The sequence below is a fragment of the Cheilinus undulatus genome, linkage group 1, assembly GCF_018320785.1.
Source record: "Cheilinus undulatus linkage group 1, ASM1832078v1, whole genome shotgun sequence".
NCBI lineage: Eukaryota > Metazoa > Chordata > Actinopteri > Labriformes > Labridae > Cheilinus > Cheilinus undulatus.
The window spans coordinates 1,047,494-1,119,582 of record NC_054865.1 but is presented as its reverse complement, the minus strand read 5'-3'; the positions used below and the strand labels follow the sequence as shown (position 1 = coordinate 1,119,582).

Here is a 72,089-nt window from a genome sequence, read left to right as displayed (position 1 = left end):
AGATTAAAGATCCTGCTGCTCCCTGAGATGTTTTTATGTCCTTCACTTTAATATTCGACTTTCAGGACTTGAAGGCTCCTTTACTGCTGGAATGTTTTTATTTTATCTCCGGATCATGTCTTAAAATCCTCCTGTGACTGTTTGTCCAGTTTACATGAAGCTGTTTAACATCAGACATCATACATGCATTTAAAAATGCTGCTGCATAAATGTGCTTTAAAAGCATAAATTCAATCCTTTATAAATGCTACATTAAAACTATCAAACTGGCATAAGAAAAGACTAGCATCATGCACGGCTATCTCTGTGAGCCATATCAGCTCGCTCCTAAATCTGATTAGACGGCAACATTAAACATAAACAACAAATATGCATGAATAAAACACGCCACACCTGAAAATAAACTTACAGCCGTGCTTTCATGAACCGGGGGACGAAAGAAAAGCAGGCTGACCCAGCAGTCTCTGTGTCTCCAAACTACAGCTTCTACTGTGAATCAGCCAAGTCACATGACCAAACGGACCAATCAGAACTGATGGCTAACTAAACTACAGAAATTAAATTACATAAAAAAAAACAAAACAAAACGGGGAGACAGATATGAAAAGCATCACAATGTTCGTCTAACACATGACACCGAAAAACATTTTTTAAACAGAAGAAACATCTGGTGATATAAACACTTTAAAATGAAAGATAAAACCAAACAAAACATGACATGATTTTTGTCTCAGAGAAATGCATTTTGGGTGAAATGTGACTCTTTTGTCGTAAAATTTACTCGGATCTGGCGTGCCTGGTCGAATTCATCAGTAACCAGCTGTAATCCTCCAGACAGCAGCAGGGTGTAGACGGGTGTGCATAAAACAAAACATAAAACTCTGAGCACCATTACTGTTTTTGTGTTCGTCCAAATTACTTTGCATTCAAACAAGTTCTCTTTTCTGTTTAATTTTTTCTTTTTTTAAAGAAATGTTTTTGTATTTCAGGAAACGTTTCTCTGGTTCATCAAAGGATTTTGCTCTCACTGAAACATTTTTGCAGTTGACCCTTAGGGCCACCGTACCTTTAAGAGCAGAATTAGATTCAGTTATACATCTGAGAAATTTTCAGTGGTGTTTTGGTTCAAAATGCATAAACACCTTGTTTTTTTTTATAAAGAATACTATTTTATTATGAAAAAATACATAATCTTACTAAAATGAACAGATTAGTAGACAGCTGAAATGTGGGACGTCCCACTGACAGAGGCCCGAACAGTTTCCTTTAGACCAGCAACGTCTGCCCCTGGCTGTCTTCATTTGTAAAGTTATTTTAGATCAAATTTAAATTAAAAATTTGTTTTATTTAGATTTGAGTCATTTTAACTCCTAAAAGTTTCTGACTAGTTTTAGGTGATTAAAACATTTGAGTCAACAAAAAGTCCTGAATATTTGAGTCTTTACTTTCATTCACAGAGATTAATCTCTTAGAACAGATTTAATCTGCCAGACTGTTCGATTAGAATAAATGTAAAACACTCACAATAATGTGTTATTAACAGTCAGGCTGTGTCCGAAACCACTCACTTATTCCCTCCTCCCTGTCTGCTCTATAGTGAGCAGCATATAGTGGACTATACGGTGGACTCAACAGCAAAACACAAAAATTATATCGGACACTACCCCGGCCGCAGGTGATGACGTCATCACGTCTCACAATTAAAACGTTTAGGAACAACGGCTCGTAGATTTCCATGACAACGGCTGAGGATCAAAATTAACGGTAGAATTTCAATGAAAACTGATAGAAAATGTGACGTATTTTCACAAAAAATAAATATACTAATAGATAAAAAAGTTGTCTCTATAGTGACAAAATAATCTACATTTTTTGTGTATTATCCCTTATTTTTGCATAAAGACGATAGTCTCTAGTCTTGTACTCGTCATAGGGGAAAAAGTTACTCCGTTTTGAATCCTTAATATTTTCTTACAGATCTGGTAAAACCAACAAACAAACAAGCATTTTAAAAGTTTTTGTTTGTGTTCCTGTCCTCCTCTCATTCGTCCATCAACCGCGATGCATTATGGTAAATGTTACTGGGCTAGTGACCATCGGTTGTTCACTACTTTTCACAGTGCATTGTGGGATAGAATGAGTGCACTATATAGTGAATAACAATGCTCACGTATTCACTATATAGTGAATAGGGAGTGATTTTGGACACAGCCCTCTAAAATATGCTGACTGTGTGGTTTTAGGGCTCTAACAGTTTAGCCTCCATGATGACAGTTTAACTAAACTTTATCACCAAAGATCTATTTTAGCTATTTTAGTCTTCATCTAGTCTTCCTCACAGAAAACATTTTAAATCAGAGTAGAAGTGTATTAGATTAACGCCGCCCCCTAGTGTCTGGTCTCAGTCATGGTCGTTACCCTGGAAACGTGCGTCTGTTGTTTGAGTATTTTGGCCTCCATTATTCTGATGACTCCTCGTTTTTCAGGTCATTTAAATCTGTGATTTTTCTGTACATATTGTTCATATTCTGTTATATGATAGTTATATTTATATTCCTAACACACGCCTCTCTTTGTCCTGTTATGGTGTTAGCATTAGCCATTAGCACTTAGCATGTTCATGACTTCATGGCGTGGCGTAGCGTGTAGCTGACTTTGTCGTGTTGTGGCGGTGAATAATCCGACCTTAAAGCCCTTTAATGTCAGCACTTTAAACTCCAGAGAGAGGAGATTTACTCTGTGGGACATTTGTTCATTTAAAACACGTGTAATGAATAAAACATTGATTTCTGTACTAAAAATCTAATCCTCCTGTTCAATAAAAACCTGTTTGTAGCACAAAACATGTTTGAACGTAGTTTAGAGGTTATAAATGAATCTGGTTTGAGATTACTCTGGAAAATTAACAGGAGAGAAGCAGATTAAAGATCCTGCTGCTCCCTGAGATGTTTTTATGTCCTTCACTTTAATATTCGGACTTTCAGGACTTCCCTAACACCCGTCCAGGAGAGCGTCAGCGTCCCGCTGTGATAGGAGGAGGGCAGAGACGGTCAGAGAACGATGAAGGCTCCTTTACTGCTGACGTTTACAACAGGAATGTTTTTATTTTATCTCCGGATCATGTCTTAAAATCCTCCTGTGACTGTTTGTCCAGTTTTTGACCTCTATTAAATAAAAATCAAAAACGAAGAATGTTTTTTTTAAACTTTGCATCAAACCTCTGATTTTATATATAAATATGTATATATATGTACATATATGTATACAGAGCTTAACAAATGCATTAGCCCACCCCATCCCTAACCACAGTCAGGTTTCTGCCACAGCTGCCCTAAATTAACAGCATTGGTAATTACCAAAATCATTTTTATGTTTCTGCAATGGTTAATACACCAATATGTAGAAGCTCTTTAACCCAAATGATATTTTGAATGCTAAAATAGAATTATTATTGTTATCCATGAATTTTCAAATTTACTGATTTACAAAAAAACTGAAATAGTAAAGCACATTAATATTTCTTGATTAATATGTCAAATTATAGTTATTTACTGTCATTCCTGAACAGAAAAAGGAGTTTTAGTGGTTGGATGTTATGCTTGATTCATCTCTGACTTCCTGAATTTGGGTGAATTCAGTTTGAAATTCCTCATTCCTGTTCAAAATGGTAAAACGTGGAGAGCTGACTGCATTAAAACACTTCATGATGCTGGATGGTCTCTGAGACAGATATGACAGCTGGGCTAATACATTTGTTAAGCACCGTATATATATATATATATATATATGTATATATATATATATATATATATATATATATATATGTATATATATATATATATATTTGCATTTGTGTTTATATGATTATATTTTATTATTACATACTATCAGTGTGTAGTTATGTTCTCATGGTTTTTGTGTAAATTAGCTGGTTCTGGGTTTTTCTAGTTGTCTGGAAGGTTACAAATCTATGATACACAGTCTGTGGCTCCTGTCCCTCATGTGGCCCTTCTGTGATAAACTCTGGCCCGTTGAAATCCTACTAGAACTGTGATAGCTTTTAATGATTTCTCACCATCATATCTGAGTTTTTATTGGCCCAAATAATTATAATAATTAAAATTCATTTTGAATTATTTTGCAGACCCCCAACCTGCGGCTCGTGGACCCCCAGGGGTCCCTGGTCTCCAGTTTGAGAACCAATGCCATAAAGGGCCTGCTGCATAAGGACCTGAAATGAGATAAAAAGGTCATAGAATTACAGTCCATTAAATCACCAGTACATTTATAGTTGACATTAATATCATACATTATTTATGGAGCAGTTTAGCCTGTTGTCCTACTGTAAAACACAATGGAGGCTTTTATTTTGAAATGTTCAGCTTTCTCACTGGGTCACAAGATTTATTTTTCCTCAAATATTTCATGAAATGAAGGAAACAAAATAACGGAATAGGAAAAAACATGGACCCTTTTTTTTTAAAATGATATTATTTGTTTTTCTGTTTTTTGACCAAATTTTTTAAAATCAGAGAAAATGGCTCGTTTTTCCAGTTTTTTTCTGTCAAAAACTAAAGATCTAAACAACGAGTTTCTCCTGATTTTTGAGTCTGGTTTCAAACAGGAAATGGATGTGCCAGAAAACTCGCTGACAGGAAGCCCTCAGATGGTGACGGAGTATCGATACCCAGCCCTGATCACACCTCCTTCAGTCTTTAGTGGACTCTGACCTCCAGCTCCCAGACCTGGTACTTTAAATCAGTGGTTCTAAACCTTGGGGTCGGGACCCCCTTAGGGGTCATGAGACACTAAGAAGGGGTCTCCAGATTCCCTAAAAATACTAAGAATATTTTAAAAATTACACTGTTGCCACATAACACCAATTTTGCCAAATCTTAACCAGTTTTTACCATTTTCCCCACAATTTTGCCATTTTAAACTTATTTTTGCCATTTTAAACTTATTTTTGCCATTTTAAACTTATTTTTGCCATTTTAAACTTATTTTTACCATTTTAAACTCTTTCCACCATTTTTTTCTGCCTGTTTTTGCCACTTCTGAGCAAATTCTTGCCACTTAAGCTTAATATTGCCTTTGTTGACCCATTATTGCCGCTAATAACCCCATTTTACCTCTTTTTACACCCGTTTTTCCCATTTTAACCACATTTCACTATCTGATATGCCACTTTTGCCAGTTTGACCAATTTCTGCCAATATCTGCCTATTTTTTCTTTCTCAGTTAACACTATTTTGCCAGTTTATATCAGTTTTTCCCCCCATTTCACCAGATTTCCACCCATTTAGCCAATGTAAAGCCTTTTCAGCCACTTTTTAATTCCCCTTTAACACTATTTATGCCCATTTTTGCCTTTTTTGGGTTTTTTTTTTGCCATTCTTATATAATTTTTGCCACTTCTAACCCATTTCTGCTACTTTTAAGTTCCAATTTCAGCACCTTTTCGACCATTTTTCACCATTATTAACCCATCTTTAAGAAGGCTATATACTACACAAATGTTTTACAAAGAGATTTGTTTCTTTCATAAGAGTGGTTATCCCCCCCATGGGCGTCCTTGTCTCCACATGACTACTCTAGAACGTTCATGTCTGTGTTCAACCACCTTAAGGTGCAGTGGGGGTCTCCGGTCTCTGGCACCTTTATTTTGGGGGTCACAGGCTGAAAAGGTTGAGAACCCCTGCTTTAAATCACCGCTGTTCAGTCTCAGGCTTTATGACCTTTCCTGTGATTCCTGCTTGTTACATCACCTCCCAGATCATAAATCTCCCACAGACGAGTCTGGAAACTTCTTTCAGAGCCACAGTGGAAGCGAAGAGTGCTCACGCAGACGTCTGCTGCTCCGGCTGGTTGCTGTTTGAACAGACAGACTGCTGCCTTCACTCTCTCCTCACTCAAACAATGGAGACATTCAAAAGTGCAGCCGTCACTTGTTCTGCTCCTCTAACACCTCCTTATTTCCTCCAACCCTCACACGGCTGGCTGTCCTCTCAAGAAACACACTGAGACAGTGTGGAGTGAAAGTGTGTGAATAAGGAGTGAATGAGGAGTGAAAGTGTGTGAATGAGGAGTGAATGAGGAGTGAATGAGGAGTGAAAGTGTGTGAATGAGGAGTGAAAGTGTGTGAATGAGGAGTGAATGAGGAGTGAAAGTGTGTGAATGAGGAGTGAATGAGGAGTGAATAGAGAGTGAATGAGGAGTGAAAGTGTGTGAATAAGGAGTAAAAGTGTGTGAATGAGGAGTGAAAGTGTGTGAATGAGGAGTGAATGAGGAGTGAAAGTGTGTGAATGAGGAGTGAATGAGGAGTGAATAGAGAGTGAATGAGGAGTGAAAGTGTGTGAATAAGGAGTAAAAGTGTGTGAATGAGGAGTGAAAGTGTGTGAATGAGGAGTGAATGAGGAGTGAAAGTGTGTGAATGAGGAGTGAAGAGGTGTGAATGAGGAGTGAAAGTGTGTGAATGAGGAGTGAATGAGAAGTGAAAGTGTGTGAATGAGGAGTGAATGAGGAGTGAAAGTGTGTGAATGACGAGTGAATGAGGAGTGAAAGTGTGTGAATGAGGAGTGAATGAGGAGTGAAAGTGTTTGAATGAGGAGTGAATGAGGAGTGAAAGTGTTTGAATGAGGAGTGAAAGAGTGTGAATGAGGAGTGAAAGTGTGAATGAGGAGTGAAAGTGTGTGAATGAGGAGTGAATGAGGAGTGAAGAGGTGTGAATGAGGAGTGAAAGTGTGTGAATGAGGAGTGAATGAGAAGTGAAAGTGTGTGAATGAGGAGTGAATGAGGAGTGAAAGTGTGTGAATGACGAGTGAATGAGGAGTGAAAGTGTGTGAATGAGGAGTGAAAGTGTGTGAATGAGGAGTGAAAGTGTGTGAATGAGGAGTGAAAGTGTTTGAATGAGGAGTGAATGAGGAGTGAAAGTGTGTGAATGAGGAGTGAAAGTGTGTGAATGAGGAGTGAAAGTGTTTGAATGAGGAGTGAATGAGGAGTGAAAGAGTGTGAATAAGGAGTGAATGAGGAGTGAAAGAGTGAGAATCAGGAGTGAATGAGGAGTGAAAGAGTGAGAATCAGGAGTGAATGAGGAGTGAAAGTGTGAGGATGAGGAGTGAAAGGGTGAGAATGAGGAGTGAAAGGGTGAGTAAATCTGACTTATATTTTCAATGATGTCTGCATAAATTGAGTTAGTGGAAGTAACAAATTAAATTTAGTGAAAGTATTTAAAATATTTTGTAAACCAATCAGACAAATAAAGAGGAACCGCCCAGAAAATAAGTACACACTGCTCATATTTTTCAGTTGGAACTGATTACACCAAAGTTTTAGGTTGTACACTGATAAAAATATTCAGCCCAATCTACTTAGAAAAACCTAGACAAATCTTTGCATCTTTTTTGTGTAGATTATACAAATTAATCATTGTAAAAACTACTGCAATGTTTTAGTTAAAGAACAGAAAAAATTCAGAGAATAAACTCAAATATGAAACACACAGAAATTATTAAAGATATTTAAACAATATCATCATTTCTTTTTATTAAAATAACTTATTTATTATTTGTAGGTTTCACTCAAACATTCTTGTTTGACTCAAGAATATTGATCATTTTAATCCAAATACTCATAATTATGATGTTCATTGGGGTTTATTACCTAAATATAACTGTTGTATTTTTAGAGTGTACTCTCTAGAGAAGTCAGCATACGCTGCATTTTCAGTTGGATTTGGGGAAACCACTGTGGACCAGTTTCAGTGGTTTTGTTTGAAAGCAGTCTGTTAATGTTTATAATAAAGCTGGTTTATAATGAGGTTGAATCATTTTGATTGCAGCTGTATGAACTGATGTTGTATAAATTGTTGGTTTAGGACTGATAAATGTGACTGTTTCAGATATTCAGGTGTCAGGAGGTTTTGGAGGACGGGGTCTGTTCTGAACCGGTGGTTTTATGTCTCTGCAGTAGTCACGCTCATGCTACCATGATATTATTATTTTTATAAATCAGCATAAATATGAAAGAGCTGCAGTGAGCAGAATTGAAGGTGACAGACTGTCTCCTCTCAGTCCCTTCAAAATAAAGTGCACAACAACACTGAATATAAAGAATAAAAGCTTTTATTTAGAAAGGGACAGAGTCTTTTAAATAACGTTCATCATTACCATCATATTAAATTAGGCTGTACAACAACTGCACTCATCCATGAATTTATCATTTATACTTGAGTTAGCTTTAATTTCATGTTCCTCCCTTTATGAGCAAAAACCCTCAGAAATAAATATCAGATTGGACAGATGAGGAGGCGTTTGTGCTTGATGGTTTCATAATCAGCTGTAGGGGAAAGATGCTTCTCGATCACTGGTCATCCACATGGTTTTAGGATTCAAAGCTGCCTGGTACTGGTTTTTAAATCTTCAGTCAGATCCTCCCCCTTTCTCTCAGCTTCCTCATTAGATCACATTCTGGATCGACACAGAACTTATTCCTGGCAGTTCTGATGCTGTAAGAGAATAAAACAGAAAACACATTCAGAGACATTTAAATAAGGAGCTGCTCTTTATCCTGTTAAAGCTGAGGAGAAACCAGACCACTGCTCAAACCTGGGGTCCAGAACCCCTGGAGGGGGTGCCACAGAGACCAGACTTTGCTTGCGATATTAAAATCATCCTTAAACACATCTTAACAGTGAATACAAAGGACTTTATTTTTAAATGGTGAAGCATGATGAATATCTGTGTTTATTTGTCCTCACAATACCAGAACATTAAATCCTGATATGATTCTAGTAAAAACCAAACATACTGACAACTGTTTGATACCACAGCACAAAAAAATAATAATCAAAGTCCAGGAGAACCAATACTGGGCTATTTTTCCTCTAATCTGCGTCTCCATAATGTCCTAATTTACCACACAGAGGGAGTCCAAATGTCGTCTTATGCGTTTTAAAAGGACAGAAAGTTCAGGATCTTCACTTAAATTACTTCTTGCCAATTTTCCAAACATTGCCGACACACTGAAGACGTGTGACCAAGTTTAAAACCAATCAAAGGCCCGTTCTGCTGACTTACACTTTTGCTGCAGAGATTTTCAAAAATATATTTGGGCTAACTTTGAAGAGAAACAAGACTTTTAATTTTTAGGGACAGTTCACTTCCTGTTCCAGTCCTGCAGCACCCAATGTAGAGTAAATGAACAGCTCCCCCTAGTGGAGAGTTGACTTCAGGACAGAACAATGTTCAGACAAAATAAAAGCACGTTTCAAACAAACAGGAAGTGGAACATGGTTTTCCTCCCCTTCAAAATAAATTACTGGTTGTAAATTATGGAGCTGCCTCACTGAACAAATATTTCCTTTAGCTTCTTTAAATAGATGATTTTAGTTACAGTGTCAGCTCATTCTTAAATAAATACAAATTTATTTCCAATAAAGTCAACTGCATCAATGTCATATTTTACGCTGAAAGGTAAACTTATTACTGATATATTTCTCCTAAAATATAAATTCATGACTGATTTATTTCATTGTTTGCCACTATGTTATGACACAAAAACATTTAAAATGTCAAGCACAATATAGAATCATATTTTTAATAGAGATGCATGGATTGCTCGATAAAGGCCCAGCGGCAGTGCTGACTTTGATTCTTCTCTAAGCCTCCTCACGATCCCCCCACTATTCTAAAAGTCACTAACTACGGCCCACTATGTGGTAAAAATGGAGGGACGAAGCCCCCAACGTCCCCAGCTTCACCAACATTCCATCCTTGCTTTTTGCTGGTCTAGAAGAGCATCAGAACTCAAACTCATCACTCTCTAACAGTCAAACATGTCTCTAGACCCGGGTCTCTGGTATTTTGGGGGTCACAGTCTGAAAAGTTCTGGGGCCCCTGCTCTAGTCCTGGTATGACTAGACTGGTATGACTTGTGGGGCTTTTAGGGGGGCCCTGATGATCCTTTCATAATTCTGTTCATTTTTGGCCCCTTATTTACATACATTACACACGATCTGATCAGTGAAAATCATGTTAGACTAACCCTCCACATTTGGTGTACACCTCTAATGATTATTATGGTGAGGGCCCTACGAGCATGTGGCCCTACGGTTGTGTGACCCCTACGACCATGTGACCCCTACTGCAGCCTAAAGGTAAAAGCATGAGTACAAAGCTGCAGGTTTCCTGGTCTATACCCTGTTCTTGGTGCAGAATAGTTACTCACATGAAGGCGTTGATCACACAGTGGCCTGGAGTCTTCTGCACATCTATCACCTTGTTTACAGGAATGGTTATCTTGGTCACGTTCCGACAGCACGCCGGCTCCACCTGTCTCTGGGCTGCAAATACACAAATGCATTAAATACACAGACATGCATAATACACACACAAACAGACATGAGTCAGTGGCGAGGGTCTGACCTGAGGCGTGATGAAGGACCGCCATGGTGGCGAGCAGCAGCAGAGCAATCAGACTCTTCATCTTTGCCTTTAATCTTCAGGAGCAGATGTGTGCGTCTGAACGCTGCTCTCTGCTCCTTTTATACTAGTCAGCATCTCTTTTCTCCCACAGAGTGTTACAAACATGTTCTTAGAAAACAGCTGCTTCCTTCCCTCTCGGGTTCTTCTTCCTTGCTCCACAGAAAAATGAAGTTCAACCGTCTTCTGCTGAACACCTTACAGAGAAATAAACCAAGGCTTTTCACAGTCTGACCTCCAGTCTCTCAGGTTTATGTTTGTATGAAAATAAGAAGATTAATTTCTGCCTCATTCTGGAGAAAAATCATTTTAACTTTACAGAATTCCTGGAGAAGTGACATGTAACAAAGACAGAGCTACAGCGGCCCAGAGAGACAACTACAAAATAAAAATTACAAAGAAGAAAATGCAAAAGCACGTGAAACATTTTACTTCAAACTGTTTCTGAAATGCAGAAATATGAAATGTTATTAAATGCATCACATAAAATGTTGGTAATAAGTGATGCATTTTATTTTATTAAATGTTTTTGTCTGGAGGCTTTCGCAAACAAAAATGAACCAAATAAGTGACTAATTTTGACACGGCTCTGTGTCCATATCAGGAGCAACTTTCCAAACAAATAAAGAGAATTATAAAAATACATGTGCAGCGTAAACCTCTGCAGCTGCATGGCAGTAAACTCTGGGTGCTGGCATAATAATCAATCTTCCATACAGACATGCTGCCTGACTCCATCCTGACTAGACGACATAATCTCAGATTAGAGACTGAAACAGCTCAGTTACAGGGGAAACATCATGGAGAGGAGGACCATGGGAAAGAACAGGAAAAATGTTTAAAAAATCAACCTCAGTTAAAAGAATTAAAATCATGGCTGCATGTGTGAAGCGTTCACTGACCGATTACAGGATAGGAAAAAGAATTCTTGCAAATTAATTCACCAAAAAAAGCATGTGATGTTCAAAGACCTTCACACAGAAAGTTTGTATATTTGCAAATATTTCATTAACAGTTTCAGCATTAATGAAAAAGTTTCCACTTTATGTTTCTGATTTTGTTTGTGGTTCATACATTTGTTGTCTGATATAATTAATTTGTTTAAAATCAGGACTTAAACACCCAGTAGATTATTTAAGATCAGTGTTACTAAACCCAGCTCAACCAAAGAGCCAAACTGTTAAAAATACCTTTGCAAGAGCCACAATCTAAGTGGTGAAAAGTGGTGAAAAAGGGTTAAAGTTGCAAAAAAAAAAAAAAAGATAAAGTGGTGAAATGGTCAAAAAGCCGCAAAGAAGTGGCAAAAAATGGGTAAAAGTTGGAAAAAACTGATTAGAAAATAAGTTACAGGTGGCACAGGGATGGGAGGAAAAGGGAGTTAAAAGTGCAAGAAGGTGCAAAAAAATCGCAAAAAAGCAAAATAAAAGAGGCAAAAACTGGTGAAAAATGGCAAAAATTATAACAAAAAATGAGTTACAGGTGACAAAATATTCAAAAATGGTAAAACTGTGGTAAAAAATGAGTGAAAAGAGACTGAAATGGGCAAAAGTTGTAAACTGGGCAGAAACTGGAGAAAAAGGTGGTAAAATGGGTGAAAATTGGCAAAAATGGGGCAAAGATGGCATTCAATGGAAAAATGGAAAACTGCAAATAAAGGCAACGGAAATATACAAACAAAAAAATAAAGGTTGACAATTTAAGCCAACTGTACAAGAGTGGAAAACAAACTGACTGATGGATCATGTCTGAGGTTTAAGATGACATAAAGACATAAAAGAGACACACGTTGAGTATCACTGTTTAAGATCGATGTTTTTAAAATGAGGCATTTTAGCACTCTTACGTGTTAGTGTGAACAAGGCCGCCGCTACAGGGGGATAAGAGGGACAGCTTTCTGGGGCCCAGCTAAACCTCTGGCTCTATCAGGGTCCATACTCTGGGTTTATCAGGGTCCATACTCTGGGTTTATCAGGGTCCATTTTCTGGGTTTATCAGGGTCCATACTCTGGGTTTATCAGGGTCCATACTCTGGGTTTATCAGGGTCCATACTCTGGGTTTATCAGGGGCCATTCTCTGGGTTTATCAGGGTCCATACTCTGGGTTTATCAGGGGCCATTCTCTGGGTTTATCAGGGGCCATCCTCTGGGTTTATCAGGGTCCATTCTCTGGGTTTATCAGGGGCCATTCTCTGGGTTTATCAGGGGCCATTCTCTGGGTTTATCAGGGTCCATTTTCTGGGTTTATCAGGGTCCATTCTCTGGGTGTATCAGGGGCCATTTTCTGGGTGTATCAGGGGCCATTCTCTGGGTTTATCAGGGGCCATTCTCTGGGTTTATCAGGGGCCATTCTCTGGGTTTATCAGGGGCCATTCTCTGGGTGTATCAGGGGCCATTCTCTGGGTTTATCAGGGGTCATTCTCTGGGTTTATCAGGGTCCATACTCTGGGCTTATCAGGGTCCATACTCTGGGTTTATCAGGGTCCGTTCTCTGGGTTTATCAGGGTCCATTCTCTGGGTGTATCAGGGGCCATTCTCTGGGTTTATCAGGGGTCTTTTTCTGGGTGTATCAGGGGCCATTCTCTGGGTTTATCTGGGTCAATTCTCTGGGTTTATCAGGGGCCATTTTCTGGGTTTATCAGGGTCCATTCTCTGGGTTTATCAGGGTCCATTCTCTGGGTTTATCAGGGTCCATTCTCTGGGTTTATCAGGGTCCATTTTCTGGGTTTATCAGGGTCAATTCTCTGGGTTTATCAGGGGCCATTCTCTGGGTTTATCAGGGGCCATTCTCTGGGTTTATCAGGGTCCATACTCTGGGTTTATCAGGGGCCATTCTCTGGGTGTATCAGGGGCCATTCTCTGGGTGTATCAGGGGCCATTTTCTGGGTGTATCAGGGGCCATTCTCTGGGTGTATCAGGGGCCATTCTCTGGGTTTATTAGGGGCCATTCTCTGGGCGTATCAGGGGCCATTCTCTGGGTGTATCAGGGGCCATTCTCTGGGTTTATCAGGGGTCCAGTCATTTCTGTGGGCAGAGCTGATACCTTATATCTTTTTTATGTTAGTGATGCAGGGATGTATTTAGTTTGTGGTTCCATGAATGATTGAGCAGACAAGAAGTACTGTGTGTTATTACTTCCTCCTCTGTTTCCATCCATTTCTTTGTTCAAAGATTCTTGAAATCAGAATTTCAAACCAACACTCTGGGGAGGAGAAGAAGTGGTTCAGAGAAATTTAACAGGGGGCTGGCAGGTGAGTTTTCATTTTTGCATCAAAGTTGACAAAAATCTCTCCATGCATTTGTACAGTACTGAGGTCACAGTGACCTTTGACCTGGAGAATCGACCCTGATCTTGGGGTCTCTCTCAGCGGATTTTAAATGGAGGGGTACATGTAAATGGACTTTAATATCTCATCCTAGGCCGTAGATGTGCTTCATGGAGGCCAATCATGTGGAAATAGTTCTAGTTTAAGGGTTTACTTTAATGCAGACTTTAAGAGGCCTGCTGAATGAGGTCATACCCATTAAACTGATTCAGTGACATTTCCTGGACCTGTGAGTATTTTCACTAGAAGCAGAGTCAGCACATGATGTGATGTTTTCACTTCCTCTGCTGTGATTCTTAGAACGGTACTCACAGAGAACCCTCGTCACTATAAGGCCTTTCACTTTGTTCTTCTGGTGATCCATCCTGATTCACGGTTTCATCAGGAGACAGAGGGAAGTGAAACCGTTTCACTATTCCAGGGCGGGTCTAGTGTGAATGCATGATTTAAAATCAGCTCTAAAGAGGAAAACAGCTAGAGCAGTGTTACTCAGCCCTGCTCAACTAAAGAGCCAAATAGTTGAAAAATATGTCTGCAAGAGCCACAATCTGAGAGGTGAGAAGTGGCAAACATGGGTCTAAGTGGCCAAAAAAATAAGTTTATGGTGGCAAAGCAGGAAAAAGTGGCAAAAATGGGTGAAAATCGGCAAAATAGGTATAACATGGCCAAACCTTGGTAAAAAGTGGCGGAAATGGGTGAGAGGTGACAAAAAATGAATCACTGATGAATAAAATGGGCTAAAATCAGCAAAAAGTTGGAAATATTGGGAAAAAAACCCCAACATAGATTGGCAAAATAGGAAAAAATTGAATTTAATGGCAAAAGGCAGCTTAAACCAGCGAAAAGTGGCCAGAAATGATAAAAAGCAGGATAAACGTGTCAAGAATTGGCAAAAATTGGATAAAAGTGGCAAAATTAGGCTAAAAGCGACAAAAAGTAAGTGGAAAAATTGGCTAAAAGCAGTAAAAATGGCAGAAAATGGAGAAAAGGGGCAAAAGATTGCAAATACGGGCAATGGACATATACAGACAATAAAAAATAGTTGACAATTAAATCCTGCCGTATAAGTGCTGGAAAAAACGGATTAAAATGACTTGCAATGGATAATTTGTGAGGTCAAAGTTCCCTGTGTTTAAGACTTAGAGCCACGTGTGGAGTGTCACTGAACTAGAGCCTTCATTGTATCACTAATATAAACTTTCTGGTAAATAATTCTGGTGATAAATACACATTAAAACAATTAAGAAGTGGGCTAAGTATTATTACCTGAGGAATGCCAAAAACGTTTAGTTAAAGGTTTTATTTTTGTGCTCTATCTAAAAAATAAATATAAATAAAATTTTAACAAATGCTCCAATTTGAGCGCCTACTCCATATCTGAGGGGAAATAGACTTTAATTACATGTGATTCATTTCCAGAGATTCGTAGTGATTTCTAAGACCTCAGGTGGTTCCCAGTTCTGCTGTCCCCTCCTTTGGCTGGTGAGAATATTTCCTCACACACACACCCCCCCCCACACACACACACACACACACACCCACACACACGGACACACCTGTCTCTCACAGGTAGGACGGGGTAAAGGACCACCACTGAGGTTCAGGTGTCTGCTCAGGTCTCTTCTCTTTATGTCGACATTAGTAACGTCTGCTTTAGACTTGTCAGTCCTGCATTTTCCTAGAAGTCGTCCCACATTTGTCCGTTTTTTTTATTTTTTTGCTAGCGCTTTATTCTTTAGCTGCCACAGACTCCTCTTTGGGAATGGCTGAGTATTTTATTGGTTAAAAAGCCTCACAGTCTCTCCGGGCTGTCTTCAGTGAACTGGACGACCTGATCAGAACGGATCCTAACGCCCCGGCAGGATCAGGCTCATGTCCTGTTTTAGAGTCCATCTGAGCGCCCTGATAGCTATCCCGCCATCAGGACGCTCAGGAGGAGTTGATGCAGAATTCCACATACTGCTGCTTTAACACGGTCATTGCTGCCTGCAGGTCCTCGGATGTTTTTATTCTACTTTACGTGTTAGCTGGTCCCATAATCTGGTTAGAAAAGAAAAGTTAGAGCAGTGTGAAGGTTTAAAATGAAAACTGATTTAAACCTCCAATCCAGTGTTACTCAACCAAAGAGCCGAATTGTTGAAAAATACATTTACAAGAGCCACAATCAAAGTGGTGAAAAAACAGGTCAAAGTGGGGATAAAAATAAGTCAAAGCTGGTAAAAAAAAAAAAAAAGGTCAAAAAGTGGCAAAAATGTTGCTAAAAATGGGTGAAAATGGGGTAAAATAGGCATAAAATGGCCAAAACTGTCATTAAAAATGGAGAGAAAGGTGGCCGAAATGGGTGACAAGTGACAAAAATATTCATAAAGCTGCAAATAATGTGACAGAAAATGAGTGAAAAGTGTTTAAAATGGGTAAAAAGCAGCAATAAAGTGGGAAAATGGGCAAAATTGGGAAAAAGTGACATTTAATGGGAAGAGGCAGCTTAAACGGGAATGGGGGAAAATACAAATTGCCAAAAGCAGGATACAAGTGGCAAAAAAGAGGTGAAAATGACAAAAATGGGATTAAAGTGATAAAAATTTGCAAAAAGTAGAGGCAAAAATTGCAAATAAGGGCAATGGAGACAGACAAAAAAATAAAGGTTGACAATTAAAGCCTGCTGTATGAGTGTGGGAAACAAACTGATTAATGCTACTTGCAATGGATAATTTCTGAGGACAAAGTTTCCCTTTTTAAAGCCTTCCTGCAGGAATAATGCTTCAAATAAAGACAGAGAAGAGCCACACTTTTTAACAAAAGAGGCTGAGTATCACTGACGCCGTCATCCTCAGAGTCTGTTAAATTCACTGTGTGGAAGTTCGAGGAAAGATAATCTGAGTTGCTTTCTGAGGCGATGAAACCACAAAGATTCCCCTGATTTTAAGAAAGGATGTTAAAAATCAAACAGGCTTCCTCACTTTTAAAATAAAACCTGATGAGGAAGAACGACTACCCAGAAGAGAGGAAGAAGTGAGAACAGGAAGAGAAACTACCACTCAGGAACCCTCTGGATTTACATTTTATATTTAAATCAAATAAAGACTGAACCTTTTCAAAAACAAAACTGTGGCTGCAAATAACTCAGAGATCATCTTCAGTGTGTGAACATACATTTAAGTGTTCACAGAGAGGAGTCTGCAGGGCTTTACTGAGCCGATAACGTCCATGAATTCAAAGTTCAAACAGGATATCTAAAATTCAAATGTTGTTTTTGCAGCTTTTACTAAACTTTCAGCTATAATAAAAAGCTTTTCACTCATTTAAAGCAGAATTTTGGATGATAACTCTGTTTACAGACGTCAGGGGCGATTCTAGGATCAGAGGTTTAGGGGTGCTGAGCTGCCCAGCCAGGCAAGATAAATTTCACTGTTTTTTACATTTCAACACAATTTCATTCCCACATTTGTGAAAGAAAAGCGTGACGCTTTTTGGGAAAGTCTGTGACTAAACCATCAAATCTGATAAAGGTTATTTAAATGCTGAGCCACAGCAAAAGAGGAATGATTGGAATGACAGTATGCATGTTTCTGGAGTAAACCAGACCCCTATAGTGAGTACCAAAAATACCAAAAATGGACCTTGGACTTCTTTTTTGGACTTTCATTTGAAATGCAATGCACAACATGTAAAACACATTAACAGAAATGGACTTTTCAATGTTTGTCTATACGTAAAATGATATTGTGAATGTAATGTTTTTCTTCGTCAGCTTTAAAGTTGCTGTTTTGCGTGCCACTATTCTCTGTTGGTTTTCTTACCTGGTTCCTCCTGATCTTGCCCTCTCTCCTCTCCTTCCCCTTTTACATCTCTCCCTCTTTGGACTGACAATCACACACAGATTGTATTCAACTAGATGAAAAATTACATAAATGTGAAAAAATACTAATCAGAATACTAATATAAAAAGTCCTCTCTCTGCTCCTCTCTCTCTCTGAACTGTCAAACAAAGGCAAATAACCAAACAATGTGTTTTATCTAATAAGTGACATCAACTGATCCAACTTACAGCATGGTTCTAGATAGACCATTTGATCTAACACTCTTACCTGAACCTGGCTCTTTTTTTCCAAAAAACAATCTTACATCCATGATGAGGCTGTCTATCTGTCTGTACACACACGCACACACACACAATGGAAGTTATAATGTTAATGGGCATCCAGTCAGTTAGCTAGTCAGTTATTAACACATGCACATGACACAACAGCTAGCTTCTCTCATTCCAGTTCAAACAGAGGACAGTGGTACTGTCTGACCACCTGCAACGTCTCCTAGCTAGAAAACGTCAGCCAACTCCCACCTAACAACATAAACAGTGACCTACGATTAAATGTAGTAAAAATGAGGACTGGTGAGGATAATAATGCGTTGGTATTGAGTGGCAGAAGTGAAGAAATGTGCCACATATCCTGGTATAAGCCAGGTACTTGCACCACTGCTGCATATCACTGGAAGGAGCGCATTGCTCTGATGTCTGTCCAGCCCCTCTCATTGTGGCGGGAAATCCGTCTCCTTGAAGGCGGCTTTCACATAAGGGGCCTGGTCCTGGATTCGTGTACACTTGAGCCTCTAGTCTGGTTCTTTTTGGGTCAGTGTGAATGCAAATGAACCGAGCCTCTCTACTTGGGGAGGTGGTCTCAGGCGTGGATCGTGTGGACCGGCATGGTTCGACTTAGATGTGAATGCAACTGCAGCCAGATACAGGACAGAGAGGTGCGTCAGCTGTTTGACAACAACGTAAAAACTAGACTTCTTTAACGTGAAGCAGTCTGTTCACATTTTTCTCAAAGACAGAAATCTTCAGAACCAAGTCAGCCAATGGAGGTCAAAGTCACTGCATCCCGTTCAAATCTACTGAACCTCAGAGAAAGCCCCCTCAGAGATCAGAGCTCAGCTCAGTAGATATGTTTGTCTGTTTTTAGGGGGAGATTAGGAGGTACTATTGTTGTAAAACTAGAGAGCATTTTAATGTTCTGAGATCAGGACTAACCCCGAATTTCCATATACAGGGTGCGCGCCACGCACCGAAGCGCCACGAGTTTGCTCCGACCGAAAGGTGAGCGACCTCGCCCACTTGAAGCGAGTCTAGAGCGCTGCGCCGCGGAACACAAGCCCTGATCATCAGGAAGAGATCACGGGAGAACTGTGAGTTTACGCAAGAATAGCATGTCAACAGCGGACTATTTTACCTTTTGGGGTTAATTTATCATCCTTTCCAGCATAAGTCCATGATATTACTGCTTCCTCCATTGAGTGAGTACAGTAGGAAGTTAAAAGGTTCATGTTTGCTTAAAGGATCTGTGGTTTCATGTCCAATTCTTTGGCTAAATATCCCCAAAAGTGAACTTTTCCTCGTCAAAGGCACCATTGTAGCTCTATGACCCACTGACCTCTCGGTGAGCCTTTGCTCTCGCTGCAGGATGAGACGTAATGTTGATATAGTGATAATTTATGACCGGGAGTTGGTGCATTGTGTTTTATTTTGAAAGAACCGGATGTTCTACTCTTGTGACTTCCATGGTTGGCGCTTTCTGAATGACAGTGAATTTATGAGGTTTGGCAGCGGCCGGCGCTGAAAATAGACCTGCAGCGTATCTGAAACGAAGCCGAGCGGAGTGGCGCTCCAGGCACACGCCGCTGCCGGTCTGGAGCGCCAGCTATGGAAATGCTCTGATAGACTAGAGAGGGAGCGAAGTGCTCCGCAGTACGATTCGCCAGCATTCTGCGGCGTGCACGCTGATTCTTTTTCTTCAGTCTTTCCATTCAAACCTCTCTTTGACTCTAAACTTCCTCTTAGTTCTAAGAATTTCTCTGTTTGTGCTCTCATTCAGGCCGATCCTAACCTGGCATTTGGATTTGTTTCACACATCCATCTGGTAAACCTTCCAAGGATGCTGTTTGGGAAAGGGTGGAGCCTTTGGAAAAAAAACTTGGAGGGTGATTAATGAACGTTCTGTCTGTCACATCTTTACAGGCCAATCAGAGCAACAAAACAGATGATGTAGCCGCTACTGAGGAGTAAACTCCATAGAGAACTGCATAATGTGAACCATAGCCTCTGTAGACATGTCAGTACACGACTTTTGTGGATTTTGAAAAGAAAACAACTCACTGCTGTTCTTTGTTCTTCTTTTAATGAAGAAATGTTGTCAAGTGCTGATAAAACTGGCGCCTTAGCAGCATCCACGCTAAAGTCTCCCGCCATAATTGAACCGGTCTCTTGCTGCTGCTTGTTTACGTCACGACTCTGCCGTGCCAGAAAGTACTGCCCCTCGTCACTGATTGGTCCTGTCACTTTCTAACCGGCCCAAACAGTTCAGACAGGAGCTTTGCAAGATGGATTCACCAGTGAGAAACACGGAAACAGGCGAATCTATCTGCTTTGCATGGTTAAGTCGATTCTGCTCGTTTGTCAAACTGAAAGTCTGATTTTTCCCCATGGCGTACGAATATTTCTGAAACGTATTTCTGTGCTCAGATTTTTCTCAGAATCATCCAATAGGAAACAGGTAGAGGATGGACCAATCACGTTAGCTCTGCCCGTTGTTGCTGTGCTGTTCTCCTTTGATCTCACTGAGAGTCCCAACATTCTACCACACACACACTCATAGTAAATGTCTGAGAGCCAAAACCCATCATCAAACTTTAACAGGGATGATTAAAAACCTGTCAAAGATTAAAAAGTGAATCCAGCTGAATAATTTATCCACCTTTTAAAGGCAAAGTCAAGTCTGGAGGGGCTGATCTATTTTTCTGAACATTTTATCTCTATAGTAGGTAATTTTATAAAGCTGAGATTGTCAGTTATTCACGTTATACTTTATTGTGTTCTGTATCAGCCTTGTTTTGTAAGCCCATAACGGTGTTAATTTTGTCGACTACAACTATGACTAAAACTGTTTGTCGAAAGCCTTTTTCCATGACATAAATTAGACTGAGACTAACAAAACTAGATCTGTGATGACTAAAACTAGACTGAGACTAAGAAAAATAGATCTGTGATGACTAAAACTAGACTGAGACTAAGAAAAATAGATCTGTGATGACTAAAACTAGACTGAGACTAAGAAAAATAGATCTGTGATGACTAAAACTAGACTGAGACTAACAAAACTAGATCTGTGATGACTAAAACTAGACTGAGACTAAGAAAAATAGATCTGTGATGACTAAAACTAGACTGAGACTAAGAAAAATAGATCTGTGATGACTAAAACTAGACTGAGACTAAGAAAAATAGATCTGTGATGACTAAAACTAGACTGAGACTAAGAAAAAACTGACAACAACTAGGTTTAGTTTTCATCAAGATGACTAAAACTAGACTAAAATGTAATGTAGTTTTTGTCAGACATTCTAAATCTGTGATATTTCTCCACTGTGGGTAAATCTGTCAAAAACAATACATCTGTATCTATTTTTCCTTTCAGCTGTAGAAAGCAGGGACCCCAGGTTTGGCAGAGAACACACTACCATGATTTAGTACCAGATTTAGGCAAGAGAATAAATGCTTGGACTAAAAGTAAAGACTAAAATGTGAGGACTTTTCATGGACTTAAACTAAAACTAACAAGGATGGAAATGACCAAAATGGGACTAAAACTAAAATGCATTTCATTTAAAGACTAAAACTAGTATTTAAAATAGCAGTGCTAGAATAGTAGTAGTCTGAATAAGTCCAAAAGCCCTAATCAATGAAGGTTTTTATTGACCATGAAGCTAAATAATTAGCTATCCCTAGGTTATGGAGAAAGGATGGGATCAAATAAGTCTGCACTTCTTCCCATCCCCCTCAGATAAGTAAATAATCTGGTGATGGCTTTGCTGTGCTCCTGTTTTTTTCATCTATGTATGATAAATATTTGTTTCTTATTTCCGTTTTTATTTACTTTGTGTGTTTGAAATACAGCACAACTAATACTGATAGTGAGAGGAGCTACTGGGCCTGGAGTAGACTGAGATGATGTGTGTGTGACAGAATGTTGGGACTCTCAAAGCTAACGTCTCCTGGAGAATAGCACAGCAACGACAGGCAGAGCTAACGTGATTGGTCTATCCTCTACCTGTTTCCGATAGGCTGCTTCATCAAAGGATCAAAGAGCAGAAACACTTTTCAAGCATGCAGAGAAAGTTTCATACGCCACAGAGAAAAATCAGAGTTTCAGTTTGACAATCAAGCAGAATCAGCCTGGATGAGAGGAGAACGGACGAACAGGAAATTTAAGCAGGAACTAAAGATGTGACATCAGCAGAGACACAGAAAAATCGAAGAACGAGGAGGCAGTGTAGAACACAAAGACAGGTTTGAATAGAAGAAAAATCTGAGCTCACATTGATCTAAATAAATGTTAAAATGTGCTCTTGAGTTTTGCGACAATAATGACTCCATAGAAATTACTGAGAAGTGTTGCCCTGATGTGAGGCCGGGGGGTTAAAGTGAATAAAATTTTCTATCTCCTGCTGCAGCCTAATGATGTCTGGTCCTGTTCCTGTGAAGTGACTGCCTGTGAGAAACTCGGCTGGCACCGTTTTCACTTTGAATAGAAGCTAATGATGTTAGCACCATAAAAAAAGAAGCTAATGATGTTGGAGGGCCATAATGAGATCCAGTAACACGCCAGGCTCAGACTCTCTGCAGTGGACTCGGGCTGAATTTGTCCTAATCCCTCCGGCGCGTCTCTGAGGCCGCTGCAGGTCTGGATTAGCAGCTGCCTGCAGGGCGTTCTGAAAAACAAAACTGTCACAACCCAGGAGCATGAAGCGGAAAGGGGCAGGAAGGACACACACAGCCAGCTTAGTCGCCACGGAAACAGCTCGTCTGCACGTAACTGGTCAGGTTTCGATGCCTAGTGGTACTTTAGACAGGTCAGCACAGAGAGACGTAGGAAGACGATGGAGTCATGCTAACAGCTCGCTACGATGAGCCATCAATCCTACGTAAGCAACTCGCCATGCCGTCTCAAACATCTGTGATTCTGAACGGGTCTTTCTGAAGAGCTCAGAGACTTCCAGGGTGGTTCTGTGATGATGACACCTTTGACGTAAGACAGCTAGATACTCCACGGTCAACTGCAGTGATATTACTGTGTGGAAGAGTTTAGGAAAAACAGCCATGGAGCAGAAGACTGCTAAGGATCATGGATAAAGGTCTTCAAGTCTCTGCTGAATTCACAGCTGAAGAGTTCTGACCTTCCCCTGGCATTAATGTAAACACTCAAACTGCAGCAGGAGCTTCATGGATGGGTTTCCATGGTAACAGCTGCATGCAAGCCTCACATCATCAAGTCCAACGCTAAGCACCAGATGGACAGTGGTGGACGAAGTACTCAACTTCAGTATTTCAGTCAAAGAATAAATACTCCTTGTCAAACTTTACTCCAGTACAAATGAGAGTAGCTCAGTCTTTTTATTACTGGGTGGAAGTACTGGAGTACTTGCTTTAAAAAAATACTTAAGTATTGAAAGTACTCTTTTAAAAAATTGCATATGTATTTTCACATTGCTTAAGTCAAATACTAACCTGGCTAAAAACTCAGAGGGTGACTGGATAAACATTCTGTCTGTCATATTTTTACGGGCCAATCAGAGCAACAAAACAGATGATGTAGCCGCTACCGAGGAGTAAACTCCATAGAGAACTGCATAACGTGAACCATAGCCTCTGTAGACATGTCAGTACTCAACTTTTGTGGTTTTTGAAAAGAAAACAACTCACTGCTGTTCTTTGTTCTTCTTTTAATGAAGAAATGTTGTCAAGTTCTGATAAAACTGGCGCCTTAGCAGCATCCACGCTAATGTCTCCCGGCATAATTGAACCGTCTCTTGTTGCTGCTTGTTTACGTCACGACTCCGCCGTGCCAGAAAGTACTGCCCCTCTTCGCTGATTGGTCCTGTCACTTTCTAACCGGGCCCAAATGGTTCAGACAGGAGCTTTGCAAGATGGATTCACCAGTGAGAAACAAGGAAACAGGCGAATCCATCTGCTTTGCATGGTTAGGAGAATGAAATGCTGACACCAAATTGCTGGTAAAAACTCCTCTCTACCATCTCCCAGAGCTATCAGCCTAACAGTCATATTCAAGGGAGGACTTTACAACTAGTAGAGGTTAGGTGTAAGATTTAATTTAGAACTTAAGCCTACATTGAATTTATCTCAGCTGGTGCAACACCTTAAATGTTAGGAGAGCGTAAACTCCGTTGTAAGTAAGAACTTACGTTCAAACTAGGCTACGTTTGAACTTACGCACAGCTGGTGCAACCCATAGCTGGCCTCCTCCTGATGTTGCACTATTTATTTATTTTGAAGAGAAGGAAACAGGGGGCACATTGGATTGTGGGTAATTCATGCAAGCAGACAATACATATGTGCATCCTTTGAAATTCTCTGTTTGAAGGACTCGGAAAAACTCTAAGGATCCTCGACACTGGAACAGTCCAACGCCAGTCGATGACATAGTTTCCTTTAAAAACGTCCGTTCAGGAGCACAGATGGTCGAGTGATTTAAGGCGCGACCCAAGTACGCGGGCGGCACAGGTTCGAATCCAGCCTGTGGCCCTTTACCGCAGGTCTCTCCCCACTCTCTTCCCTGTTTCCGAGTCTATCCACTGTCCTTCCTCTATCAAATAAAGTCATGAAAAGGCCCAAAAATAAATCTAAAAAAAAAACAAAAAACGTCCATTCAAGGATCCTCTCTTGGCTTTCAGAAACAACAAATGTCAGGACTTGCTGCTGTGGCATGACCCTAAACAGACCGTTTATGCTGGAAAACCCTCCAATGTGGCTGAATTAAAACTATTCTGCAAATAAGAGCAGGACAACATTCCTCCACAGAGATAAGAAAGACTCATTGACAGTTATCACAAATGCTTGCGGTGACGGAGAAGTTACGGAGAAGTTATGGGGAGGTTACAGACAGGTTACGGAGAGGTTACAGAGAGGTTATGGTGTGGTTACGGGGAAGTTACGAAAAGGTTACTGGGAGGTTACGGGGAAGTTACGGAGAGGTTATGGAGTGGTTATGAGGAAGTTATGAAAAGGTTACGGGGAAGTTACGGAAAGGTTATGGGGAGATTATGGAGAAGTTAAAGAGAGAATAAGTGGAGGTTACAGAGAGATTATGGAGAAGTTACCGAAAGGTTACGAAGAGGTTACGGAGAAGTTAAAGAAAGGTCATGGAGCAGTAACAGAGAGGTTACGGAAATGTTACAGAGGGTTACGGAGAAGTTACGAGGAGGTTAAGAAGAAGTTACAGAGAGGTTACGGGGAGGTTACAGAGAAGTTACAGAGAGGTTATGGGGAGGTTACAGAGACACTAAGGGGAGGTTACGGAGAAGTACTGAAAGGTTTTGGAGAGGTTATGGATAAGTGACGGAGAGGTTGAGGAGATGTTATGGGGAGGTTACGGAGAGGTTACGGAGAAGTGATGGGGAGGTTATAGAGAGGTTACGGAGAAGTTACAGGGAGGTTACAGACAGGGTACGGAGAGGTTACAGAGAGGTTACAGAGACGTTACAGAGAGGTTACGGAGAAGTTATGGGGAGGTAAGGGAGCTGTACAGAGAAGTTACGTGGCGGTTACGTAGAAGTTACAGAGAGGTTACAAAGTAGTTACAGAGAGGTTACAAAGTAGTTACAGAGAGGTTACAAAGTAGTTACAGAGAGGTTACGGGGAAGTTACGGAGAGGTTACTGAGAGGTTACAGGGAGGTTACGGAGTGGTTACAAAATGGTAACGGAGAGGTTACAGGGAGGTTAATGAGTGGTTACGGATATGTTACGAGAAGTTACGGAGAGGTTACGGGGAGGTTACGGAGTGGTTACGGAGTGGTTATGGGGAGGTTACAGAGGGGTTACGGAATGGTTACGGAGAGGCTATGTAGTGGTCTTGTCAAAGTCTTAATGAGATACAGCAACAGAGGCACAGCATCATACCTCTTATGAAGACTTTGACTTGACATTACAAAAGCAGTGATCCACAAGTAGAATCTTTTTTCCCCCTTCTTATTTTTCTTCTATGTGGTGTTTTATGGCATTTGGTAACACTTTTTAGTGTATTACTGCCACCAACTGGTGTTGCTAAGGAACTATAAATGCAAAACTTTTTCTATAGAAAAAGAAATGAACTCAGTAATGAACTCATGAACTCAGAGTGCTGCATGACCTTCATCTTTAAAAATGAAGGATGTCTCTGAAAACTGATGGATATATTAAGAACTCAACTAAAATACACTATATTGCCAAAAGTATTTGCTCACCTGCCTTGACTTGCATATGAACTTAAGTTACATCCCATTCGTAATCCATAGGGTTTAATACGACATCAGTCCACCCTTTGCAGCTATAACAGCTTCAACTCTTCTGGGAAGGCTTTCCACAAGGTTTAGGAGTGTGTTTATGGGAATTTTTGACCATTCTTCCAGAAGCACATTTGTGAGGTCACACACTGATGTTGGACAAGAAGGCCTGGCTCTCAGTCTCCGCTCTAATTCATCCCAAAGGTGTTCTATGGGGTTGAGGTCAGGACTCTGTGCAGGCCAGTCAAGTTGATCCACACCAAACTCTCTCCTCCATGTCTTTATGGACCTTGCTTTGTGCACTGCTGCACAGTCATGTTTAAACGGGAAGGGGCCATCCCCAAACTGTTCCCACAAAGTTGGGAGCATTTAATTGTCCAAAATCTCTTGGTATGCTGAAGCATTCAGAGTTCCTTTGACTGGAACTAAGGGGCCAAGCCCAGCTCCTGAAAAACAAGCCCACACCATAATCCCCCTCCACCAAACTTTACACTTGGCACAATGCAGTCAGGCAACCGCCAAACCCAGACTGGTCCATCAGATTGCCAGATGGAGAAGCATGATTTGCCATTCCAGAGAAGGCGTCTCCACTGCTCTAGAGTCCAGTGGCGGCGTGCTTTACACCACTGTATCTGACGCTTTACATTGCACTTGGTGATGTATGGCTTGGATGCAGCTGCTCGGCCATGGAAACCCATTCCATGAAGCTCTCTACCACTGTTCTTGAGCTAATCTGAAGGCCACATGAAGTTTGGAGGTCTGTAGCCATTGACTCTGCAGAAAGTTGGCATCCTCTGCGCACTATGACCTCAGCATCCTCTGACCCCGCTTCATCATTTTACATGGCCTACCACTTGGTGGCTGAGTTGCTGTCGTTCCCAATGGCTTCCACTTTGTTCTAATACCACTGACAGTTGACTGTGGAATATTTAGGAGCCAGGAAATTTCACCACTGGACTTGTTGCACAGGTGGCATCCTATCACAGTACCACGCTGGAATTCACTGAGCTCCTGAGAGCGAGCCATTCTTTCACTAATGTTTGTAGAAACAGTCTGCATGCCTAGGTGATGATTTTATACACCTGTGGACATGGAAGTGACTGGAACACCTGATTTACATTATTTGGATGGGTGAGTGAATACTTTTGGCAATATAGTGTATCTGGTAATGACGGTTTTGTCTCTTATTTATTTATTGGTAATGTAGACATTTCCATGAAATTATACTCCATATGGTATCTTAAATACTCTTCATTTCATTTATAAGTCATTTCTCAAGGCTCTTAGTATTTTTGTCCTTCAGAATAAAACGTAAATGTAAAGTTTTTAAAGTGAGAGAATTCTGTGTTTTTCTGTTGAAGCAGCCGTGAAACTTTTCAGACAGTAATGTGAGCCGGTCTCTCAGCTGAGACTTGTCCAGGTGACAGAAACGGTCCAGGTAGCATTCCTGTCACATTCCAGCTTGACAAGCGTTGAGCTGAGGGCGTGTCGATCAGACGGAGGATAACCGCCGACAGCTTGCCAGGTAGGTCTGAGTGCATTTTTGTCTAAGTCATCAAGACGAATGACAGAAGAACGTTTACCTCATTACCATAACTGTCATTAAGGTTTCTATTTTTATTTTCATTGACAGTATTGTTCATTTAGTGAGGCTATTTTAAGTCTCTCCTCCTATGTCAGAAATAACAGGAAACTGAAATGAGACTTTGTATCTGCATCCTTCAGGAACTCTGTGGAGTTTATATGTGCATGAACGGGTTCTCTCAGGGTACTAAAACATGCTGGTTATGCTTATATCAACTCTAAATTGCTCGTAGGTGTGAGTGTGAGCTTCGCTGGTTGTCAGCCCTGTGATTGGCCAGCCCAGGGTGGACTTGTGATTTTAGGCCGTTTAAATTAGCATTTGGACCATGAGGAGACGATTCCCCAAACCGGAGCAAAAAACAGAAACGACTCTGGAAGCAGAGTTTAAGAACGCACGACTCTTTAAAATGAAGTTTTTGCCAAAATAACAAACACACACACACGTCTACACAACGGGCATTTTAGAGTTTGAGAATTGGTAAAACAAAATTGCATCTCTTTTTTTCTGTGGCCCTAACCCCCGCCCTACATTTTCACATTTACAGGTTTGAAAAATCAAAATCCTGAGTTTCATTACGTGTTGATTTAAGACTCCATAGACTTAAAATGTTTGCGTTATAAAGTTAAAGTTTACAAATTTTAAACTTCTTGATTTTGTTTCTTGTGATTTTGTGCTCCTATAAATTTAAACATTTGTAAAATTGCCACTGAACACCAGTTAATATGGTCGCATATTAAACCATAACACCATCAGAGTACAGAGACCTCTCTCATTACTGCACTGTTAACTATGTTTCAGTGAGTAGAGTCAGACTTTTGACAAATTTGACCAACTGCTGATTTGACCTTTGACCTCCTGTGTTGGTGGGTTAATTAGCTACCTAGCATCTTGGAGAACCGTGTTAATGGAAGCAGTCTTAACAAACTTTTAGAGCCTAACTGACCTTTTGTTGTTCTCTCTTGCATGCGCATATTACATGTCAGCTTCCCGACAACAAACTAATCATTTCTGCTATTAGAATTTTTGAGGTTTTTGTCCGTTTAAGTGTAATTAATTTGCTTGAAGTGTTGGGTCACATTGCTTTTTGTTTACTAGGAAATTTTCTAAGAAATTAGCAAGTATTTTCATGAAAATATCGAGGGAATATGTCGGTAAATTCTGGAGTTTCACTGGAAGAATTTGGGTAAATTTGCTTGATTTGTTTTTTTGCGATTTTCTTGAGAGATTGGGAGATTTATTCATAAATTTTGGGGAATTGAATTGGGAATTTTGAGGTAGAGGTTGTTTTTTTTAACTTTTCAGAAATTTTCATGGAAATGTTAGGGAATTTATTTGGATGTTTGGAGGTTTCCATCATTTTCATGATATTTTGGAGAATTAATTGATTGTTTTTTTTTTCAGAATTTGCCATTAAATTTGAGGATAAATTTCCTAGATATTTGGGGGATTCGCTTGAAATCGTCATGAATTTGCATGAGAATTTTTAAAGCTTCAATTAAAGATTTGGTGATTATCTTAAGGAATTTTGGGGCACTTTTTAATTTTTTTTTATTTTGTTTTTGTTTTGTTTTTTTTAATTTGTTTGTTAGTTTGTTTTTGGAGAGGAAATTTTTCCAAGGAATTCCTGTTCAAAAACCAGCCTGATTTTTTTTTTTTTAAATTACCAGACCTTCCTTATCCCAGAAAATCAGTAAAATTTCAAAATGCTTTCCAAACAAAAGCTCAGGTCTCAGGAGGTTCAAAGATATTTTCAGGCATACAGACAGAATCAAAGGGCCGTATCCTGATGGAGCGCTTATATAAAGTGTGTGAGAAGTCTTGATGAAAGGCCGTCTGCAGAGAGGCTGGTGACTGGTGACATTTCACACCAGGACGTGACCAAACAGCTCGGACGGCTCTGAGCCGACACCTTCCTTCACTTCTGTCCTAACGAGGTGAAATTAAGTCGGATTAAGTTCATTAAACCACATGACCCTGAAGGATAATCCCCAGAAAGTGACCCAAACATTCCTTTACACCCCAAATGAAACCAATCTGATTCACCTGCACCACTGCACACGCTCAGACAGACAGACACTCCTCCCCTCTGAGAAAACCAAACCGGTCCTGCAGTTTGACAGCACACTCTTTTTTCCTCTGTGGTGACTGTGAGACATTTTCTTCATCTGATATCGTATCTGACCGCCATGTTTCTCACGCACAGTGACCAGCGGGGCCTATAAGAGCCACACTGACCAGGTTTAGTTCACAGACAGCTCAGACTGACGGCTCAGCATGGGTAAGACTCCTTCGTTCATTCATTTCCCCTCTGCTCGGCTCTCTCTGCTGACACGTCTGCTCCTTTAACTCTTCAGACTCAGCGCTCTATGGAGTCATTACTGTTGAAAATGTTCTGGGATCAGGACTTATTGATTCTGCTCTTAGAGTTTTCTTCAAGCTTTTCATTCAACCCTGCCTCTGTGCTCTAAGCTGCCGCCTTGTTCTTAGATGTTCTCTGTGCTCTAAATGTCTGCGTGATCTTTAGTTCTGCTCAGAATCCATGCACCCGTTCTAATGGATAAGTCAGCTCTGATCCTTCATTCACTTTGATTAGGGAAACTAAAATAACATTGACCCCCCGCCCCGTACACTATGGCGCCCCTGTTTTCACAGCATGACGGTTCCTGCACGTCTGCAAAATTATAAAACAACAATGTAATCTTTCATGGGGGGAAAGGGCTCAATAAAACAGGCAGTAAATCAAAATGCTGAAGCACAATCTGGTGAACTTTAATCAGTGACTCAGCATGTTTATGGTGCTGTATGGAGTCATTATTGTTGCAAAACTCAAGAGAGCATTTGAATGTCTGAGAGCGTATCAGTCTGTTCAGATAATGTAGTTAGAAAATGTTAAAAGTCACGTTATCTAAGGACATGATCACCAGTGATGGATATAACGGCGTTAAAATAAACGGCCTTACGTTAATTTTTTCAGTAACAGGTAATCTAACTAATTACTATTTCCATCGTTACAACACCATTACTGTTACCAACAATTAAATGGGGCGTGTTATAAACTAAAGCTACTCATTGAAGCTCTCGTCATCTGACTTGGCTCTCAGCCTCAGGAGCTGCAAAACTGTTTATCTTTTTCTTTGGTGAGGGAGGAGGGAGGGACAAGACAACAGCATAAGTGATGATGATTGGCTAAGGCAGAGTAAGCTTTCATGGTAAGCCAATCAGAGGCAGTGTTGAGTTTACATACAAATCACACACCCGAACTATCAGAGGTAAGCTGCGGCAATGGCGAGTCTGGAGGGAAAGTTGGCGTTTTCAAAGTGGAAGTACAGACGCTACTGTATTCTCCTTGAGGTAAAAGCCAAGAATGTACATGTGAAGTGCACATGATGTCCCGGGGCGAAGTGTTTGTCCACGGCCATTGTAAGCAGCTCTAATCTAATGAAGCATCTCTCAACGGCACACACTTCTACAAAACTAGTGGCCAAAAACACCGCTGTTTACACCGTTGATGATGATAGCAGTGTGGCTAATGTGAGCTGTGCTAACAAAGAAGGACACGGGGCCACGCTGTCTAAGCAGCTAAAGCTGGACTTTTCTGTTCCAGCTTCAGAGAAACTTGTGACACAGACTGAAGTGAAGGGAAAAGTTCTGTGTAAGTACCTGTCCATGCAGTTTTACTCTATGCCAGGGGTTCTCAACCTTTTCAGCCTGCGACCCCCAAAATAAAAGTGCCAGAGACCCCTGGACCCCTGCTGGACCTGAAGGTGGTTGAACAGCCATGCATATTCAGAGAATAGTCATATGGAGACAAGGCCACCCATTAGGGGGAAAAATGGGAGAGATTTCTGTGACCCAGCCAAACTGGGGGTCAGCAAAATCCTGGTCCATTGTAAAATAAAGCTGTGGTGTTTTATATTTAACCTGATTAATAACCACTCTTATCAAAGAAATACATTTTAATTCATTTGTCTAGTAAGTAGCCCTCTTAAAAATGTAAATCCTTTTGTTGAAAACAGAATTCAAATACAATAAAAATAGCTAAAATTGGTTAATAATGGCAAGACATGGTGGGAAGGTGGTGCAGTTGGATTTTAAAAGTAGCTGAAATTATTAGAAATGCCAAAAATAATATAAATGTGGCAAAATAACTAAAAAGAGCAAAAATGGGCTTATTCAGTGGTAAAAGTGGATTCAAAAGTAGCTGAAATTGTGTTAAAGTGGAAAAAACAGGTGGAAATTTTGTGAAATGGGATGAAAATTGATATAAACTGGCAAAAAGAGTTAGCTGAGGCAGAAAACGTCAGAACCTGGCATTAATGGGTATATTAAATTGGGAAATGTGGCTTGAAAAGTGGTAAAAGGGGTAAATAGTGGCAATAATGGGACAACAGAGCCAACAATAGGCAGAGAGTGGTAAGATTTGGTTTAGAAGTGTCAAAAACAGGCAGAAATAAGAGGTGGAAAGGGTTTAAAATTGACAAAAAAATGGGTTAAGTTGCAAAAATGTGTTAAATTTGATAAAATTGGTGGTGAAAAGTAATAAAAACTGGTTAAAATTTGACAAAATTGATGTAAGTGGCAACAATGTCATTTAAAAAATGTTCTTAGTTTTTTAAGGCATCTGGAGACCCCCTCTCAGTGTCTTGAGACCCCAAATGGGGTCCTGACCCCAATGTTGGGAACCCCTGCTCTATGCAACTGGCTTGTGAAACCTGCTTAAAAAAATCCAAATTGTTAGACATATTTAAACTTAAAAAAAAAGTAATGGAATAGTTACTTTTCCTGGTAACTAGTTACTTTTATAGTGGAGTAATTCAGTTACTAACTCACTTTTTGGGAGAAGAAACTAGTCACTATAACTAATTACTTTTTCAAAGTAACATGCCCAACACTGATGATAACACAGGTTAAAATTTGTAACAAACTCAGTAGGTGTCTGCATTTTGAGAAAATCTGAAGTACTAAACTGACCAGGAGGCCGCCATGTTTCAGTCTGCTGGGTAGTGTGATGTCATGAGGCCTCGGCGGCCCTCTATGCACTCTGTGGTCACTCTGTTTGAGAAATGAGAATCATGGAGACGTTTCTCTCAGTGTAACTCCAAGTGAATGTAGTCATAGAGGCAAACAGACGGCGGGTAGAGCTGACATCAGGGTGTTGTTATTAGTACCTGCAGAGAGGGAGAGCCTACCCAGGTGAAACCTGGCTGCTGCCACCTGTAGACAGCTTTAAGTACTGATGTTCACACCTGCTCTGATCCTCATCGTATCCCAGTGATCACCTGAAGCCCCAGAGCCCCGGAGCCCCAGTCTCCTCAATAAAAACAGGAAGTAATGATGACACTGAACATGAGCGATGAGTTAAGTAGGCGGACCTACAGAACAGAGCCCTGAGAACGGTGATACTCCACATGTGGCTCTAGACACGGATATTTATCTAACAGAAGCTGGGTCCCCATTATGTTTTTTTTTTGCAAAATAAAAGTGATATTTCTTAAATTTTGATTAAGTACAATTACATTTTGAATGTGTTTCCATTGAAGGGAGTTTTGGGCATAGGCCTCGCAGTTCTCCTAAAGTCTCATCTCGCGTGAATCCGCTGCAGGGAAACTTGACGCTCAAAACCTGTTGTGTGTTGGTACGGTTTTGGTTACGTCTACGGCGGTTGCCTTGATAATTTTGAACAAAAGACAAAGGAAACGGATGATAGTTCAGAGGTAAATGGCAAAAGCCATGAATAAAGGTAGAAGTATGATGTTAAGAAAAGTCTCGCCTCTTCCTCTGTCTACACGTACCGCGCTATGTTGTCTCGGAGTGACTGATCATGTGACACCGTATGTCACGTCCATGACATGAAAAAGCATTGCCATTACACTTCCGCGATATATTTCTATATCGAAACTCCTGAAAAACCTCCTCATGAAAGCGAAAAAATGTTAGCGATATTTTAGGGTTTTTTCGAAATTCAGGTGTTTCCATTACCAGTTTTTTATTGCGCTATTTTGATTTTGCGCTGTTTCAAGTGTGATGGAAACCCAGCTAGAGATGGAGCTCCTAATAATCATATTTTCTGTCTTTGTTTGAGACAGCTCAGAAGACGGTCCTGATTGTCTACGCCCATCAGAGTCCAGGTTCGTTCAACGCCGCAGCCCGTGACGTGGCGATGGAGGAGCTGAGGGAGCAGGGATACAGAGTCCTCGTGTCCGACCTGTACGCCATGAAGTTCAAAGCTAGCGCCACGCGGGAGGACATCATCGGTGACAGCCCTCTCTCTGTTGATAACTGTGTTAGAGGAAAAGCAATCCAGCTCTAATCTGTTTCAGAATAATCAGCTCCAAAAGTCTGGATTAATCCGTTAAACTGTCCGATTATTGAAGGAGCAATCTGGTGTTTTTACATCTATTTCTCACTGGGACTAAAGACTCAGGACTATTTCCTGTGGTGGATAAATAAACAGTAATAGACTTGAGCTTGTATAGCGCTTTAGTCTAATAGTCGTGTGATGGGTTTGGGTCGATGATGCTGCTGTTTGGAGTGAAGGCAAAGAAACTCTTCATCATTAGATGAGGAGCAGGTAGCCGGCAGTACTGGCACTGCTAACGCTGGCTACGTAACACAAACATCAGGTTCACCAACTGTAGCTGAGATCCTATCTTAAAGAAATGGACCTCACACCTTTACTGAGTCTGCTTAACTTTAGACTGGTGGACTACTAACATTTAACAGGAAGTGACATTATTAGTCCAGGAACAATACAAGTGTTAACCGAACGTCTCCACCATGACCTTTTCTGTGTGACTGCTGACCCTCTGATGGTGGGTGTGAGACATCGTGCTGATGAGACTCATGGTGGGACTTGATGTCTGAGTTCGTCAGTGTTAATTTCGTCAACTAAAACTGTGACTGAAAATGTTTGTCGACAGCCTTTTTTCCATGAGTAAAACTAGACTGAGACTAAGAAAAATAGATCTGTGATGACTAAAACTAGACTGAGACTAAGAAAAATAGATCTGTGATGACTAAAACTAGACTGAGACTAAGAAAAATAGATCTGTGATGACTAAAACTAGACTGAGACTAAGAAAAATAGATCTGTGATGACTAAAACTAGACTGAGACTAAGAAAAATAGATCTGTGATGACTAAAACTAGACTGAGACTAAGAAAAATAGATCTGTGATGACTAAAACTAGACTGAGACTAACAGAAATAGATCTGTGATGACTAAAACTAGACTGAGACTAAGAAAAATAGATCTGTGATGACTAAAACTAGACTGAGACTAAGAAAAATAGATCTGTGATGACTAAAACTAGACTGAGACTAACAAAAATAGATCTGTGATGACTAAAACTAGACTGAGACTAAGAAAAATAGATCTGTGATGACTAAAACTAGACTAACAAAAATAGATCTGTGATGACTAAAACTAGACTGAGACTAACAAAAATAGATCTGTGATGACTAAAACTAGACTGAGACTAACAAAAATAGATCTGTGATGACTAAAACTAGACTAAGAAAAATAGATCTGTGATGACTAAAACTAGACTGAGACTAACAAAAATAGATCTGTGATGACTAAAACTAGACTGAGACTAACAAAAATAGATCTGTGATGACTAAAACTAGACTGAGACTAACAAAAATAGATCTGTGATGACTAAAACTAGACTGAGACTAACAAAAATAGATCTGTGATGACTAAAACTAGACTAAGACTAACGAAAATAGATCTGTGATGACTAAAACTAGACTAAGACTAAGAAAAATAGATCTGTGACGACTAAAACTAGACTGAGACTAACAGAAATAGATCTGTGATGACTAAAACTAGACTGAGACTAAGAAAAATAGATCTGTGATGACTAAAACTAGACTGAGACTAACAAAAATAGATCAAGATGACTAAAACTAGACTAACAAAAATAGATCTGTGATGACTAAAACTAGACTGAGACTAACAGAAATAGATCTGTGATGACTAAAACTAGACTGAGACTAACAGAAATAGATCTGTGATGACTAAAACTAGACTGAGACTAACAAAAAACTGACAACAACTAGGTTTAGTTTTCTTCAAGATGACTTAAACTAGACTAAAATGTAATGTAGTTTTCGTAGGACATTCTAAATCCATAATATTTCTCCACCATGGAGATGTAAGAAAAATAATGTTACAGTCCCAGTGTTCCATTCTTTCATCTAGAATTTGGAACACAAAAAGCACAGGTGAAAAATAAACGTACTTTTAATGAATTTCTTTATTTTTTGTAGAATTAAAACAGAAAAACTGAAAACATAAAATTTCTTCGTTTAATAAACTTCCTGAAAGGGCCAGGGGGCGCTGTTTCTTAGTTGTCCTCTGTATTCATCCATCACTTTCCCATCATAAATCACACCGGCCTGATAGTGAAGGACTATCTCCATGAGTCTGGGTGGTGTTTTTGGGTTTCTCTGAGTCTGACCTGCTCTGCCAGTCAAATCTGACATCATAAAGACCAGCCGGTCCCTCTGAACTGCTTTGTGGTTTTTAGGTGACCTGAAGAAACCGGAACTCTTCCAGTACGGAGATGAGACCATGTTCGCCTGGATGGAAGGTCGGCTCAGCGAAGACATCATGGCTGAACAGAAAAAAGTGCAGGAGGCGGAGCTTGTCATCTTCCAGGTCAGAGGTCACAGATGTCTGTGTAGTCAGTAGATAACAGTAGAATTGTTTTTAAAGTACTGCAGACATTTGTAATGACTTCGATCCATAAATCTACATCGTCTCATTCTGACGTGAAGATCCACGTATCAGTTTAAAAGAGTACGCAGCATGTAAAAGTCTGAATTAACATTGATGATTTGATGGTGTTGGTCTAGTTTCCTCTCTACTGGTTTGGTGTTCCTGCAATCATGAAGGGCTGGATTGATCGAGTCCTGACTCAAGGCTTCGCTTTCTCCCTGGAGAAGATGTACAACCATGGGATCTTTAAGGTCTGTATCTGAGGATGGGTCTATTTCCTCAGACCCAGGACAGTGGATTAATGTCGAGAGAAATACTCTCACTTAATCACACTTAAAACACTTAATCTGGTTTACTCTAGACTTAGTTTTACTGAAATTAATCCAATAAACATTTATTAAAAGTATATTTTTTGGTTGTCATGATACAGGAATTTAGACTGATCTGATTCTAGTAGAAATCAGTACTGGTGCCTGTTTGACACCAGCACTGATCCACTATTGACAGGTCTAGAGCTGGTTTCTTTGAGTATATCTGCACATATTTCTAAATGAAGGTTGTTTTCAGTCCTCATCAGCCACCATAGTTTTCTCCACAGGCTGTTAGAGCAGATCATCTGACTGAGAATAAATGTTTTATGTGTTTCCCTGTAGGATAAGAAAGCGATGTTGTCCTTCACGACCGGAGCCACACAGACAATGTTCAGACCGGACGGCATCAACGGAGACATCAACATCATCCTGTGGCCGCTACAGGTCAGCAGCAAGGCCGCCATGAAGGGGGGATGAGGGGGGAATGCTTTCTGGGGCCCGGCCACGCCGGTGGATGGCCCTGGTCAGCAGCAGGAGAAATCAAGTTAAACTTTAAACAAACAGCCACCAGGGGGCTCTTAATCTGAACAATAACAAAGGATAAAGAGTAGAGTGCTGGTTGGCTCCGCCCACCTCTGCTGATTATTCTCTGTTTTAATCTTAACTAAAAGCGGAGATCATTGGAGAGACCGAGGGTAGATCATTTTCTTATGAATCAGTCTCAGACTGTCGATCCACAGCATGGAAGAAAGGATGAAAAATAAGAGCTAGGAGAAGTTTTGGTTCATGTTCTCATGACTGTCATACTAAAACTCTGGTGTGTTGGTAGTGGAGTCAGGAATGGAAACATGTTTGATCTTTTCTGTATTTTGAGAGTTATCTAATAAAGCAGTGGTTCTCAACTGGGCCCCACTATCAACTCCCCAAGGAGAATTGGGACCCTGTTTTTGATATTTTCCATCCATCAGATTTATTTCCAACAAAAGTGTCGAGCTTGGACCTCAGACAGATGAGACCAAACAAAGAAACAGGAATAAACAAGCATGTCTTTAGAGTTTCAAATTAGCACAATTCTTTTGCAGACACACACCTGCGACCCACAAGAAAGGGCTTTGCCACCCACTTTTGGGTCCTGACCCACCAGTTGAGAACCACTGTAATAAAGCATGAGGGATAATTTAAGTCTAACGGTCTGAAGGAACCAAAATTCTTCATATCCTGACTGATCAGTAAAATCAAACGTTAGAGACATAGTGGCCTTTTACAACAACAGTTTCAAAGAGGTTGGGGCACTGTTAAAATGTAGATAAGAACAGTCAGGGACATAGACGTCAGTGATTCAAGTATTTTAAATGATTCTACGTCACTGGAGGTGTCTTTTTTCCGTTCGTTTAAATTTAGCTGGAAGCTGAAAGTTCTCCTGTGGTTGACAGTGATGGACCTAAAGACAAGCTTAATCTGATCAATATTCCTGTTTCTCAGTGTTAATCTGGTTAATGATCCTGTTTCTCAGTGTTAGTCTGGTTGACAATACTGTTTCTCTGTGTTAATCTGATTAATAATCCTGTTTCTCTGTGTTAATCTGGTTAATAATCCTGTTTCTCTGTGTTAATCTGGTTAATAATCCTGTTTCTCTGTGTTAATCTGATTAATAATCCTGTTTCTCTGTGTTAATTTGGGTTAATAATCCTGTTTCTCTGTGTCGATCTGATTAATAATCCTGTTTATCTGCGACAATTTGGTTAATAATCCTGTTTCTCTGTGTTAATCTGATTAATAATCCTGTTTCTCTGTGTTAATCTGATAAATAATCCTGTTTCTCTGTGTTAATCTGATTAATAATCCTGTTTCTCTGTGTTAATCTGATTAATAATCCTGTTTATCTGTGACAATCTGGTTAATAATCCTGTTTCTCTGTGTTAATCTGGTTAATAATCCTGTTTCTCTGTGTTAATCTGATTAATAATCCTGTTTCTCTGTGTTAATCTGGTTAAGAGTCCTGTTTCTCTTTGTCGATCTGGTTAATAATCCTGTTTATCTGTGATAATCTGGTTAATAATCCTTTTTCTCTGTGTTAATCTGATTAATAATCCTGTTTCTCTGTGTTAATTTGGTTAATAATCCTGTTTCTCTGTGTTGATCTGGTTAATAATCCTATTTCTCTGTGTTAATCTGGTTATTAATCCTGTTTGTCTGTGTTAATCTGGTTAAAAATCCTGTTTTTCAGTGTTAATCTGGTTAATAATCCTGTTTCTCTGTTGTAATCTGGTTAATAATCCTGTTTCTCTGTGTTAATCTGGTTAATAATCCATTTTTTCAGGTTTAATCTGGTTAATAAACCTGTTTGTCTGTGTTAATCTGGTTAATAATCCTGTTTCTCTGTGTTAATCTGATTAATAATCCTGTTTCTCTGTGTCGATCTGGTTAATAATCCTGTTTATCTGTGATAATCTGGTTAATAACCCTGTTTCTCTGTGTTAATCTGATTAATAATCCTGTTTCTCTGTGTTGATCTGGTTAATAATCCTATTTCTCTGTGTTAATCTGATTAATAATCCTGTTTCTTCATGTTAATCTGATAAATAATCCTGTTTCTCTGTGTTAATCTGATTAATAATCCTGTTTCTCTGTGTTAATCTGGTTAATAATCCTGTTTCTCTGTGTTAATCTGGTTAATAATCTTGTTTTTCAGTCTTAATCTGATTAATAATCCTGTTTCTCCATGTAAATCTGGGTAATAATCCTGTTTCTCTGTGTTGATCTGGGTAATAATCCTGTTTCTCTGTGTTAATCTGGTTAATTATCCTGTCCATTTGTGTTAATCTGGATAAAGATCCTGTTCCTTTGTGTTAATCTGGTTAGTAATCCTGTTTATCACTGTTAATCTGGTTGATAATCCTTTGTCTCTGTATTAATCTGGTAAACAATTCTGTTTCTCAGTGTTAATTTGGTTAATAATCCTGTTTCTCAGTATTAATCTGGTTAATAATCCTGTTTCTTTTCGTTATTCTGGTTAATCATCCAGTTCCTTTGTGTTAATCTGGTTATTAATCCTGTTTGTCTGTGTTTATCGGGTTAATAATCCTGTTTCTCTGTGTTAATCTGGTTAATAATCCTGTTTCTCTATGTTAATCTGGATAAGAATCCTGTTTCTCTGTTAATCAGGTCAATAATCCTGTTTCTCTGTGTTAATTTGAGTTAATAATCCTGTTTCTCTGTGTCGATCTGATTAATAATCCTGTTTCTCTGTGTTAATATGATTAATAATCCTGTTTCTCTGTGTTAATCTGATTAATAATCCTGTTTCTCTGTGTTAATCTGGTTAATAATCATGTTTCTCTGTGTTAATTTCATTAATAATCCTGTTTCTTTGTGTTAATCTGGTTAATAATCCTGTTTCTCTGTGTTAATCTGGTTAATAATCCTGTTTCTCTGTGTTAATCTGGTTAATAATTCCGTTTCTCTGTGTTAATCTGATTAATAATCCTGTTTCTCTGTGTTAATTTGGTTAATAATCCTGTTTCTCTGTGTCGATCTGGTTAATAATCCTATTTCTCTGTGTTAATCTGGTTAATAATCCTGTTTCTTCATGTTAATCTGGCTATAATACTATTTCTCAGTATTAATCTGTTTTATAATCCTGTTTCTCTGTGTTAATCTGTTTAATAATCCTGTTTCTCTGTGTTAATCTGGTTAATAATCCTGTTTCTCTATGTTAATCTGGATAATAATCCTGTTTCTCTGTGTTAATCAGGTCAATAATTCTGTTTCTCTGTGTTAATCTGATTAATAATCCTGTTTCTCTGTGTCGATCTGATTAATAATCCTGTTCCTCTGTGTTAATATGATTAATAATCCTGTTTCTCTGTGTTAATCTGATTAATAATCCTGTTTCTCTGTGTTAATCTGGTTAATATCCATGTTTCTCTGTGTCGATCTGATTAATAATCCTGTTTATCTGTGACAATCTGGTTAATAATCCTGTTTCTCTGTGTTAATCTGATTAATAATCCTGTTTCTCTGTGTTAATCTGGTTAATAATCATGTTTCTCTGTGTTAATCTCATTAATAATCCTGTTTCTCTGTGTCGATCTGGTTAATAATCCTGTTTATCTGTGATAATCTGGTTAATAATCCTGTTTCTCTGTGTTAATTTGGTTAATAATTCTGTTTCTCTGTGTTAATCTGATTAATAATCCTGTTTCTTCATGTTAATCTGGTTAATAATCCTGTTTCTCTGTGTCGATCTGATTAATAATCCTGTTTCTCTGTGTTAATTTGGGTTAATAATCCTGTTTCTCTGTGTTAATCTGGTTAATAATCCTGTTTCTCTGTGTTAATCTGTTTAATAATCCTGTTTCTCTGTGTTAATCTGATTAATAATCCTGTTTCTCTGTGTTAATCTGATTAATAATCCTGTTTCTCTGTGTTAATCTGATTAATAATCCTGTTTCTCTGTGTTAATCTGATTAATAATCCTGTTTCTCTGTGTTAATCTGGTTAATAATCATGTTTCTCTGTGTTAATCTCATTAATAATCCTGTTTCTCTGTGTCGATCTGGTTAATAATCCTGTTTATCTGTGATAATCTGGTTAATAATCCTGTTTCTCTGTGTTAATTTGGTTAATAATTCTGTTTCTCTGTGTTAATCTGATTAATAATCCTGTTTGTCTATGTTAATCTGGTTAATAATCCTGTTTCTCTGTGTCGATCTGTTTTATAATCCTGTTTCTCAGTGTTAATCTGTTTAATAATCCTGTTTCTCTTGTGTTAATCTGGTTATTAATCCTGTTTCTCTGTGTTAATCTGGTTAATAATCCTGTTTGTCTGTGTTTATCTGGTTAATAATCCTATTTCTCTGTGTTAAGCCTGGTTAATAATCCTGTTTCTCTATGTTAATCTGGATAATAATCCTGTTTCTCTGTGTTAATCTGGTTAATAATCCTGTTTCTTTGTGTTTATCTGGTTAATAATCCTGTTTCTTCATGTTAATCTGGTTATTAATCCTGTTTGTCTGTGTTAATCTGGTTAAAAATCCTGTTTTTCAGTGTTAATCTGGTTAATAATCCTGTTTCTCTGTCGTAATCTGGTTAATAATCCTGTTTCTCTGTGTTAATCTGGTTAATAATCCATTTTTTCAGGTTTAATCTGGTTAATAAACCTGTTTGTCTGTGTTAATCTGGTTAATAACCCTTTTTTCAGTGTTAATCTGGTTAATAATCCGGTTTCTCTGTGGTAATCTGGTTAATAATCCTGTTTTTCAGTGTTAATCTGGTTAATAATCCTGTTTCTCTGTGTTAATCTGATTAATAATCCTGTTTCTCTGTGTTAATCCGGTTAATAATCCTGTTTCTTTGTGTTTATCTGGTTAATAATCCTGTTTCTTCATGTTAATCTGGTTATTAATCCTGTTTGTCTGTGTTAATCTGGTTAAAAATCCTGTTTTTCAGTGTTAATCTGGTTAATAATCCTGTTTCTCTGTCGTAATCTGGTTAATAATCCTGTTTCTCTGTGTTAATCTGGTTAATAATCCATTTTTTCAGGTTTAATCTGGTTAATAAACCTGTTTGTCTGTGTTAATCTGGTTAATAACCCTTTTTTCAGTGTTAATCTGGTTAATAATCCGGTTTCTCTGTGGTAATCTGGTTAATAATCCTGTTTTTCAGTGTTAATCTGGTTAATAATCCTGTTTCTCTGTGTTAATCTGATTAATAATCCTGTTTCTCTGTGTTAATCTGTTTAATAATCCTGTTTCTTTGTGGTAATCTGGTTAATAATCCTGTTTTTCAGTATTAATCTGGTTAATAATCCTGTTTCTCCATGTTAATCTGGTTAATAATCCTGTTTCTCTGTGTTAATCCGATTAATAATCCTGTTTCTCTGTGTTAATCTGATTAATAATCCTGTTTCTTTGTGGTAATCTCATTAATAATCCTGTTTTTCAGTGTTAATCTGGTTAATAATCCTGTTTCTCCATGTTAATCTGGTTAATAATCCTGTTTCTCTGTGTTAATCTGTTTAATAATCCTGTTTCTCTGTGTTAATCTGATTAATAATCCTGTTTCTCTGTGTTTATCTGATTAATAATCCTGTTTTGTTGTCTCTTTTTGTTCCCTGTCAGAATGGGACTCTGCACTTCTGTGGCTTTCAGGTTCTCCCCCCTCAGATCTTCTGGAGTCCGGCTCACGTTCCCCACGCTGTGCGGACCGCCATGTTGGAGGGGTGGCGAGCACGGCTGAAAGGCCTGTTGGCAGAGAAAACCTTGACCTTTGCTCCCTGCGAGCTCTTTGACCTCAGCTTTCAGGGCGGGTTCCTGATGTGGCCGACGGTGAAGGAGGAGAGAGAGTGCGAGCCGTACGGCCTCACCACGGGACACCACCTGGGCAAACCGCTCCCCCCCGACAACCAGATCTCTGCTGAGTCCGCGGGAGAATGTTGTGCCCAAGCAGAATGCTGGAAGTAGACTGACCTTCTCTCATGTGTCTGTAGACCTGTTCACTTTAATACGGAAATATGAAGTTTATATAATACAGCTGAAATAAAACGTTTGATTAAGACTCTGCAGAGATATTTTTTATTTTGCACCACACATAATTTAAATAAAGGTAAAAATAAACTGACTAAAAACATGTTTCTATACAGCAGAGCCTCTGACACAGATTTAAACTTTAAATAAATGTAACAACAGCAGGACGGTTCATCTGTTTATGTCCTAAACTTTTCTCCTCCCCGTTCTTAAAAAGATATTCAGACAAACACAAAGAAATGATTCATTCAAAGATCAAGATCAGGATTTGTATCATGAATCAAAGACAGTATAGAGTTAAAGACTCTCCTTTTCTTCTTCATTCAGCCCAGATTGACAGAGTCTGGCCACCTTTTTTCTGCTTGTTCACAATTTTAGTAACTTTTCACTCATTTTCCCCACCTTTTTGCTGCTTTTGGCCAATTTTAGCCCCTTTCACTTGTTCTTTTTTTTGGCCACATTTTTGCAGCCTTTTACCATTATTGCACCTGTAAGTCATTTTTTTTCATGTCAAACCCATTTCTGCCACTTTTTCTCCATATTTTTTGTCCCCCAGTTTGTCTCCCAGTTTGTCATTTTTGCCTCTTTTACCCCTGTTTATCCATTTTTGGCCACTTTTTTGCAGCTTTTTTTCCTATTTTGCCAGCTTTAACTTATTTTTTCACCACTTTTCCCCACTGAGATTGTGGCTCTTGCAAGGTTTCTTTCTTTTTTTTTTTTTTTTTTTTAACAGTTTGGCTCCCTGGTTGAGCAGGGTTGAGTTACACTGCCTTAAACCATCCATGCTTCCATCTCTGCTTGCTGAGGTATATTTTTTTTGAGCCCATCTTTCCACAGCAGATCAGGAACTGAACTTGACTGATGTGAATCCTGAGGCTGGAGAAAGGCAGACAGATCAGTGGATGTGGATCATTGCCCTACATCGCCACCTGCTGGCCTGGTTCTGCTATAGTTTGACTTTAAACAGGCCTAGAATCACCAGACTGATGTTTCCTGTTTCCCTCTATAGTCCTCTCATATTTGTCCTTTGTATCTTCACCCTTTATTTAAATCTTTTAAACATTCACCACACCTCTCTGATCACCGTCCTGTAAAAAGTCAGAAAAGTCCAGATAAGCCATCAGAGGTGATGTTGATTCACCACTGAGGCTACAGCAGGATGACCAGATCTCAGACATGGAGACAGAACTGACAGCAAACACACAGAAACATCTTCAACAAACAAACAGCCTTTCAAGAAAACCAAGAGAGACCATCTGAAGCTAACATTCCTGATAAAGGAACTCAAAAACACTGATAACTCAGCTTTCACTCTTATGCAGATGACACCCAACTCTATCTCAGCACCAAACCATCCACTCAGCTCCCTCCCCACTCCCTGGTAAACTGCCTCCATGACATCAAAGCCTGGATGACCTCTAACCAACTCAAACTCAACAGCAATAAAACAGAGCTCATGGTGGTGGCCCCCAAAGCGCTGCTGCAGAAGGTTGGTGATCTCATGCTCCATGTGGACGGGACCTCCATCTGTCCGTCCTCCGAGGTCCGAAACCTGGGCGTCATCCTGGACTCCACCCTCTCCTTCCAGTCCCACATAAAGTCTGTCACCAAATCTGCCTTCTATCATCTCAAGAACATCTCCAGACTCCGACCATCACTCCCTGATTCTGTGGCTGAAACACTCATTCATGCTTTCATAACCTCCCGCCTGGACTACTGTAATGGAGTCCTGTCTGGAGTTCCCAGCAAAACCCTGGACAGGCTTCAGTACGTCCAAAACTCTGCAGCTAGAGTTCTCACCCGCACTAGACCCTGGCAACACATCACTCCGACCCTCATCCACCTCCACTGGCTCCCTATCAAGTCCCGTATCAACTACAAAGTCCTCCTCCTCACATACAAATCTCTCCATGCTCTGGCTCCCCAGTACCTTTCTGATCTCCTCCATCCATACACACCATCCCGCACCTTCCATCTTCAGACACCGGCCTACTTTCCATGCCCAAAACCAAACTCCGAACCTATGGAGACAGAGCCTTCAGTGCTGCAGCTCCCACCCTCTGGAACACTCTTCCTGCAGACATCCGTAGCGCTCCATCTCTGGACATTTTCAAAAACCGTCTGAAGCACCACCTGTTCACCACAGCCTACAGTCTTCACTAAACCAGCCCTTACACTCATCCTACCCTCACATAGTTTGTCCATGTATATGTGTTCCTGTAAAGCGTCCTTGGGTTTCTTGAAAGGCGCTATATAAATTCAAGATATTATTATTATCATTATTATATAACAACCAGATCGACCTCAGTGTCCCCGTAGGGACGTTTGTCCTGGACCCTGTCCCGCAGTTAACACCAATAAAGATGGGACAACAGAGCGTCCTGTAGCAGTTCTAATTATTTTACACATGCACATTATTTTCTTTTCAAAAACGACAAAAGTCGTGTCGGGGAGAGTGGGGTGAGATGTGCCAGTTTTTACTCAAAGTGATTTTAAAGTGAGGCCATGACAGTAATGCCTCCAACTTAATTACGTACATATATTTCAGGATGTGGTGCATCCCTGGGAACAATAATTTTGATCTGAAATAAACTGTTTCAGAAATATAGCTTTCAGAAAAAAAGTGGTCTCGTGGCACAACTTGCCCCCGGTGTGGGGTAAGTTGTGCCTTTGGTTAGAATACGTCGGGGTAAATTGTGCCAGTGATTATTGAAGATCATTGAAGTAAAACAGAACATTTTAATCTCATAAACTATAATGCTGTATAAAAGCAAGACAAATTTAATACAAAATTACTCATTTAGGGTTTACTTAGATATAATCACCCTATTAAACTAATGGCATAAGTCATATTTTCTAGTTTTTGGGAAAACACAAAAAACTTAAATACACAATATTGATATTTGTGAATTATTCCAGGCAAAAAGGCATTGGCAATAGATTCATGTTGACATACAGTCTGTCAGTTATGCAACATATATGAATAAAGTGTTTTAGGCCAATTTTTTTAACATCTCATTGTGACTTAGGCCAGTTAAAAACTAAATAAACTGCTTTTTAATAACCGTGTGAACTCAAAACTGAAATCAGTGTTAGCTAAATTAAATAAATGGCAGGTAAATCAAACACTGATGAGGTCCATCTCCTCACTCCTCCAGCTGTTTTTGGTCCTTCTTTGTTGGGTACTAGGTGTGTAGGTCTAGGTGAGTGTTATTGTGTGGATTTGTTAGGGCAGGTGTGTCAGTGTGTGGGACTGGGTGTGAGGGTCTGGGTGAGAGGGTGTGTGGGTTAGGGTGTAGGTCTGGGATTTATGTGTCTGGGTGTGTGGGTCTGCATGTGTAGGTCTGGATTTGTGGGTATTTGGGTCTGGTTGTGTGGGTGTCATGGTTTGGGTGTGTCTTGGGGTCTGGGTTTGTGGGTGTGCCACTGGCACAACTTAACCCAGGCCCTTTGGCACAAATCACCCCAGCCCCACCATTATGAGAAACTAGCCTGATCCAGCGGTTTAGAGCTATCATCATGCTAACTGTATAGACTCACTGTGTAGCCTACTGAAGCACTAAAACACGTGTGAAACGTTTTCAAACGTGTCTATAATTGTTCAGACACAACAATCAAAAAACCTTGATCATTGAAATTTTACTTTGAAAGGCAAAAAACAGTTTTTTGAGCTAAAATGTGCTTACCTCTCATGCCATGTGTCTGTCTTTTATGCAGGATGAGTAAAATGGATGGCTCTTCAAAAATATGTGGTCACATGACCAATTTCTTCTATGGTTTTCTTGAAACAAGGGGTGGCACTACTTCCCCGCTGGCACAAATCCCCCCACTCTCCCCTACTGACCATTTTTTGCTCATGTATCTGCAGGATTGTTGATGTTTTTGATGTGAGACACATTTACACCATGAGTGAAGTTATCCTCTGGGTTAGAGTCCTGCCGGTGGTTTGAAGTGCCCCAAAGAATGCATAGAGCATATTCATCAGCATTCATGGCCATGCTATGAGGAAGATTCTCTGCTGTGTTCTTCCTGAGGAAACCCCTCAGCACAGATTCTCTAGAGCAGGGATTCTCAATGCTGGGGTCAGGACCCCATTTGGGGTCGCAAGACACTGAGAGGGGGTCTCCAGATGCCTTAAAAAACTAAGAACATTTTTAAAATGACACTGTTGCCATTTACATTAATTTTGTCAAATTTTAACCAGTTTTTATTACTTTTCACCACCAATTTTATCAATTTAACAGATTTTTGCAACTTAAAACCCATTTTTTATTCATTTTAAACCCTTTCCACCTCTTATTTCTGCCTGTTTTTGCCACTTCTAAACCAAATCTTACCACTCTCTGCCTATTGTTGGCTCTGTTGACACATTATTGCCACTATTAACCCTTTTACCACTTTTCAAGCCACATTTCCCCATTTAATATACCCATGTATGCCAGTTTCTGACGTTTTCTGCCTCAGCTAACCCTTTTTTGCCCATTTCTATCAATTTTCATCCCATTTCAGAAAATTTCCACTTATTTTTGTCACTTTAACGCAATTTCAGCTACTTTTGAATCCACCTTTACCACTGAATAAGCCCATTTTTGCCTTTTTTGGTTATTTTTTCACGCTTATCTAATTTTTGGCATTTCTAACCATTTCTAACTATTTCTGCTCCTTTTAACATCCAACTGCACCACCTTCCCACAATGTCTTGCCAATTAACCAATTTTAGCTATTTTTATTGTATTGAATTCTGTTTTCAACTAAAGGATTTACATTTTTAAGAGGGCTACTACTAAAATGAATTAAAAATGTGTTTCTTTGATCAGAGTGGTTATTATTCACAGCTTTATTTTACAATGGACCATGGTTTTGCAGGCCCCCCAGTTTGGCTGGGCCCCAGAAACCTTCCACTTTCCCCCCCTAATGGGCGACCTTGTCTCAACATGACTATTCTCTGAATATGCATGTACAGTGGGGGTCCCCAGTCTCTGGCACCTTTATTTTGGGGGTCGCAGGCTGAAAAGGTTGAGAACTGCTGATCTAGAGCAGTAGTACACAGCCTTGCTCAACCAAAGAGCCAAATTGTTGAGAAAGACTTTGCAAGAGCCACAATCCAAACCTGAGGTGTGAACATATAAATATATGTAATGCATGTTCCATCTTTTGTGTATTCCATGAAAATTTACAGACAAAAAATAAAGGTTGACATTCGATTTTGTCTATTAAAGCCTATAGGTGAGGGGAAAATGGATTGATGTGACTTGCAATGGATTATTCTGAAGTCAAAATTTCCCATTTTTAAGGTTTTCTCATAGTGAAGTGCAGAATATTGAGCATAGCAGCATTTTGTGGAACAAACATGGTAAAAAACGGGATTAAACATCAATAAGAAAGCCTTTCTACATTAGTGTTTAATCCCCAGAATATATAAAATTGTTTTATTTTTTTATGAAGTCAGAATTAGTCCTTTATTCATACATGGTGAGGGTCCCCTTCATGGAGTCCGCCCTCTTGGATTTTTGCAATTTGCATGTTCCTACAGGATCACAGATGGGACAAAATAACAGAAACACATTTTTTAGCATTCCACTGGTTGCCACTTTTAGCATCAGAAGTGGGCATCGCAGTCCAGATTCTGTCTGTTGGATGTAGCTAATATTCCCACATTTTACACACCGTACCTTGATGAGCCACAAGCTGTCACAAAAGAGCCACAAGCTGTCACAAAAGAGCCACAAGTTGTCACAAAAAAGCCACAAGCTGTCACAAAAGAGCCATAAGCTGTCACAAAAGAGCCACAAGCTGTCACAAAAGAGCCACAAGCTGTCACAAAAAAGCCACAAGCTGTCACAAAAGAGCCATAAGCTGTCACAAAAGAGCCACAAGATGTCACAAAAGAGCCATAAGCTGTCACAAAAGAGCCACAAGATGTCACAAAAGAGCCACAAGATGTCACAAAAGAGCCACAAGCTGTCACAAAAAAGCCATAAGCTGTCACAAAAGAGCCACAAGATGTCACAAAAGAGCCACAAGCTGTCACAAAAAAGCCACAAGCTGTCACAAAAGAGCCACAAGCTGTCACAAAAGAGCCACAAGCTGTCACAAAAAAGCCACAAGCTGTCACAAAAAACCCACACGCTGTCCCACCACAGCCACAAGCTGTCACAACAGAGCCACAAGCTGACACAAAAAAGCCACAAGCTGTCACAAAAGAGCCATAAGCTGTCACAAAAGAGCCACAAGATGTCACAAAAGAGCCACAAGATGTCACAAAAAAGCCACAAGCTGTCACAAAAGAGCCAGAAGCTGTCACAAAGAGCCACAAGATGTCAAAGAGCCACAAGATTTCACAAAATAGCCACAAGCTGTCACAAAAGAGCCATAAGCTGTCACAAAAGAGCCACAAGATGTCACAAAAAAGCCACAAGCTGTCACAAAAAAGCCACAAGCTGTCACAAAAGAGCCACAAGATGTCACAAAAAGCCACAAGCTGTCACAAAAGAGCCACAAGCTGTCACAAAAAAGCCACAAGCTGTCACAAAAGAGCCACAAGATGTCACAAAAGAGCCATAAGCTGTCACAAAAGAGCCACAAGATGTCACAAAAGAGCCACAAGATGTCACAAAAGAGCCACAAGCTGTCACAAAAAAGCCATAAGCTGTCACAAAAGAGCCACAAGATGTCACAAAAGAGCCACAAGCTGTCACAAAAAAGCCACAAGCTGTCACAAAAGAGCCACAAGCTGTCACAAAAGAGCCACAAGCTGTCACAAAAAAGCCACAAGCTGTCACAAAAGAGCCATAAGCTGTCACAAAAGAGCCACAAGCTGTCACAAAAGAGCCACAAGCTGTCACAAAAAAGCCACAAGCTGTCACAAAAGAGCCATAAGCTGTCACAAAAGAGCCACAAGATGTCACAAAAGAGCCACAAGATGTCACAAAAAAGCCACAAGCTGTCACAAAAGAGCCATAAGCTGTCACAAAAGAGCCACAAGATGTCACAAAAGAGCCACAAGATGTCACAAAAAAGCCACAAGCTGTCACAAAAGAGCCATAAGCTGTCACAAAAGAGCCACAAGATGTCACAAAAAAGCCACAAGCTGTCACAAAAAAGCCACAAGCTGTCACAAAAGAGCCACAAGATGTCACAAAAAGCCACAAGCTGTCACAAAAGAGCCAGGTGTGGGTCAAGAGCCACACACTGCTCTTGTGCAGTGGTTCTCAAATGGTGTGGCAGGGCACACTAGTGTGCCTTGAGACAAGTCTAGGTGTGCCTTTGGGATCTGGCTGGACCCCTGAAAACCCCAGAGACTGGACCCTCCTCAGCTGTGATTTATTGATGAGTGTGTGTTTTGGATCAGTAGCATTGGTGCTAGCATCCTAGCTAACAGTTAGCTCATTTGGCAAGCTATTATTGGGTTGAAATTGGTGTTGCAATAATTAATTCATGCTTCTTTTAACCAAGTTAACCATTTTTCCTCCCCATTCTGCCACTTATTTTGACAAATTAAACCATTGTTGCTGCTTTGTTGCAATTTCTAAACTTTTTTAAATATATATGTTTGACCCATTTTTGCAACTTTTTTGTAACATTTTGCCACATTTAACCCATTTCTGCTACTTTCTTTGCCGATTTCTGCCTACTTTTGCTATAATTTGGACATTTTTTTCATCTTTTTCATCACTTTTAACCCATTTTTACCATGTTTTAGCAACTTCAACCCTTTTTGCCACTTTTAACCTATTTTGCCACCTTTTTGACACTTTTAACCCATTTTTCCCACCTTCTTGCTAATTTTCACTCACTTTGCCTTTGTGTGGCCACTTTTTGCCCAATTTTGCCTATTTTTAAAATAACTTTAACCTGTTTTTACCACATTTTTACAACATTAAACCCTTTATGGCCACTTGTAACCTATTTTTGCCACCTTTTTGACACTTTCAACGTGTTTTTGACACTCTTAATACATTTTTGGTCCCTTATGCCAATTGTTCTGTATTTTCTACTTTGTCTTTCCACTTTTGCCCAATCTTGCCATGCTTTTTCATCACTTTTAACCAATTTGTGCCACCTTTCAGGCACCTTTTACCCACTTTTGCCACCCCCAGTTGGCTGGGCCCCAGAACCTCTCCCCTTTATCCCCCTTATGGGCCACCTTGACTGTTATATTGTTTAATAAGTCTATTTTGTATCTATTTAAATATGTTGTGCCTGGAGATTTTGGCTTAACCTTAGGTGTGCCTTAGGCAAAAAAAGTTTGAAAACCCCTGCTCTGGAGTTACTGCATCTCTGTCACTGTACCATAGGTAACACTTTAAAAGTATAATTTGACTGTTGGAGTTCTTTTCTCTTGTTTTTCTTGCCACTTATGAAAGATCAGATTTTACTGTACCACTCCTCAGTGTCTACTCAGTACTCCAAGTAAACATTAAATCAGATACTTTTTACTTTTACCTGAGTGGATTTATATACTGGTATTTTTACTTAAAGGTGCAGTGTGTAATATTTAGCCTAGTAGCATTTAGCTGAACAAACTTGGTAAAATAAAGTATAACATTTCTAAGATGGTCTATCTAAATAAGTGTTTAGTCATCTAAATTCAAAAATAGCTATTTTGGAAAAAAAAAAAAAACAACAACTCAGAATGAACCTTTAATCCATACTTAGGGAGGGTCCCCTCCATGGATGCCGCCATCTTGGATTTGTACATGTTTCCATGGTAACATAGAGTGAAAAAGGAAAAATAAAGTTATTGTATTGTATTGTGTTCACATTACAGATACACATTAAATTCAACTGGTTACCACAGTTTCCAGCAGAGAAATGCAGTCTAGAACCCACTTCCAGATGTTGATATTCAGTTTTACACACTGCACCTTTAAGTACATGTTCCCTTGGAGTAGCTGTACTTTAACTTGAGTTCAATAGTCATGTACCTTTTCTTTCTCTGTTCTATTGTGAATGACAAATGGGTTTATGAGGTTTAACAGTCATTGGATTGTGTTTCTATCACCATTTTACACAGCGACCCAACTCTTTTGGAATTGGGGTTGTAAATGTAGCTTAGAACTATCTGAAGTATATTTTTGCGTTTCATGAGAGAAATCTAAACCTTCTGAATGTGTAACATGTATGTAATCAAACCAGTTTACCATTGTTCCTGTCATGGGGCCACCGTAACAGTTATGAAACCAACAACACACCAGCAGCCTTTAGCCCAGCGAGCTAGCTCTGCTTCTGTTTATGTTCCTCCTTGGGAGGAACTGTACGGGGGACCTGATGCGACCTTAAGGGAACCATGTCGAAAAGTTAAGAAACGAATAGGCCGGATTTTTTTTCCTCAGAGTGATTATTACACTATAAAACTCCCAGCTCGAAACAGCTGTGCCAGTAAAACGTATTTTGTTGCAATGACTTGAGACCGAAAAGAAATGTTGTCGCGTTTCCTCTGTCGTCCACCCTCCTCTGTGCGGCAGAATGGTACAGTCCTACACTGACGTCATGGACGGGGCAGCGCTGAGGGGCTGATAGTGAAGAGGAGATTGTTGTTTGTTGTTGTGATCGGCAGTTCGGGCTTCTCCGCCGTTTCTTCTTTTGTTTAACTCCTAAATTTAAAAGTCCACCATTAATAAAAACACTTTAACTTTTTGACTAACAGTAAATCGAGTTTATAATCTGCTGCATCGAGCGGAAAGAGCCCGGAAACATGAAATGGATGTTCAAAGAGGATCACTCGTTGGGTAAGGGAGGAGGGAGCTGTTATTTTAATGGCAGGGTGATAAAAATGTCTACGCACTTTAATTTCTCATGTCATGCTGTTTGTCTGATGACATTAGGATCCACTGTAGTGATTTGTTCGTTAAACATCCTTGTATTATCCGTTTAGCTCTATGCAGGCCTGCCCGCTAGGCTTTTGTTCAGAGAGGAGGCTTTAGTTTTTAGCTGCGTCGACATAAATGAGAAATAAACCTTCAAATGCACCTGTCAGCTCGGATAAATGCCGTTTATTGTGTCTCTACATTAAATTAAAGGTGTCGTCTCGGTGTAGGCTAGCAGATCTTCGTGTCTTTGTTCGACCTGGTTCGGGTCTGATGGAGGATATTGACACTGTAAGCTGCTAAGCCTCCATCCTGCATTGATTCCCAGTAAACAGCTGGATAAAACCACAGATAAATGTCTGTTTAGTGTCTGTAAATGGGATTTTCCTTCATTTCTACTCAGATCAAAGTTAGCAGGAGGCCTGGATGTAGTCAACTGGACTGAAAAGTTGATACAGCAGAACAATAGGAGGCCTGCAGGCTGTTAATCCCATGTAAATTTGACTTTAGTTGTTTTATTATTATTATACGTTAATAATCTTACTCATTATTTGAACTGACGAAACAAAATCAGCGACCTAACAAACTGTCAGAGGCTAAAATGAGTCCTGAAAAGGCCTAGATGTGAGTTAGTGCCTTTTGTTATGAGTTGAAGTGTGAAACCCATGAAGAGATGACATTTATATCAAAGTATTAAAAACTAAATTAATTTAATACCGTTGATCATAAAACACCCAAAAAGCTTCCTTATAACCCGCTTTGACTTCCTGTTTACAGGCTAACTGATGGTAGCAACCAGTGTTATTGTTAGTGTCAGGGTTAGGACTTCATTACCCATAAGTCTCCCTGTTTCCTGTTAAAAGGAGGATGTCCTTTATACAGGCAACAGCTGCTCTCCAGTTTGGCACAATACACTGATTGTTATATACATTAGCTGGGCTTTTCCCCTGTATAATTAATTTTCTTCACCTTTTTAATGATTAAATAGATATAAAAACATATTTCACTGAATAGGATTGTTATTTAAGGCTGCTCAGTTGTGGCAAAAACTATAACAACAGCCGATACTGAGATCTCAGTCATTAAACGAGATTATTGATCACTGATTTGTGAAAATCCCACCACTGGCATGTTTGGCACTTTGATACTGGAACATTCTGACCACTTTGAATAACCATAAATATAATTAACACCAGAAAACAAGAGCAACACGTCATCCAGTATAGATTACCTGGGTTTCAGGAAGCTAAAGTAGTATTAAACATTTTGTGTTTGTTATAGATACATCAATATATTTATAGTTTAATGTGGAGTATATATATATTAATTGAAAAAGAAAAAGTAATAATAATAAAAACACAAAATAAAGTAAAATATAATACAAAAACATAAAATAATAAATGTAAATGGTACATATTTTATAATACCAATTATACAAAAAAGTAATATTTTTTATAATGATTATTGGAAAAAAGTTAATTTAATTTGTCATTCTGATCTGTATGACCGATTTCTCAGCTGTAAATATCTGCAGCAGATATGCCAGGAAAACTGTTACGTAGGAATGAACTGGTGGAGTTTTACTCAGGACCAGCAGACCTACCTCAGCTGAAGTCTTTAGTCATCTTTACTCCTTACATTTTAAAGTGTGATTTAAGGACTGACGTTTTGGTCTGAACTGTGTTTGATATCATATTTATATCAGCTTGAATTAATGTTGAATTTGGGGGTATCCAAAATTAGGGCTGGGCAATTAGTTGAAAATTAGATTAAATCGCAATACGGCCTGCTGCAATTTTCAATTCGCAGAAGGTGCAATATTTCTTTGACCTAAAATTTCAGTCAAAATATCAGATTTAAACTTTTTTATGCAGCAGAGATGTTATGCATGACATATGCAATCATTCAGGGGCCATTTTTTAAAGAATAGTCTTCAAAAATCCTACCTTCTTCATTTTTGTACTTTTTTCTTAGGAAATATAAGAATGACAAAAACCCTTAAATGCAACAATTGATATCCAGTTTGCAATACGAGTCAAAATCATCAGAATTAATTAGATACTTCTAAACAATTGTTCAGACCTTGTTTAGGAATAGTAGAAAGTTAAGGAATAATCTCATATCAAATCATAATTGTAATATTAGGGAAAACCTCGCAATTAGATTATTTTCCAAAATCATTCAGCCCTGTCCAATGTCATGCCTCCCTGGTAGATACTACATAGTTATTCAGATAAAATGATTAAAAGCTGAGGTTTGGAAGGGGAAGGTTTACCAATGAAGGATTGATGGTGGTATTCAATAAGGTTAAAGTTCTCCCCTCCATGTGGGAGATGTAAATAAGTTCTTCGCCACAGCCCTTGTCTTAGGTTGATCTTGTTATTTTCCTTTTGTTTAGTCATTTCTCTTTTGTAGAAGCTTCTTTAACCGTGCTGTGAACTCTTCATGTAGAACCGTTTGAGCTGGCAGAAAGTGAAGAAACCACGCCAACATCACGGATCAGCTCTTATTGAACTTTATTTAAACGGAGGGAAAACACGAAGCAGGAGTGGCAGAACAAACAGTTACGCCCCCGTTTATTATTTAACTCTGACACACACATATTTAGTTAACTCTTGTTTTGTTCTTTGTCTTTCAGAACATCGATGCATAGAGTCAGCCAAAATCCGCAACAAGTACCCTGACAGGGTCCCGGTGAGTGTGAGCGCTGTGGCTTTTACTGCTCACTTTGACTTTGTTAAATATCAGAAATGATCATGTCTGTGTGTGTTTACTTTTAAGAGCTCACACACAAGATGGATTAAGTGTTATACAGCAGTGGGGGTCAGTGGGTCACGGATGATGTCGAGAAAGCTTATGAAGCACTTTTAAAAGATGATTTTTCATTCAGTTTCTTTGTTCTGTGATGTGTCCATCTTCTTCATTCTATAATCTGATTGGATCAAGATAAAGGGTTGGGTTGTTGCTTGTCATCGGGGGGTTGGTGGGGTCCTGGACCAGTTGGCGCCTGCTGTTTTCAGCACTGGTCATCCTACAGCCAGTTTACCTGCAGTCTCCCCCTGACCCCTCTGCTCAGAGATCCTTCCACATCCCGGTTCTGCTCTGACTGTTGGCTTCCCCTGGATCCTTCTCTGAGGCGCAGCACAGCCCAGAGCAGCAGGATCACAAAAACCACACAGGAATAAAGAGGACAACGGGGACAGCGTGCTGCTTTAGGATCTTTATGGCCGACAGATCTCTGGTTTAAAAAAAAAAATCCCAAATCAAGAAACAGAACAAACTGTTTCCCAGAACTGTTTAAAAACAGGAAAACTAAACATGAAAACCCGTCTCTGGCCCTTTCAGGCTGTTTATTTATTTATTTACTTCTTTTCCAAGAATTAATAAGGAAATGAAAAACATTGTTTTATTCTTGTTTTTTTATGGTTGGTAAACGGGATGAAAGAACAGAACCTGCACCAGGTTAGACTAACAGGGAAGAAAAAGAATGTTAGACCGCCAGTGTTCTGTTCTTTCGTCTACCTTTTTTGATCCCAAACACAAAGATGTGATGAAAAACAAACTGTTTAATTTTTTTATTTCTTTTTGGAAATTGTCTGCTTTCCTGCTTTCTTATCTGTCGTGTCTCTGTGTGATTTTCAGGTGATTGTGGAGAAAGTGTCGGGCTCACAGATCACGGACATCGATAAGAGGAAGTACCTGGTGCCGTCGGACATCACGGTGGCTCAGTTCATGTGGATCATCAGAAAACGCATCCAGCTGCCGTCAGAGAAGGCCATCTTTCTGTTTGTGGACAAGACCGTGCCTCAGTCCAGGTCAGCGCTCCTGCATAGCGCTCTTTTAAATGATCATCGTCATAGTAACCAAAAACATCACATTTTTAACCCAGAGCTGCCTCTAAGAAGGCTAGACTTCACTAAAACATTAGCAGCTCCTGGACATGTGGGGCGCTGTGGTACCCAACAGCAGCTACTTCTTCATTACCACATCCTTTAAACATGACCCTCTGTCTCATTTTTACCTGTGATAGTACCAGGGGTGTGACCAGACGCTTGTCTCACTAGACGAGATGAGATTTTTGACGTTTTTGAAATTTTGGGAAAAAATCTGAGTGGAAAATATGTCCTTTATATGGCTGAAAGTCATAATTTCAAAGCATTCAGGTCTGTTCAGAAATGTTTAAACTAACTCCCGTTAGGCTATCAATGCAAATGCAGTTTATTCAACTCTGACTCAAACTGTACATTTTAATGCTCTTCACATCAAACCGTTCATTTTAATAGTCTACCACATCTTTATTTTACCACACTATGCACTCATTGCTACAATTAGAATAATAATAAAAGCATTTGGATTACTTCAAAAGTAATTTAAAATCTATTTACAACAGACTGAATGTAAAGGGCTGCATCAGTAAAATCAAACTTTTTCTCATCCTCTTTAAGGACATTCATATTTAAAACACTCAATAGAAATATTTCTGTCAATAGCATGTTTGTTTGCTTTTACAGTCATTTAGAGAAATAGCCATTCTATCGTTTTATAGTCTTTTTTTGTCATATGAGCTTTGACAGTGTTGGACACGACGCACAGATGAGCGTTTGTGTGTGTGTGTGTGGGTGAGTGTGTGTGTCTCTGCTCTGTCTGCTGTCAGACAAACAGGGCGCGTTTAACCGGAGCTAGAACTTAGCTTTTTGGAGCTAACAGTGGACTCTGTGGCGCTCAGACTGAGTTTGTTTTACCGCTGCAATATACAACAGCCCATCGCGCGACTCGTGTTAAACTTCTGATTGAAGATAGCACCGCCAACAGCTGATGGATGAGTGACTGGCAGACGGCGAGACGAGGAGACATGACAAAGCAGCGACTGAATCAAAGTTAAAAAGTCACAGATAGCGGCACTATGAGCGAGTCTGCACAGGTTTCCAGCAGCAGCATTCAATCATTTCAGACTGTTATGATGAACTTAGTATGCATTGGTGGAGCGCGGCTCCGAGTAGCCCACGCAGAGGAGGGGGTGGGGATGGAGTGGTGATCTGGATGGATCACAGATCAGCTCAGTTTCTTCATTAGCTGTCAAACCAACAGTTTTAAAGTGTCCAGGGCATCTTTGTGACCTTTCATAACTTCCAATTAGGTATTGTTTTCTGTCAGGAGAGCTGCTGCTCCTGGAGTCTGGGCAATATTGATCTCGCGAGATGATTTTCACCTCGACGAGATATCTCATGATGTTTTGATCTCACAAGATCTCATGGCACGAGATTTTGTCACACCCCTAGATAGTACCAAAAGTACTGAAGTGTTGAAGAAAAGCCTATTTATAGTCCACCCAAAAAACGCCACGAGGAGAATGAGAGAGAGGGAGAGTGTAGCAATGGGCGATCAAATGAAAGCAACAGAGACACGCCAACACCTCTGCGCAGACATGAAGGAAGAGTCTGGATTTAGTCGGACTGATGATGAAGACAGCACTCTCTCTGCTCCGCCCTCCATCACAGCCTCCATCTTCACTGACTGTTAAATTCAACGGTCGACACATTTAGTCTCTGTAGCCTCCCATGAAGATGCAGACGTTAGCGTTGGTGTCTGTTACAGAGACAGAGATGTCTCACTTTCCTTCAGATCCTGACCTGCAGACTGATGACAGCCTTACTACCCTCTCAAACACTGACAGCTTTAAAATGACCAAACTATGGACAAACAGACAGAACAAGATCCCTGCACACACACCATCATTCAGAGGAAATATGTGATTCTGTAGCTTCTCTACTTTGTTCCAGGAATATCTGATTTATGTTGACTTTGAATACTATTAGCAGAATCTCACAGTTTGGTATTTATAGTGAGTCTTTCCTGTGTGCTGATTAAAATCTATGTGAAGCAGCCCTGGGTGTCCAGGAGAAGAATCATTCTGATTCACATAACCTCTTAATTAGCCATTGATTAATGTGATTGATGGATGGTGTGGTATTGGTTATTGATCAATAATATGATCTGTTGTTGCAGCATCACGATGGGCCAGCTCTACGATAAGGAGAAGGATGAGGACGGCTTTTTATACGTGGCGTACAGCGGCGAGAACACCTTTGGTTTTTAAACGGGGAGCCTTGATGGCAACCTCGCGACCACTCTGACACCCACCCACCTCTAATCACAGCCCCTGGAGAAGAGCCAGGGAAACCCCACAGAGATTCAGCGACATGGAACGGCTGTCGGGACGAGCGGGACGATCACGGCGGCGTGTTAGTCGGAGCCCCAGATTAAAGATTGATAGCTAGTGTTGTGTATAGTGTGTTACATTTCAGTTCATGTCTGTGTTGTGATTGGAGTGTTTTTAGGAGGAACTTTGATTTGTTTTTGGTTGTTTTTCACATTTTTAATGAAGGCTTGAATGAGTGTTTTCTTTTAGTTCTGCTCTCCTCTTTGAAGACGATATTTAAACAGATCTTTTAATTTAATTATTTGAATTGAATGGGATGACCTAACCAATAAAACATTTAAAACTCCACATGGCTGTCGTCTTTGACTTTTATTCATATTTATTTGACTAGAGGGGCTGCACGGTGGTGCAGGGGTTAGCACTGCTGCCTCACAGTAAGAAGGTTCCCGATTCACTTCCTGGTGTTTGTGTTCTCCCTGGCTTCTCCGGCTTCCTCCCACCACCAAAAACATGCTCGTTAGGTTAATTGGTGACTCCAAATTGCCCGTGAGTGTGTTGTCTGTCTCTCTATGTCAGCCCTGTGACTGACTGGTGACCAGCCATTTTCTATACCGCTTTTCCCGTTCGGGGTCGTGGAGGGGCTGGAGCCTTTCCCAGCTGTCACTGGGCGAGAGGCGGGGTACACCCTTGACTGGTCACCAGTCAATCGCAGGGCTGACATATAGAGACAGACGACACACTAACGGGCAATTTGGAGTCACCAGTTAACCTAATGAGCATGTTTTTGGTGGTGGGAGGAAGCCGGAGTACCCGGAGAGAACCTACGCATTCACGGGGAGAACATGCAAACTCCACACATAGGCCTTTCAGACCGGCAGGGCTCCGTGCCGGTTCTGGTTCCTGAACCTAATTTTGAACCGGCTGGCGCATTCAAACTGGAAAAAACCTGAAAAGTTGGTTTTCAACCAGAACAAAAAAACAGTGGTTCTTTCTTGGGAACTGTGACATCATCAGTGGGTGTGTCATATTCTGCGTTGTGAAGACAAGCAGCAAATGGAGACCAGGTGGTCTGCTGAGGGGACCAAATGCTTGGTTGTAGTCTGGACATTGACAGAATTCAAGGTGAAGCTGGAGAGAAGAACCAGGAAGAGGAAGTTATATTCTGAACCTGTGGAAGAGACGGTGAAGTCAGAGTTAATTTAACTCCCATAGTGTGAGTTTAGATGATTTTCACAGGCTCTCATTTAAAATGAGACTTTGAAAAGTTCATATTTAACACTCATACAGTATTTATTTTTACCACTCAGTGTTTCTTTTTTTTACACATTTAAGTGTACTTAATACTAATGTGTTACTTCCATTCATTTTCTGTTATTTTGAGATATTACCAAATTAATTTTTGACACACAGAGATGCACTCTTCATGCTTGATAATTCCATGTCAGGCAAAGTCAGGTGTCTTATGACTAACTTTAATAGAGAAACGAGCACAGAGATATTGCAACAAGCTGCAGGCTAACTCAAAGCTATAGTAAAGACTTTACCCTTGCCACATCCAGAAGCTGACTGATGTAGTGGACCACTTCACTCATGGTGCAGAAGTGTTTGGCATCAAAAACAATAATCCACCAGAAATCCCAGCAATGATGGCTGTCCAACACGCAACACCTTCACACATCCAAACACATCTAAACACTGTCGTGAAGCATGATGGGAAAACCCAGCCCCCCCAATTTGAAATTGCAGTGGGCACGGCTTAGACCAGTTACACTTTGGGGTAAAAATCAACTCTGAAGTGTTTAACACTAACAATTCAACACTCCAGTTTTTGCTGTGTGGGTTCACAAGAATGCTAGCAATGAATGAATAAACTCCAGAAACTGAAGAAGGAAATCAGGACGGCGATTAAAACTTGAGCAAAAGTGGAGCTGGGCGTGGTGATGCATGACCATCATGCCTTCCCACTTTGGTTCCGTTAACACAGGTGTGAACACGTCCTGGTTCACCAGAGAGCACCAAGGTTCTGGGACTCCAGAATGGAACCAGAGCCAGAACCAGAACCGTGTCTGTCTGAAAACACCTATAGAAAGGCCCTGACCAGGAAGCGAACCAGGAACCTTCTTGAGGCTACAGCACTAACCACTGCGCAGCCCAAGATTTATTTTTGGATATTATTGTGCCTTAATTTGATAGGTGAGGACATTTGATACAGTCCGAAACGGGGACCAGAGCGGGGAGGGACCTGTGGTAAAGGGCCTCAGGCCAGATTCGAACCTGGGCTGTCTGTGTACTTTGGCCGCGCCTTAAACTACGAGACCACCTGTGTCCCGCTCAGAATTACATATTTTTTCAAAATTGTTCAGCCCTGGTTTAATCTAATATTGTGTAGGTTATAGTTTAGAATGGATTATTGTTTGTTTTTGTTGGAAAATACTTGAGATGAGGATAATCACGTATTCAACCACAATTGTACGACGGCGTATTGGGGCCACACGAAGAGAAAAAAATTAAAAGAATAAAAAAGAATTTTTGACATTATGAGAATAAAGTCATAATATTAAAAAAAAAGTTGTAATATTACGAGAAAAAAGTTGCAATATCACGAGGATAAAATCTTTCAAGAAAGACAGCCTGCAGCGGTGCCGTAATTTGATGCTGATGTGCCAAACGATGAAGTATTTCCTTATTTATGAAACTGATACTGAAGTATAGCTTCACAACATGCTCAACATTGCTCATTTTAACGGGGGCGGCGCCCCGGCAGACTTTCTTTCTTGCCATATTGTAGTCTCATAATATTATGACTTTATTCTCATAATGTCCAAAAAAAAAAAAAAAAAAATTAATTCTTTTATTTTTTTCTCTTTGTGTGGCCCTAATACTCCATCGTACAATCCCAATATTTGGTAAAAAAAAAAAAAATTGCAATTCGTTAACCCAAATTGTTCAGCCCTATTTGGTGCCAACAGCTCTAATTTGAAATAAGACCAAAAAACCCCGCTCTTGGCCTTTTCAGGGCGTTCTTTATAAACTGAGACTAAAAACACAGAAAATAAAACAACAGCCATTTTTGTTTTTCTAAACGAGCCGAATAATTAAATCATTTTTTTCATTTTATGGTTTTTGTGTTCAGAATCAATAAAGGAAGATGAAGAAACAGAACACTGGGGCTGGATCATTCTTTTCTATCTCAGCATCTGCTGAAAGTCCCACCTAGGGATAAGAATGTTACGCCACCACTCTGCTGATCTTCCATCGTTCTGGAAAGAAAAACCGTTCATCTTCAGTTGTTTGGTTCTGGGTTTCATCTCTAACCTCTAAAAGAGCCGAGGGAAGGATTTCTGCTTTTAAACCCTGATTAGGAAACATTTTGGATTCCATTTTGGATTTCTCCATTCAAATGAAAATCTGGTTTTAAATACAGGGTATCCGCTTAAATGTCTAAAATTCTCTTAAAATCTTGTAAAATGTCTTAAATATAATTTTAAAGGTCTTAAAAATGTATTATTAATGTATTATTATAACAGAATCACGGAGTTGGCCAATAAAAACGGAATTTACAATTTAACACGGAAATTGAATGAATTTGACTGAAATGCTGTGTATTTTTAGAAAGAGGAACGTATATCTGAGGAATATGTCCCCAGGGGAACACTAAAGCAGGGCATAACTTGTCCCTCACTCACCCCGCCCCCTCCTAAACAATAACGGCATGTCAAAGCGGCTGCACGAAACACCGGCACACACTAGTAGCCCCATATGGGCCAGTACCGTGGGACATAATGTTGCACCTTCAAGAAAACTCATCCGTGCTTCCAGTTATTTTACCTCACCTCACCACCTGAGCGGTGTGTCCTTCGGAGGCTCAAAATCAAGTCAGACAGACTCGAGATTTTATGAAGTCTGAATGATGGTAAATCTGAGTAACAGTTATCTTAATAGTTCATCCTGTAGATACTGTAGTTCTCTTTGGTTGTTAACGAGCCAACACGTGTCTGGATTAACGTAGCGCTCTGATATGAGGCAGACGGACAGACAGCGAGGTAGAGAGAGATGAGGAGAGAACCGCTACAGTCAGGAGGAGAACATTGTAGCATCAGACTGATGCACTGCTACATATAGACAGAGTAAAGAAAAGTTTAGGTAACAGGTTTACTTTGAACTACTTAACTTTAATGTGACTTTCTTATTAAGTTACTGTCACTCTGAGAGAACAGAAGGATTTCTTCATTAACATCATAAACATCAGTTTGGATGTGATTATTATACACGTGGATGTGTCTGTAAATATTGGAAATATCTGACTGTTACACTGGGTATAGTTATTTTATATCAGGGTTATCCAAACAATGGCTCCTGGGCCAACTGTTGCCCTTATTCAATAAATCTAAGGTTATTTCCATTTAATTAGTGAACATTTGTTTCATTTGCATGAACAAGACACTATTTTTTATGGTAAAATTAGTGGAAAGGTCAAAAAATGGAATTCCAAAAAAACATTAAAATGGAAAAAACTGAATTTGTCAAAAATAAAACAGATTTCATAGGGCCCTACATGTACTTTGCAAGTAATTCTGGGCCTCCAATTTCCCTTCATGTCTTATTTACTTTTTTGCCAGTATGGATGTGAAATGTGTCTTAAATTATATTTATTATGGTCTTTAAAAAAGTCTTAAAAAGTTTTAAGTTTGACTTGTTGAAACCTGCAGAGACCCTGTAAATAAAAGCATTAAACTTCATTTATTTAAGAGACAGAGACTGTTAAAAATCAGACATGACAAAAGACTGAAAGTAAACCTTTATTTTTATGATTTTTCTAATAGAAGAGCTTAAATATGACAAAGAGCAGATAGGAAGTTGAACTTTGAGAAAGAAGCAAGCAGCAGCACTGTTTGTGCTTCAGTAAAATATCTCTCTGTTTACAGCAGGACGGTGAAGAGACCAACATAAATAAATGTTATCTTCCTTTATTTAAACCTCAGGATCAAGGCTTTGCATTGAAACAGCTTAAATAAAGTCATATAGACCCTGCAGAGTAGGATGAACAAACATGTCACTGAAACATTCAGATGTCTGACAGCTTCCATCCAGCAGATGGCAGCATTCACATTCTAGTACTGCAGCATTCAGTGATCAATCATCAATTCTACTTTATTTCTATCACAGTACTGCTACAATGGTGATAAATTATAAAATCAATGAAAAAAAACAGTGAATGAATGTTCACATTTAAACTTTGAGTTCACATGAAAAACTAAAAGCACCAAACATGACCAGGACTCTGGGAGAGTCTAAAAACAGCCTTTTAACTGCAAAGATGAACGTAACATGGAAAAATAGTTTTAAAAAGTTAAAAAACCTAAACCTCTCTGTTAGCATGGAGGAGGCGGAGCTAATAGCCACTGATGAGCAAACAATTCCTACTCGTGACGCCCTTTTAGGTCAAAACGAGCCCTGAGGATGTGATGGATAGAAAACACCGGTGACTGTGTGGTTAAACATGGCTGCCTCTTGTTCTAAAATGATGCAGAAACATAATCAATAATATTCTGATCACCCTTATTGATTAATTAGTGTTAAAGAGCTCTGGGGTTTTGGGTGCAGAGGAATGGACTAGGACAAGCTAAAAATAAAATATAAATAATAGGGCTGTCAATAGATTAAATTTTTAATTGTGATTAATCTAACAAATTCCATAGTTAACTTGCGATTAATTACAGATTAATTGCACTTTTTGTCTGTTCTAAATGTACCTTACAGTACTATTTTTCAAGATTTAAATACTCTTATCAACACAAGTGGACAAAAATGCTTTCTTTATGTTTGTTCATGTCAACAACCCAAAACAACAACAGATAAAGTCCAGAAAATTCTCTAGTCTGAGCTCAAAGATACTGAACGCTGCAAAAATCTGCTGAGAGCATAACATGGTAAACTCAAGACCAACAGATGGAGATACTGACCTTAATGTAACATTACTGAATAATACCACAATGTAGAGTCAAACTTTAGACTTCTAGAAGTTACCTCCTCTGTTCTCAGCAGCTGAACACAGAACAACAGATCTCATCATCACACATGGACATAAAGAAGTCAAGTCTCTGCTGAGAGCTCAGCAGTAAGGCACAGACACATCTAATGGTGTTTCACTGTTCTGATGTGAGTAAGGTGGACACATCTGCCCTGCTCAAGACAAAAAGCAGGTAATTACTTAAAAATGTCTGCTATTATTTATCAGATTTTTACTTTCAAACTAAAAAATGTAGTCCAAATGTAAAATAAATGCTGACAGTCAGAAATGACTGAGAACTTTGAAGGTGTAGTAAGAGGACTGAACCATCTCTTCATTCTTCAGATCATAGAAGAGCTACAGATTTAATCTAAAACCATTTTTCTTCCTAAATAAAGGAGAGCCACAGTCTAATAATGCTTTCAGCTTCTATTCTGATACTCTACAGAGCTCATTCACTAACCTCTGCTCTCCTGTCACACACCAGCCTCTGCTGCTCTGTCTCCTCCTCCTCCTCATGATGCAGCTGTACATTCACCAGCATCAGACAATCTCCTACAGGGACTGCAGAGTCTTTGACAGTTTACATTTAAATTTGGCGTTTATTCACAGTTCCAGTCGATCGTTTTAGTAAGTTTCGTTTTTTTCCAAATACTTTCACTTTCAAGCAGGAGCTGCGTGGGGATGGTAGCGGACCTTTAGGAGACGTGATCGGACCAGTCAGCAGTCAATAGCGCAGCTGTGGTGCCGGTTCATGGCAGATATAATAGCCTGAATAAATGAATAAATCATACTGGCCCAAAAGTGCGTCGGCACACCGGGAAATGCTCGGTATGCCAGATAGTGAGTCCATCCCTGCAGAGTTTCTGAGTGTCTCCACTGTAAACAAATCCAGCATGGCGAGGGGGGCGGCTCTCTGCATTAGCGGTGTGCATGGCCAGTGAGTGGTGCGGACTATATAAGACTCTACGAACTTCCTGTAACTCCATTCATGTCAACAGTAGGAGAAAATAACTTCAGTCTTATCTGACATGATCTGAAAGCTGAACCTGTCATTCAAGAGTCTCTGTCCTTTATCCATTTCAGCTCGCTTGTACCACATCACGACGGCGCCACTTCCTGGTCTGGCAAACTACGGGATGGATCAAGGGTCATACAGAACTCGCATGCGTTAATCGTGCAACAAAAAATTTAGTGGTGTTAAAAGTACTTTGAGTTAACGCGATATTAATGCGTTAACTTTGATGGCCCTAATAAATAATCATAATACTGAAATAAACAATAATAAATGCAGCTTTCATCAAGGAGATTGAAAGCAGACTATAATGTTTCTCCATGGTGTGTTTAAAGTCAGGATATATCAGTACTGAGGCAGCAGTAGTGTTTTACATCCATATCAATCTGATAAGAAAATAAAGTCCTTTAGTAAAGACTTCACTGTTTTTAGTTGTTGTTGACTAACTGAACTGATTATAGATGAACTGATCCATCGTTAGACAGAGACTACATTTAAATAGCTGCCAAAGTTAACACTGGCTCAGAGTGTTGGGTACTGGGACTCTTAAGAGATCTGGATTATTCCGTTTAGCACCACAACATCAATTAAAAAAAAAGAGAATATGAGGCGAGTTTCTCCACCTCTTCTTGATTTTGATTGGTCAGTGAGAGATGGGGGACACCAATGAGCTCAGCACAATAAAGCTCAACAGTTCCCACCCACTTTTTCTGCAGCTCTGGTTCCAGAGATTAAGTTCTCCATCAAGGAAGTACATATCCCATAATCCACTGTGATTCCTGTGGCTCCTTGTTAATGACAGTTAAAACACATAGATCCCCTTTCTCTACATCCATCTCTGTAGTGCTGTGATGTGGGAGTGTTCACTGTGGTGAACATTAACAGGATATTTCCTCCCGTCCCGCACTGTTGAGCTACAGCACAGCACTAAAGCTGTTGTCTGTGGACACAGGCCCTTAATCTGGAACAAAAACGTGCTTTATTTAACAATACATGAAATATGAGCTGAGATATTTAAGTCTGGCTACATCATCTTCAAACCTAAACCCGTTTTAAAAACATGGCAGACCCAGACAGAGAAACCACTGATATTTAGGATTCCAGATCAGGAAAACTCCAGAAAGACTGGACTAGCATGTATCCAGCTTTCAGCAGGGAACACCCCGGAATAACCAGGCCCATGTTAGGCCTAATAAAATAATCTCACCAGATTATCTTCTCAAAGTTCTCAGATTATCTCACCAGATTATCTTCTCAAGGTTCTCTGATTATCTTACAAGATTATGTGATGGCTTTGAGATTATATCAACAGATTTTCTGCCGTATTTAAAATAATCTCACCAGATTATCTTCTCAAGGTTCTCAGATTATCTCACCAGATTATCTTCTCAAGGTTCTTTGATTATCTAACCAGATAATCTGATGATGTTAAGATTATATCAGTAGACTTTCTGCTGTATTTAAAATTATCTCACCAGATTATTTTCTCAAGGTTCTCAGATTATCTCACCAGATAATCTTCTCAAGGTTCTAAGATTATCTCACCAGATTATCTGATGGTGTTAGGATTATATCAAAAGATTTTCTGCTGTATTTAAAAAAATCTCACAAGATTATCTTCTCAAGGTTCTCAGATTATCTCACCACATTATCTTCTCAAGGTTCTCAGATTGTCTCACCAGATTATTCTGTTCTGTGATGGTTCTAAGATCATATCACCAGATTATTTGATGGTTCTAAGATTATATCACCAGATTATTTGATGGTTCCAAGATTACATCACTAGATTATTTGATGGTTCTACCATTATGTCACCAGGTTATTCTGTTCTGGGATGGTTCTAAGATCATATAACCAGATTATTTTCTCAAGGTTCTCAGATTATATCACCAGATTATTTGATGGTTCTAAGATTATATCACCAGATTATTTGATTGTAGTAAGATTGTACCATCAGATTGTTTGATGGTTCTAAGATTATATCACCAGATTATTTGATGGTTCTCAGATTATGTCACCAGATTATTTGATGTTTCTAAGATTATATCACCAGATTAATTGTGGGTTCTAAGATTGTACCACCAGATGATTTGATGGTTCTAAGATTATATCACCAGATCATTTGTGGGTTCTAAGATTATATCACCAGATTATTTGATTGTTCCAAGATTATATCACCAGATTATTCTGTTCTGTGAGGGTTCTAAGATTATATCACCAGATTATTTGATGGTTCTAAGATTATGTCACCAGATTATTTGATGGTTCTAAGATTATATCACCAGATTAATTGATGATTTTAAGATTATGTCGCCAGATTATTTGATGGTTCTAAGATCATATCACCAGATTATTTGATGGTTCTAAGATTGTATAACCAGATTATTTGATGGTTCTAAGATTATATCACCAGATTTTTTGATAGTTCTCAGATTATATCACCAGATTATTCTGTTCTGTGAGGGTTCTAAGAGTATATCACCAGATTATTTGATGATTCTAAGATTGTATCACCAGATTATTCTGTTCTGTGAGGGTTCTAAGATTATATCACCAGATTATTCTGTTCTGTGAGGGTTCTAAGATTATATCACCAGATTATTTGATGATTCTAAGATTATATCACCAGATTATTCTGTTCTGTGAGGGTTCTAAGATTATATCACCAGATTATTTGATGATTCTAAGATTGTGTCACCAGATTATTTGAATGTTCTGAGATTATATTACCAGATTAATTGATGGTACTAAGATAATATCACCAGATTATTCTGTTCTGTGATGGTTGTAGGCTTATATCACCAGATTATTTGATGGTTCTAAGATTATATCACAGATTATTTGATGGTTCTAAGATTATATAACCAGATTATTTGATGGTTCTAAGATTATATCACAGATTATTTGATGGTTCTAAGATTATATAACCAGATTATTTGACGGTTCTAAGATTATATCACCAGATTGTTTGATGGTTCTCAGTTTATGTCACAAGATTATCGTCTCAAGGTTCTCTGATTATCTCACCAGATTATCTTCTCAAGGTTCTCAGAATATCCCACCAGATTATTCTGTTCTGTGATGGTTCTAAGATTATATCACCAGATTATTTGATGGTTATTAGATTATATCACCAGATTATTTGATTGTTCCAAGATTATATCACCAGATTATTCTGTTCTGTGAGGGTTCTAAGATTATATCACCAGATTATTTGATGGTTCTAAGATTATGTCACCAGATTATTTGATGGTTCTAAGATTATATCACCAGATTAATTGATGATTTTAAGATTATGTCGCCAGATTATTTGATTGTTCCAAGATTATATCACCAGATTATTCTGTTCTGTGAGGGTTCTAAGATTATATCACCAGATTATTTGATTGTTCCAAGATTATATCACCAGATTATTCTGTTCTGTGAGGGTTCTAAGATTATATCACCAGATTATTTGATGGTTCTAAGATTATGTCGCCAGATTATTTGATGGTTCTAAGATCATATCACCAGATTATTTGATGGTTCTAAGATTGTATAACCAGATTATTTGATGGTTCTAAGATTATATCACCAGATTTTTTGATAGTTCTCAGATTATATCACCAGATTATTCTGTTCTGTGAGGGTTCTAGGAGTATATCACCAGATTATTTGATGATTCTAAGATTGTATCACCAGATTATTCTGTTCTGTGAGGGTTCTAAGATTATATCACCAGATTATTCTGTTCTGTGAGGGTTCTAAGATTATATCACCAGATTATTTGATGATTCTAAGATTATATCACCAGATTATTCTGTTCTGTGAGGGTTCTAAGATTATATCACCAGATTATTTGATGATTCTAAGATTGTGTCACCAGATTATTTGAATGTTCTGAGATTATATTACCAGATTAATTGATGGTACTAAGATAATATCACCAGATTATTCTGTTCTGTGATGGTTGTAGGCTTATATCACCAGATTATTTGATGGTTCTAAGATTATATCACAGATTATTTGATGGTTCTAAGATTATATAACCAGATTATTTGATGGTTCTAAGATTATATCACAGATTATTTGATGGTTCTAAGATTATATCACCAGATTGTTTGATGGTTCTCAGTTTATGTCACAAGATTATCGTCTCAAGGTTCTCTGATTATCTCACCAGATTATCTTCTCAAGGTTCTCAGAATATCCCACCAGATTATTCTGTTCTGTGATGGTTCTAAGATTATATCACCAGATTATTTGATGGTTATTAGATTATATCACTGGATTATTCTGTTCTGTGATGGTTCTAATATTATGTCACCAGATTATTTTATGGTTCTACGACTATATCACCAGATTATTTGATGGATCTAAGATTATATCACCAGATTATTTGATAGTTCTCAGATTATGTCACCAGATTATTTGATGGTTCTAAGATTATATCACCAGATTATTTTATGGTTCTACGACTATATCACCAGATTATTTGATGGATCTAAGATTATATCACCAGATTATTTGATAGTTCTCAGATTATGTCACCAGATTATTTGATGGTTCTAAGATTATATCACCAGATCATTTGTAGGTTCTAAGATTATATCACCAGTTTATTTTATGGTTCTACGACTATATCACCAGATTATTTGATGGTTCTAAGATCATATCACCAGATTATTTGATGGTTCTAAGATTGTATAACCAGATTATTTGATGGTACCAAAATTGTATCACCAGATTATTTGATGGTTCGGAGACTGTTCCAGCAGATTATTTGATGGTTCTAAGATTATGTCACCAGATTATTTGATGGTTCTCAGATTATGTCACCAGAATAATTGATGATTTTAAGATTATGTCACCAGATTATTTGATGGTTCTAAAATCATATCACCAGATTATTTGATGGTTCTAAGATTATATCACCAGAATAATTGATGATTTTAAGATTATGTCACCAGATTATTTGATGGTTCTAAGATTGTATAACCAGATTATTTGATGGTTCTAAGATTATATCACCAGATTTTTTGATAGTTCTCAGATTATATCACCAGATTATTCTGTTCTGTGAGGGTTCTAAGAGTATATCACCAGATTATTTGATGATTCTAAGATTGTATCACCAGATTATTCTGTTCTGTGAGGGTTCTAAGATTATATCACCAGATTATTCTGTTCTGTGAGGGTTCTAAGATTATATCACCAGATTATTTGATGATTCTAAGATTATATCACCAGATTATTCTGTTCTGTGAGGGTTCTAAGATTATATCACCAGATTATTTGATGATTCTAAGATTGTGTCACCAGATTATTTGAATGTTCTGAGATTATATTACCAGATTAATTGATGGTACTAAGATAATATCACCAGATTATTCTGTTCTGTGATGGTTGTAGGCTTATATCACCAGATTATTTGATGGTTCTAAGATTATATCACAGATTATTTGATGGTTCTAAGATTATATAACCAGATTATTTGATGGTTCTAAGATTATATCACAGATTATTTGATGGTTCTAAGATTATATCACCAGATTGTTTGATGGTTCTCAGTTTATGTCACAAGATTATCGTCTCAAGGTTCTCTGATTATCTCACCAGATTATCTTCTCAAGGTTCTCAGAATATCCCACCAGATTATTCTGTTCTGTGATGGTTCTAAGATTATATCACCAGATTATTTGATGGTTATTAGATTATATCACTGGATTATTCTGTTCTGTGATGGTTCTAATATTATGTCACCAGATTATTTTGTGGTTCTAAGATTATATCACCAGATTATTTTATGGTTCTACGACTATATCACCAG

The 72,089-nt window shown here is 39.1% G+C and overlaps 2 protein-coding genes across 2 annotated transcripts; both read left to right on the top strand.

Annotated features, from left to right (window-relative positions):
- The first annotated feature begins 29,877 nt into the window (after positions 1-29,877).
- On the top strand, positions 29,878-43,259 carry nqo1 (NAD(P)H dehydrogenase, quinone 1). The gene is made up of 6 exons (XM_041811564.1): positions 29,878-30,001; positions 33,810-33,977; positions 36,258-36,388; positions 36,586-36,699; positions 37,102-37,203; positions 42,882-43,259. The coding sequence occupies exons 1-6, from the start codon at positions 29,998-30,000 to the stop codon at positions 43,221-43,223; spliced, it is 861 nt and encodes a 286-aa protein (XP_041667498.1). The 5' UTR covers positions 29,878-29,997; the 3' UTR covers positions 43,224-43,259.
- Positions 43,260-52,785: 9,526 nt separating this feature from the next.
- Positions 52,786-59,603, top strand: LOC121514922 (gamma-aminobutyric acid receptor-associated protein-like 2). Its single transcript, XM_041795371.1, has 4 exons — positions 52,786-53,017; positions 55,734-55,789; positions 56,738-56,910; positions 59,102-59,603. Exons 1-4 carry the CDS (start codon positions 52,984-52,986, stop codon positions 59,190-59,192), a joined length of 354 nt encoding a protein of 117 aa, XP_041651305.1. The 5' UTR covers positions 52,786-52,983; the 3' UTR covers positions 59,193-59,603.
- The last annotated feature ends 12,486 nt before the right edge of the window (positions 59,604-72,089 follow it).

Excerpts from the sequence above, each read along its gene's own strand:
- LOC121514922 (XM_041795371.1), top strand. The coding sequence starts at position 52,984 with ATGAAATGGATGTTCAAAGAGGATCACTCGTTGG. Across the intron at positions 55,790-56,737 it reads AGTACCCTGACAGGGTCCCG|GTGATTGTGGAGAAAGTGTC; the intron begins GTGAGTGTGAGC and ends TGTGATTTTCAG. Across the intron at positions 56,911-59,101 it reads AAGACCGTGCCTCAGTCCAG|CATCACGATGGGCCAGCTCT; the intron begins GTCAGCGCTCCT and ends CTGTTGTTGCAG.
- nqo1 (XM_041811564.1), top strand. Across the intron at positions 36,389-36,585 it reads CGGAGCTTGTCATCTTCCAG|TTTCCTCTCTACTGGTTTGG; the intron begins GTCAGAGGTCAC and ends GTGTTGGTCTAG. Across the intron at positions 37,204-42,881 it reads TCATCCTGTGGCCGCTACAG|AATGGGACTCTGCACTTCTG; the intron begins GTCAGCAGCAAG and ends GTTCCCTGTCAG.